Source organism: Neoarius graeffei, chromosome 19 (genome assembly GCF_027579695.1).
Source record: "Neoarius graeffei isolate fNeoGra1 chromosome 19, fNeoGra1.pri, whole genome shotgun sequence".
NCBI lineage: Eukaryota > Metazoa > Chordata > Actinopteri > Siluriformes > Ariidae > Neoarius > Neoarius graeffei.
Genome location: NC_083587.1, coordinates 67969967 through 68042055, shown reverse-complemented (window position 1 = coordinate 68042055; position 72089 = coordinate 67969967). Strand labels below are relative to the sequence as shown.

At 41.4% G+C, this 72089-nt stretch overlaps 3 protein-coding genes across 6 annotated transcripts in view; 2 read left to right on the top strand and 1 right to left on the bottom strand.

The window, feature by feature from the left end:
* Positions 1-4407, top strand: part of gramd1a (GRAM domain containing 1A) — a 37295-nt gene extending 32888 nt beyond the window's left edge. For all 4 annotated transcript variants that reach the window (XM_060900500.1, XM_060900502.1, XM_060900501.1 and 1 more), the window contains one exon: positions 1-4407. This exon is cut by the window's left edge and continues 1774 nt beyond it. The gene's annotated coding sequence lies outside the window, so the exon portion shown is untranslated.
* A 346-nt stretch (positions 4408-4753) lies between these two features.
* scn1ba (sodium channel, voltage-gated, type I, beta a) lies at positions 4754-37374 on the bottom strand. The gene is made up of 7 exons (XM_060900499.1): positions 36041-37374; positions 35837-35891; positions 13215-13381; positions 12600-12837; positions 9469-9610; positions 8138-8235; positions 4754-7801 (listed from the first exon to the last, which is right to left on the bottom strand). The coding sequence occupies exons 2-6, from the start codon at positions 35889-35891 to the stop codon at positions 8169-8171; spliced, it is 669 nt and encodes a 222-aa protein (XP_060756482.1). The 5' UTR covers positions 36041-37374; the 3' UTR covers positions 4754-7801; positions 8138-8168.
* Positions 37375-45750: 8376 nt separating this feature from the next.
* On the top strand, positions 45751-71873 carry psmc4 (proteasome 26S subunit, ATPase 4). The gene is made up of 11 exons (XM_060900498.1): positions 45751-45813; positions 49535-49633; positions 52542-52728; positions 62902-63048; positions 63167-63276; positions 63408-63501; positions 63855-64022; positions 64143-64219; positions 69885-70053; positions 71377-71432; positions 71607-71873. The coding sequence occupies exons 1-11, from the start codon at positions 45778-45780 to the stop codon at positions 71718-71720; spliced, it is 1257 nt and encodes a 418-aa protein (XP_060756481.1). The 5' UTR covers positions 45751-45777; the 3' UTR covers positions 71721-71873.
* The last annotated feature ends 216 nt before the right edge of the window (positions 71874-72089 follow it).

Sequence of the window (72089 nt, the reverse complement as noted above, 5' to 3'; positions counted from 1 at the left end):
GTTACTGTAGGTCTGCAGGCGTGTGCTGATCATCGGTTATATGATACATCACGATATTCAAGCAGAAATATCGCCACGTTCTGCAGACAGCGAGAGGTGCGAGATGTTTGATCAAATATCTGTCAGATCGTCTTCATAATCAGACGTCTGATTAAAGAGATCACATGACATGAAGGACAAAACACCAGAGATGCACTTAAAGCGAAATGATAGTGATAAACACTTTTTCAGTTTATTGTTAACATTTGTGAAACATTCAATAAAGGATGTCAATTAAACAGCAGCAGGCAGTAAATCGGAGTTGGACTCTAAAGAAGCTCGATACTAAAACAAAGATTTTTAAAAAACAGCATCTTTTTTAATATTTCTCCTTTGATCATGATCTTATTTAACATATTTTTCATCTAGTTTTAATTAATGTAAAAAAAAAAAAACAACTCGGTTTCTGTGTGAAAATCACACACTGGATTTTTATGTATTTATTTAACGTAATGTGTGGTAAGCCCCGCCTCTTCTCTTCTCTTTTTTTTTTTTAAGTGTGTTACTGTGTAACCAATCACAGTCGTTTCTCTGGGCAGGTCTAATCTGATTGGCTGCTGGCAGTCGCAGTGAGAGAGAGACAGATCGTATCTGCACCACAGTGAGAGAGAGTGAGACAGATCATATCTGCGCCGCAGTGAGAGAGTGAGACAGGTCGTATCTGCGCCTCAGTGAGAGAGAGAGTGAGACAGATCATATCTGCGCCGCAGTGAGAGAGAGAGACAGATCGTATCTGCGCTGCAGTGAGAGAGTGAGACAGATCGTATCTGCGCAGACGCACAGCTTGTGAACAGGCAAGGCAGGCAACTGCTTGGGCCCCCCTGGCCCAGGGGCCCCTGAGAGTCGGGGGCCAAGGGCTTATTTATTTTGTTTTTTATTGTTTTTATTGTTCTTTACTATTGTATTTTCACATTTGGAATTTAAAAAACTTTGGTTTCATACATTTTTTGTTGGTGTCAGATTATTTATAACATATTGGTGATGAACACTGGTCAGAAGGGCCCCCTGGAAATTTTTGCTTGGGGCCACAACAGACTCTAGAATCGCCTCTGTATCTGCGCCTCAGTGAGAGAGTGAGACAGATCGTATCTGCGCCTCAGTGTGAGAGAGAGTGAGACAGATCGTATCTGCGCCTCAGTGAGAGAGAGTGAGACAGATCGTATCTGTGCCTCAGTGAGAGAGAGTGAGACAGATCGTATCTGTGCCTCAGTGAGAGAGTGAGGCAGATCGTATCTGCGCCTCAGTGAGAGAGAGTGAGACAGATCGTATCTGCGCCTCAGTGAGAGAGTGAAACAGATCGTATCTGTGCCTCAGTGAGAGAGTGAGACAGATCGTATCTGCGCCTCAGTGAGAGAGTGAGACAGATCGTATCTGCGCCTCAGTGAGAGAGAGTGAGACAGATCGTATCTGTGCCTCAGTGAGAGAGTGAGACAGATCGTATCTGCGCCTCAGTGAGAGAGAGTGAGACAGATCGTATCTGCGCCTCAGTGTGAGAGAGAGTGAGACAGATCGTATCTGTGCCTCAGTGAGAGAGTGAGACAGATCGTATCTGCGCCTCAGTGAGAGAGAGAGTGAGACAGATCGTATCTGCGCCTCAGTGAGAGAGAGTGAGACAGATCGTATCTGTGCCTCAGTGAGAGAGTGAGACAGATCGTATCTGCGCCTCAGTGAGAGAGAGTGAGACAGATCGTATCTGCGCCTCAGTGTGAGAGAGAGTGAGACAGATCGTATCTGTGCCTCAGTGAGAGAGTGAGACAGATCGTATCTGCGCCTCAGTGAGAGAGAGAGTGAGACAGATCGTATCTGCGCCTCAGTGAGAGAGAGTGAGGCAGATCGTATCTGTGCCTCAGTGAGAGAGTGAGACAGATCGTATCTGCGCCTCAGTGAGAGAGAGTGAGACAGATCGTATCTGCGCCTCAGTGTGAGAGAGAGTGAGACAGATCGTATCTGCGCCTCAGTGAGAGAGTGAGACAGATCGTATCTGCGCCTCAGTGAGAGAGAGTGAGACAGATCGTATCTGCGCCTCAGTGTGAGAGAGAGTGAGACAGATCGTATCTGCGCCTCAGTGAGAGAGAGTGAGACAGATCGTATCTGCGCCTCAGTGAGAGAGAGTGAGACAGATCGTATCTGCGCCTCAGTGTGACAGAGAGTGAGACAGATCGTATCTGCGCCTCAGTGAGAGTGAGACAGATCGTATCTGTGCCTCAGTGAGAGAGAGTGAGACAGATCGTATCTGCGCCTCAGTGAGAGAGAGTGAGACAGATCGTATCTGCGCCTCAGTGTGAGAGAGAGTGAGACAGATCGTATCTGCGCCTCAGTGAGAGTGAGACAGATCATATCTGTGCCTCAGTGAGAGAGAGAGTGAGGCAGATCGTATCTGCGCCTCAGTGAGAGAGAGTGAGACAGATCGTATCTGCGCCTCAGTGAGAGAGTGAGACAGATCGTATCTGCGCCTCAGTGAGAGAGAGTGAGACAGATCATATCTGTGCCTCAGTGAGAGAGAGAGTGAGGCAGATCGTATCTGCGCCTCAGTGAGAGAGTGAGACAGATCGTATCTGCGCCTCAGTGAGAGAGAGTGAGACAGATCGTATCTGCGCCTCAGTGAGAGAGAGTGAGACAGATCGTATCTGCGCCTCAGTGAGAGAGAGTGAGACAGATCGTATCTGCGCCTCAGTGTGACAGAGAGTGAGACAGATCGTATCTGCGCCTCAGTGAGAGTGAGACAGATCGTATCTGTGCCTCAGTGAGAGAGAGTGAGACAGATCGTATCTGCGCCTCAGTGAGAGAGAGTGAGACAGATCGTATCTGCGCCTCAGTGTGAGAGAGAGTGAGACAGATCGTATCTGCGCCTCAGTGAGAGAGAGTGAGACAGATCATATCTGTGCCTCAGTGAGAGAGAGAGTGAGGCAGATCGTATCTGCGCCTCAGTGAGAGAGAGTGAGACAGATCGTATCTGCGCCTCAGTGAGAGAGTGAGACAGATCGTATCTGCGCCTCAGTGAGAGAGAGTGAGACAGATCATATCTGTGCCTCAGTGAGAGAGAGAGTGAGGCAGATCGTATCTGCGCCTCAGTGAGAGAGTGAGACAGATCGTATCTGCGCCTCAGTGAGAGAGAGTGAGACAGATCGTATCTGCGCCTCAGTGAGAGAGAGTGAGACAGATCGTATCTGCGCCTCAGTGAGAGAGAGTGAGACAGATCGTATCTGCGCCTCAGTGTGACAGAGAGTGAGACAGATCGTATCTGCGCCTCAGTGAGAGTGAGACAGATCGTATCTGTGCCTCAGTGAGAGAGAGTGAGACAGATCGTATCTGCGCCTCAGTGAGAGAGAGTGAGACAGATCGTATCTGCGCCTCAGTGTGAGAGAGAGTGAGACAGATCGTATCTGCGCCTCAGTGAGAGAGAGTGAGACAGATCATATCTGTGCCTCAGTGAGAGAGAGAGTGAGGCAGATCGTATCTGCGCCTCAGTGAGAGAGAGTGAGACAGATCGTATCTGCGCCTCAGTGAGAGAGTGAGACAGATCGTATCTGCGCCTCAGTGAGAGAGAGTGAGACAGATCGTATCTGCGCCTCAGTGAGAGAGAGTGAGACAGATCATATCTGTGCCTCAGTGAGAGAGAGAGTGAGGCAGATCGTATCTGCGCCTCAGTGAGAGAGTGAGACAGATCGTATCTGCGCCTCAGTGAGTGAGTGAGAGAGTGAGACAGATCATATCTGTGTCGCAGTGAAATGATTAAAAAAAAAGCAAACGAAATATCTGGGAAATTTTTCCTTCAGCCAGTTTTACGAAATTCTCACGCAATCTTTTACACAGAGTAAAGTGTTTTAAACAGATTTAAGCGATTTTAATAAACTAGCTCTGATTTTGTTCACTGTTGTCATGGTAATAGTTGTAGCCCCGCCCCCTCCAGCCACAGACTGGTGTCAGGTTCAGACAGACTGTAAACAATGAGTCTGATCTGGTCAACTGATCAATGCAACGTATAACTGTATCAGCACACGCCCACTGTAGACCCGACCATCTGAAAGTACACACACACACACACACACACACACACACACACATTTTAATATTTATGTTGCTGATTAAACATTGAGGACCAAATGGAACTCGAGCTCAAAGGGACCGTCCCCCCGCTGTGTGTCTGCATTTCACACTTTGTGTTGTTTTTGTACAGTTTTAGCTGCTGTGTTGGAATGATGTCTTACTGCTGTTCCTTATCCTACACTCCTCCTTTCATATCTCTCTCTCTCTCTCTCTCTCTTATTTATTTGCGTTAGTCTTGAGGAGGAAGTGCGATTTTGCTGTAAAGATCTGATTTGGATGGAAAACCAAATAAAACTAGAACTTTAGGAAAATGAAGCATCACCCAGTGTGTTCCAGTCTTTTGTATTTTTACCAAAAAGTCCTCCTGATGAGAGGATTTATTCATAAATCGCTGAAAGGAGTGTTTACGCAACAAATTTGGTTTTCATGAATTCAGAAAAAATGTTATTGTTAATAAAAAATATTTTTACTGACACGTCAGTGAGTCAAAATAACTTCCACTTCTGTTTTTCAGTCTTTACCCTGATTGCTCATTTCGTGCTCCCAGCTCCGTGTGCACTTTACCTTTTATGGAGTTTTGTGGGCGTCACGATATGCAAATTAACTGTCAGAAAGGAACTACAAGCGAAACACTGCAAAGGAATGAAACTAAAATAAACAGAGGCAGTTTAATTATTTATCATAGTTCATACTTTATTTATTTGACAAGCAACATTTTCATTTATACATGAAGGGCATGTGTTAAGATTGGGGTGTGTGTGTGTGTGTGTGTGTGTGTGTGTGTGTGTGTGTGTGTTAATAGCCCAACACTCATTTAGTATTAGCATTAAAATCAGCTAATATCTTTAAAAAGAGAACGTTAATAATCATGCTAATGGTGCTAATAATAAACGGCAGACAGGAAGTGTTTTGTTAATCCCGCAACGTTCAGGTGTACGTTAGCGATGTTAGCACTGTGAGTGAGGACTGTAGACGTGAGATTGAGAACATTAACATTTTACATGTTATTTTTTACCATCATGAGGAAAAGTAAAACATCAGCGTTTATCACCGATGTCACGTGATCATGTGGTAAAAGTCTCAGAAATCTTGAGTGAAAAATCAGAAATTTGTGTTTAAAAGTCTGAGATTGGACTCGGTGTTGCTATAAAACTCTTATCTGTGTTTGTTTATTGTGCATGTGCTAATAATCCGTTATTGTTACTTATAGCTAGCTTCAGTTAGTCACCTCGCTAACTAGCTGTGCTTATTCATGGTGTTTTACAAAATTTTCTGACAGACATTAGCGATGTTCTGGTTTTGCCAAGCAGCAATGAACTTCCTGTGATCTTACTACATAAACTCAGAGCTGTTTTCTGGAACAACACATCAAAATCTAAAATGGCTTCCGCGACAGCTATGATAGCTAGCTGTTAGCTAAACCAGATTTGAACTTTAATCTTTTGCAGGTTTGCTCTCAGCAGAAAGCTCATTTGTGTTCGACAAAGCAACAGCCGATTGATTGTTGGTGCTCAGTTTTAGCGACATTTGAATCAATATTTTCTGAATTGTACGCAAATTAAGTATGATGCAGTAAAGAATTACGGAAATAAAAATCCAAATGATTGTCTTGATTGATTCCTGGGATGCAGTCTGAGGACGGAGGCAGCGGCGATCACTGGTGCTGCTGGTGAGTGAATTATATCGACTATAATTAGCTCACTTTGCTAATCTAATCTGATTAGAGAACAAAGCTGAGCATGTAAATTAAAGAACTGATTCTCACACTGACGAGTGTTATTTAGTTAGCTTTAGATGCTGTATACAGCTACGAATGTTTGATAAAAAATAAAAAGGTTTTGCAGGCCACACCCACAAGCAACAGCAGTAGTGTCTCTTGGTAGTGACGCCAAACAGTGAGTCTGCTTTTTCAGAAAATTCCACTTTCCACAACAGACGGATTACGGCTCACTTCTCTAATTACGTGACGTAAAACATCCCGAAGGAAGTGCTGGCGATGTTTATTCCGTTTATAAGAACAGGATGAGATGAACTCAGTAACTGATTATGAGCACATGGTTAGCGTGAGTGTAAAGGCAGTGAGAGTGTGGCAGTGTTGCAGCGCCACCTGCTGGCACCAACACCAAACAGCATCAAGATCATTTTCTGTTTGTTTTTTTTTTTCTTCGTTTCATGCAGAAAAAAATGTTTGCATACAAATTTACAGACATGAATAAATTCCAATCTCGGTGTCATGCAGCTTTGTGTCCTTTCATCACGGCTAACATTATTATCTTTACACTTTTTACCAACAAATCACACCCCGCTGCTCGAATGGGTTCATTTTCATACACACCTCACTAAAGGTTCCCTAAATATCCACTGAGAGAACTGGCAGGCCTCCGACAGCTTTATGCTGACTGTTAGATGCTGTAATGTGCTGTAGAACATCATACAAATCTGAAAATATGACAAAAGGGATAATTTAACTACATCAAGGTTAAGCGAACACAGCTAGCATTTAATAAAGGCTTGTCGTGAATGGTTATGCTAAATAATAACGTGCTAACTGGCAGTGTTAGCTTTCATTTGTTTTAGTCTGTGAAACTTTTGCACACAGCTGAGATGACTGGACTGAGTTTAGCTACATTAGCATGCATTAGCATGATGTTATTAGCATTAGTGTTGTCATAGCGAGTGTGAATCACTAACAGTGCAGCTTTATGTGAATTTATCACAAAAATCAGAGTTTAAAAAAAACCACTTTACGGTTAAATTTTTCCAGTCGTGCTAATTGGCAGTGTAAGCTTTTCATTTGTTCGCCTTTTTTTAGCCACCGCTAACGTTTCACAAGGTTAAAATATCCCTTTCAGTGAGGTAAATAGATTGACACAGCTGCATTAGAATCATGTTGTTAGCATTATCATTTCTCATCACATTCCCTTCATTATAGTGTGTGTGTGTGTGTGTGTGTGTGTGTGTGTGTGTGTGTGAGAGACTTGCTAACATTTCTGTTTCATGTTACTTATTTATTTTTGTCGTCTAAGACACATTTATAAATAAGTCTTAAATATGCTAAGTGAACTGTATTGATGCTAATTCACAAGAGTGGTGCTAAGTAGTAAGCTGTAGCGTTAGCTTTCGTGTGTTGTTAGCCTTGGTTTCAGCGTCCACACTGCTGAGAGAGATGAAGGATTCCGCTCTTTTAACATGTAGCATGATGTTAGCTACATTAGCACTGCACTGTTAGCATTTAAGATGTCGTGTTTATACGGTTAAGTAAAGATCATTAACGGTTCTGATGCTCATTAACACTTCCGTACGCGTGAATATAAACTCTGTATGAGGAAGTAAAATAAAGAGAGAGTCGAGATACATAAGTACAGCTCGCGTTAAAACACTTCTACTGTGGATATGTGACGTGTACATCAGTTCATGCTGTGCTCTTAAATCACATATTTTTTAGTATTTTTTATTTTATGTATTTATTGATGTATGTATTGGTCTGAGCCCCTGATGTGCGTTCAGTCTGTACACCTCGGAACCTCAGTGCACTATTCAGGGCTCTTCAGTGAAATGAAACGCCGCCTATGTGACGATTCTGCGTAAAAACACATGCACACACACACGCGCGTCCTCGCACTCGTCCCTCACAGACTCAGAGGACGGAGGGACGAGGTGAAGGGAAACCAGGTGAAGGTCATCACTATGGTGAAGCGTCCAAGAATTTATGACCCTGAAAATCAGCCCAAGGTCAGAGAGATTAATATTTTACATCAGAATGTTGCTTACAAACAACACACCCGAGTAAACAAGTAGCAATAAACAACCAAAAACATGGAGCAAAACTAGCAGGAAAATTAAAGTGAAAATAAAAAAAGGTTGTAAGACAATTCATTATCAATTAAAAATATTGTATTTTATAATTATTGTATTTATTTTCATTAATTTTATATTTTAGGATATACGATTAATTTTAAAAGATGAAAATAAACAATAATGCAGTAATTATTATATTAATATTACTAATAAAAAGGTGTGAGTGTGTGTTGTACAGAGCTTGTAAACGTACCTGTGTGAGGGTGTGTGTGTGCGCCTGTGTGTTACTCGGCCACAGCCACACCAGTGCAGTGATCTTTACTCTCAGATGTGATCGCTAAATACTCGGCCCTGAGGAGAAAAGAATCAGGACACAGAGACAGAACCATCAAAACACACTAAATACATCAGGAAAAAAGGTTTGCATTATATTCTATCCACAGTCACTGGATATGAGCAATCACACACTCTGATTGGCTACTCTACTACTAGGATATCAGCTCATATACTGTAAGGAGAGAAAAACAAAATGGCGGAGCGTGTTGCTGAACCAACCGAGGACGAAATAAAAACTCTACTCGAAAACAAAACCCCAAAAAATTATCAAGTATTTAAAAGAAACAGAAATAGCTAAAAGAATATAGTTGTAGCCCCCCCCTCAATCTCCTGTTCCACACTCCAGTCCAGTCGGTGGCAGTAATGCACCTTTAAGTTGGTTTACCAACTGACAAAAAAAAACAAAAGAAGAAGAAAACTCCAAAAAATACAAAAAAGCAACAAAATATGGAATGAAAGTATTTGACAGTAAGAGCATATCATTTTTTTTATATTTCAAGAATTATTATTATCGCATTTTTCACAAATTGCTCTTGTCGTTTCGCTGGTTTGTTTACATTCTAAGTGGAAATGATTTTGTTGGACATTTTGGATAAAGTTTTTATTTATTGAATTTGCAAAAATAGAAATAAAAATGCTCTGTTTCTCAATATCCAGTGAATGTGGATAGAATAAAACAGTTATTCCACTCAATCTCGGTGCTATGCGCCTCGTCACCTATCAGCTCATGTATGACTCGATTTCGGGGAATAACTGTTAAACATATAAAGACAATAAATAAAAATATCTGGGTAAAAAACAGTAAAATTAACAATAAAAATGTTTAAATATCATTATTCAAATCGTGCTACATTTTGTCTGATAATAAATGAAGGGCAATTAAATTTAACAAATCAACTCTAATTAAAATGTATTAAGTTTAAATAAAAAAAAATCAAATATTAAGTAAAACAATAGAAAGTATATAATATGTGCAGGAAATGAGATATGAAAGAAAACATCATAAAAACTAAAAGTAATGAATATAAAAAGTATATAATTAAACAATAAAATAATTTAATTTCCAAAAATTAACTGTTTGATTAAAAATGAAAGTCAAAAACAGGTCGAGAGGAAAATGTGAAATTATCCTAGATGAAATAAAAATGAAAATATATGGAATATAGATAAATAATAAACACAGCTCTGCAAATTATTACATGCAAGTGTGTGTGTGTGTGTGTGTGTGTGTGAGAGAGAGTTCCTCACGCGCTCTCTCTCAGCGCTTCCTCTCCAGCAGCGGCGATTTTCCTGTAACAGTAAACCATCTCCACCAGTAACCACAGCTGCAGGCCGATGATTGACACGTACATCATCACCTCCGACAGGATGGAGGCCATACCACGGGTCTCTATACACACACACACACACACACACACACACACACACTAGCTCTTCTATGGTGTTGATGTATCAGCAGTATTATTTTCCACTCTGCTGAATATGAATTATCACTGAATTATAATTTTTTAACATCTGAGTTGTTACCTTTCGCCGTTTTAGCTGTGTGTGATTATCAAAGGTTCAGTTTATAAATATTTAGCAGTATATTTTACCATTAAATTATGATAAAACTTTGAATACACTTTAAAACTGCTAACTGATAAATATCATCTTTACATGTTTTAAACCAGCGGTCATCAAACTACGGCCCGCGGGCCGACTCCGGCCCACCACCCCCCTTTGACCGGCCCCTCTGCCCCCCACCACTTGAACCGGCCCTATGAGGCAATCCCCAAAAGTGGTCATGGCCTATTTTTTTTTTTATTGCTTTTTGGCAAATAATAACATGTCTGCATCTTGTATTTTGTTGATTTTATCAATTAAAATTGATATTTAGTTATAAAATGAACTATTCATATTTTCTGAATTTTCGTCATATGCTCGCGATCAAGCAGTGACAGGCAGCGCATGCGCAGAGAACTGTCAGTGTTCAGGACAGCAAAATGGCTAGCGGTCAGCGAAAAGCTGACAGAGAGTGCAGAGTTTTTAAAGAACAGTGGACCACCGATTATTTTTTCGTTCAGTGTAAGGACCGTGCAGTTTGTCTTGTATGTAAAGAAAGTGTGTCGGTTTTCAAAGAATATAATCTGCGTCGTCACTACGAAACCCACCACAAAGAGTATGCTAGTTTGCGAGGGCAAACAAGAGAAGACAGGATTCAGAGGATGAAATGCGGACTGGCTGCACAACAGAATGGATTCCTTCGCCAAACCCAGATCAACCAGGCTGCTGTGCGAGCTAGCTATAAGGTAGCTCACCTACTAGCTACCCATGGAAAGCCGTTTACTGATGGGGACTTTGTTAAAGTATGCACGCTTGCTGTGGCCGAGGAGGTGTGTCCCGACAAGAAGGATGCGCTCAATGCGGTGAGTCTCTCCGCACCTACTACGACCAGGCGAACCGAAGATTTGGGGGACGACGTGTATAACCAGCTGAATGAGAAAGCGTCAGAATTTGAGTTTTTTGCTTTGGCCATGGATGAGAGCAATGACGTGCAGGACACAGCACAACTGCTGTGATCTATTGATCTGTTGCTCATATTATTATAATTTCACTGTTTTTTAAAATGTATTTTATAGGCCTATTTATTTGACCTTTATTAAGTGCTGCACACAGGTATTATTAATATTATTAATAATATCAACAGACCTACCTACAATTTATAATTTTCCACTCACCTTTGCCAGTGTCAATCACCTCAAATAGGCAGCTGTTTCTTACCTTGACAGCTTTAATGTTATTTTTATTAGAAAATAAATAAATGGAATATCAGTGGTATTTCAAATTAAAACAAAGTGTGAAGACTCGATTACTACTTTTGCAAACCACTAGTAAAGATAAACAAATATGTGCCAGGAATCAAGTGTTGATATAGTAGTGGGGATATAGTAGTGGGGATATAGTAGTGGGGATATAGTAGTGGGGATATAGTAGTGTGGGTATAGTAGTGGGGATATAGTAGTGGGGATATAGTAGTGGGGATATAGTAGTGGGGATATAGTAGTGGGGATATAGTAGTGTGGGTATAGTAGTGGGGATATAGTAGTGTGGATATAGTAGTGTGGGTATAGTAGTGGGGATATAGTAGTGGGGATATAGTAGTGGGGATATAGTAGTGGGGATATAGTAGTGGGGATATAGTAGTGGGGATATAGTAGTGGGGATATAGTAGTGGGGATATAGTAGTGTGGATATAGTAGTGGGGATATAGTAGTGGGGATATAGTAGTGGGGATATAGTAGTGGGGATATAGTAGTGGGGATATAGTAGTGGGGATATAGTAGTGTGGATATAGTAGTGTGGGTATAGTAGTGGGGATATAGTAGTGGGGATATAGTAGTGGGGATATAGTAGTGGGGATATAGTAGTGGGGATATAGTAGTGGGGATATAGTAGTGTGGGTATAGTAGTGGGGATATAGTAGTGGGGATATAGTAGTGGGGATATAGTAGTGGGGATATAGTAGTGTGGATATAGTAGTGTGGGTATAGTAGTGGGGATATAGTAGTGTGGATATAGTAGTGGGGATATAGTAGTGGGGATATAGTAGTGGGGATATAGTAGTGTGGGTATAGTAGTGGGGATATAGTAGTGTGGGGATATAGTAGTGTGGATATAGTAGTGGGGATATAGTAGTGGGGATATAGTAGTGGGGATATAGTAGTGTGGGTATAGTAGTGGGGATATAGTAGTGGGGATATAGTAGTGGGGATATAGTAGTGGGGATGGCTGTGCCAGGCTAGTAATCTCTACGACACAATGAGGCCTGCTGGTGGTCATATTTGTCTGGGTCATACAATTCTATGTTATATAGCTGACCCGACCCCGGACCCCCATCACAGTCAGGAACGACAATGTGGCCCCCAGAGAAAAAAGTTTGGTGACCCCTGTTTTAAACTTTACTTAACTTTTACAGTCTCTGCATGTTTTAAACTTTACTTAACTTTTATTCTATTTTATTCTGCTGTTTTTTACTGAACTTTTACTTCATTTTATTATTTTATTTCTACTACTGTTTAATTCTTATATTATTTTTATTTTTCTCTCTTCTTCCCCATTTATTTTATGTAATTTTATTTTCTATTGCTTATTGTTTTGCTTTTACTTCTGTAAAGCACATTGAACTGCCACTGTGTATGAAATGTGCTATAGAAATAAACTTGCCTTGCCTAAAAAAAACCTGTGAATCGCTAGCTGTGTACTGAAATTAGCTTCGCCCACACTGGAACAGAGCTGCTCAGCTCCACCCCTTTTCCCAGCAAAGGCAGCTCAAACATGGTTTCCTGAGAACATGGAAGTTCTCAGTCGTTCACTTCTCCCCGTCGTTTTGTCCTCACCTTTGGCCAAGACGTTGATGGTGATGAATTTGGTGATATTGGTGTGAAACTCGTAGGAGCTGAAGATTAGCTTGCGGTTGAAGTAGCAGCGGTACGTCCCCGTGTCGTTGTAGGTGATGTTCAGGATGTTCAGAGATCCATCCTGCAGGTCCAGCGTGTCTTTACTGCCCTCCCACTGGATACGGTCCATGAAGCGGTCATCTGTGACCATGGCCCCCATGCTGCTGTAACTGTAGATCTGTAACATTCGATCAGAGTAACGACACCAAGAAACTTCATTCATTATCTCATATCACTGACTGGTCAGAAGAGAAGATGTTGATTAATTCTCTATAACAGCAGCTCTGAGAGTAGTGCAGGTTTATATTAATGCGCTCATTGTAATACGTTATCGTTTCCATAGTAACAGCTCATTCAGGAGTCAGTGGGAAGTTGCTGTGGTGTAAGAAGAATAAAACACTTCGCTGTAACAGTAAGAACAGTAACTCTGCTTCATCACGCCATCTTTACCGTAAATAAAAAACTAATCAACAAAGTAACAATCGTTCTTTGAACTTTTTGTTTTGATGTAATTTTCTCTTCACTTTGATCAGAAAAAAAAGTAAAGTCTCTCACGTGGCTGAAGTTGCTTTCTCCTTTGGCCATGAACCACCAGTCGACGGAGGCAGAGGCGTACACCTCGCCTCGCATCTTACAGGAAATGCAGCCCAGCTTGAAATCCTTTCCTGCCACGGCCTCGGTGTCCGAGTCGACCTCCACACACGCAGAGCTGCTGAGACGAGCTACGAACACAACACAACACACACACACACGTTCACTGATTTAACACACACACACACGCATACACACTAAACCTGCCTGTGGACCTAAAGTCAAGCTGACTGGACTTTTAAACCACATTCATAAGACAATAAGTCATGTATATTATTAATAAATACATCATAAACGTAAATATTAGGTGATTGATGACTTCTCGGAAGTCCAGTCAGCTTGATTTCCTGCTAATAAATTTTTAAAAACTGTGATCAATATTTATGCATGGATTACAGTGCTGTTGTGACCCATCCATTATTTTCTCTCGTTCATTCTGGGGTGCAGGCATTATCTATTCTCAGCCTCTTTTTCTTTTTTTCAGGATTTGATGGTTTCACGTGCGTGCTCCTGTCACTCGGAATAGTGCATGCTGGGATTTTTTTTTTTTGTCCAAGGCAGAGCATACTTTATTTCCTCTCACATTACAGATATAAACTGGTCCAAATCTGTAGATTCCCGGAACCAGACTGTGCAGAGACACTTAGCTCCATCCTTACAGTCTCAACTCACTTCATCGTTTACTCACAGCTGAGTGTCTGATTGCTCAGGAGATCTGATCCTGTCACTTCCTCTCAGACTTTATTCCATCGGTTATCAAAAACTGGTTATTCAGCTGAGCTGTTTTTTACCAATCACTGTTTAGATGGACTAGATTAGCCTTCACTCACCAGATCGGGTCGTGCTCTTTAGATTAGCTTTCACTTGCAAAGTTAATTCTCACTCACTAGATTATTTTTTTTTACTCGCAAGGTTAGCTTTCTGTCACTTGATTATCTTTTGCTACTTAGATTAGTTTTTACTCACAATGTTAGCTTTTCGCACGAGATTAGGTTCCAGTGCTTAGATTATCTTTCACTCACTAGATTATATTTCACTCACTAAATTAGCTTCACTAGCTTGATTAGGTTTTACTCGCTAGATTAGCTTTCATTTGCTTCACTCACTAGATTATTTTTTACCCTCAAGGTTAGCTTTCTGTCATTTTTGTTTATCTATCATTCACTTTTATCTTTCACTCGCTAGATTAGACTTTACTCCATAGATTAGCTTTCATTTGCTAAATTATCCCTCACTCACTAGGTTAACTTATACTCACTAGATAATTTTCTACTCACAAAGTTAGCTTTCATTCACAAGATTATCTTTCACTACTTAGATTAGTTTTTACTCACTATGTTAGCTTTTTCTCACTAGATTAGGTTCCGGTGCTTAGATTAGCTTTGACTCACTAGATTAGCTTCACTAGCTTGATTAGGTTTTACTCACTATATTAGCTTTCATTTGCTAAGTTAGCCCTCACTCACTAAGTTAGCTTTCACACACTAGATTATTTTTTACCCTCAAGGTTAGCTTTCTGTCACTTTTGTTTATCGATCATTGAATAGATTTTCTTTCACTCGCAAGATTAGATTTTACTCCATAGATTATCTTTCATTTGCAAAATTATAAATTAGTCACTGTGTGAACTTATACTCACTAGATTATTTTTTACTCACAAGGTTAGCGTTCCCTCACTTGAATATCTTTCATTCACTAGATTATCTTTTGCTGCTTAGATTAGTTTTTACTCACTATGTTAGCTTTTTCAGTCTAGATTAGGTTCCAGTGCTTAGATTAGCTTTCACTCACTAGATTATTTTTCATTCACTAAATTAGCTTCACTAGCTTGATTAGGTTTTACTCTAGGGTGACCAGACATCCCGGTTTTACCGGGACAGTCCCGATTTGGGGTTGTGTGTCCCGAGTCCCGACAAAAGTCTGTCGGGACACGGATATGTCCCGGTTTTCGCCACTCGCAACGTTTGCGACTGAGCAGCGTGGGAATCATTAGCGGAGAAATGTCTGCATTTACTATTTTGATGAATTGACAGGAATCGCAAACTTTCCTGGTTACTGCCCCCTGGCATAGGTGTTTATTTAGCCACATTATTCCAGACAACAGAACGTGTTGCCATGCAACAATAAAATAAACATTAACTGGCGTGAATGTTCTTTGTCTAGCAGCTAGCAGCAGTAATGCCGCAGCAATTATGCCGAAAAGAAAATGTACCTTTTCCAAAGATTTACAGGGCACCTACCCCTTCCTCCGAGAGGTGCAGAACAATGTGCACGAAGCCAACTGCACACACTGTAAGTGCTTTGTTCTTGTACTGAGTTGGGTAGCCTATGCTGCAAATGCTGTGCGCTCCTGTGGGGGCTTTCCTCGGGCTGTCGCCCCTCTCCTCCTTTACTGCTGTTTTGTTTGAGTGTATATTTACGGAAGCCGCGAGAGGCCCTTCATATAATCTTTTTTTATTCACCTTGTTATCCCGAGATAACGACATAATTAATTCAGGATCTCGAGAAAACAACACAACTAATTCGAGATCTCGAGAAAACAAAACCGTGATTTCATGATCTCAGCTGGATCACTGTATCTCCGTTTTTTTTTTCTTTTTCTCCTCCTATTTGAACTACTACTTCATTTTATTATTTTATTTCTACTATTGTTTAATTCTTATTATTTTCTTTTAATTTTTTAAATTCTTTTAATTAATTGTTTAATTCTTTTAATATTATATATTAGTATAAAAATAAAATTATTTTATGTAATTTTATTCTCTATTGTTTACTGTTTTGTTTTTACTTCTGTAAAGCACACTGAACTGCCATCGTGTATGAAATGTGCTATATAAATAAACTTGCCTTGCCTTGCCTTCTGCGGAGGTGCCGCGGACTAATTTTGAAATTATCCCTTATTAAAAGACTTAATGCAATCTCTCCCTGTGTCAACCCCTGATCAAAATATTGCCTTATTAGGTGATCAATTATTCCAGACATTCTAATGACCAAAGTTGCGTCTATACAGAATGAGAAATAGCCCCAAAGTCAGCATATCACAAGTCTCTTGGCGCACCTGAATGAACCATTTCTCAGCTGTTTACTCGAGATCATGAAATAATTTTGTTTTCTCAAGATCACGGAATAACGGTTTTGTTTTCTCGAGATCTCAAGTTAGTTGTGTTGTTTTCTCGAGATCCTGAATTAATTATGTCGTTATCTCGGGATAACAAGGTGAATAAAAAAAAGGATTATATGAAGGGCCTCTCTCGGCTTCCGTAGTATATATTCTCAAATCACTTGTCTCTTTTTTGTTTCTGTTTAACACACCATTCTGACAGTTTGGCCATATTGCTGTGTTGAACAGCTTGTTGCAGCTTCCATTAAAGTGTTCACTTTTGTCCACATCTTCTTGCTTTATTCATTCAGTTGTGGGGAATGGTTAGTAAGGTTGATTCTGACCGAGGCTATGTTGAGGTCACATATCTACTTTTTAAGTTCATGCTATAGTGCATACAATTTTAGAGATATAGCCTACATGTGCATATGCATTCTTCTTGGTGTTCTCACAAACAGGTGAAATAAATCAGTGTAAATGTGGCCTATGGACATAGCCTGGCCTATTCTCAGCCATTACAACATCTGCTGTCTGACCATAATGTAACTGATCTGTATACCACTATGCTACTAGATAACAAAATGCCTGTTTGTTTTATTTCATGTGAGATGTTGATAAATGTGAGCTTCAACAAAATGCTAAGAGCACCTCTCTGAGTGTCACGTTTATGTAAAAAAAAGGTGTGCGTGCACGAGCATGGTCGCCGCAAAAGTGTTTCAGACTAGGGAAATCTGGTCACCCTATTTTACTCACTAGAGTAGCTTTCATTTGCTAAGTTAGTCTTCTCTCCGTAGGTTAGCTTTCACTCACTTGATTATCTTTTGCTACCTAGAATAGGTTTTACTCCCCATGTTAGCTTTTTCTCACTAGATTAGCTTTCACTAGCTTGATTAGGTTTAACTCACTAGATTAGCTTTCATTTTCTAATAGTTAGCCCTCACTCACTATGTTAACTTTCACCCGTTAGATTATTTTTTACTCAGAAAGTTATCTTTCACTGACTAGATTAGACTTTACTCCACAGATTAGCTTTCATTTGCTAAATTATCCCTCACTCACTAGGTTAACGTATACTTACTAGATTATTTTTTACTCACAAGGTTAGATTTCACTCACTAAATTAGCTTCACTAGCTAAGTTAGCCCTCACTCACTAAGTTAGCTTTCACTCATTAGATTATTTTTACTCAGAACGTTATCTTTCATTCACTAGATTATCTTTCACTAGCTAGATATGGTTTTAGTCACTATGTTAGATTTTGCTTGCTAGGTTAGCTGCTTTTTCTTGCTAGATTAGCCTTCGCTCAGTAGGTTGTATCTCACTAACTACAAATTAGCTTTCACTCACTTATGTTTGCTTTGTTCAAACACATTCTAGTGGGAATTTGATAACATCAACCTGATGAGTGTTACCCAAGATTAGCCCCGCCCACTTTACATTGTGTTGAACTTTATATAGACTTGGTACTGCAGATTGTGACGAACATTAACTGATGTTATCAGGAAGAACCTGTTCTGTTCTGACTTGAAAAATAAATATTTTTATTAGTGTTTGATAACTGATGGACTCTTTTGCTAATCCAAGATCAATATCTGGACATTTCTCTTAGTATAATTATGATGTAAACAGAATGTTGGGTGAGATCCCAGACTGTAAGGCTCCTCTGCTAGAGTCTGGTCCCCGGCAAGATTTTCCGAACTACTCCTTAAATCTCCCTGGGGGATTTTGAGGGGAAATAAATTGTTAGCGATGAGCGATGCTATTGCACATCAGTCTGCAGCGCTTCCTCTACGCTATAGATTTACTGTCATATATAGATGCAGGTGTCTATATATGTGATGGAGGTTGCATACGTGGGCCGGGAGGAACACACCTGCATCTCCGAGTGTGCTACCTTCAACCTCTGACCTCTGGAGGGGCGTTTGGCTCTTTCTTTGAGGGACAGATCACACATGGCACACAACATCAGCATCACCGCAATCAGTGCTGTAACAGTGACTTGTGACTAGCGCTGCACTCTTATAGCACTGTGGATCAATCAGCGCTGATTTTCACCTAGCTTAAGTGTGTGTGAAGTGTGTAGACATTATGAGGAAAGGCCCTTGATGACGGAGAGCAGGAGGTGAAAGAAGAGGGAAGAAACAAGAGCAGAAACACAGACACAGGTAGCCACATCAATACGATAAGCATGAGAGGAAGAAAAGGAAAAATGTGAGAAAAGTGAGTGAGTTAGCAAAGAGTTTACCAAATGTACAGCTATTAAACTAGCTGTGGAGGAAAAACGAACATCAATGTGCTTTAACATTATTCTATATATATGGGTCCGTCTCAGAAACTGGTCTCTCATTTGGGATATTATGGTCAAAAAATACATTTTCAAATTTTACAATTTTTTGCATTTACCTAACACTCAATGTTTCTTTTGTCATGTTTAATAAGAATAAATATAGTATCTTGCTTTATCACTGTGGAAATTTTTTTTATTACAATTCAAATGCTTTTGTAAAATTGATTTACATATAAAATAAACTACATCATGAAGAATTAAAGCCCCTCCTTCACAGATGAGTGAAAATATTGAATAAATTTCCTCTTTTTGATTGATTGGATTAAAAATGGCAAGTTATGATGACTGAATTGATTATTCACTTAAATATAAATAATATGATACCAGTTTGGGTATTTGATATGGCGAAATAGGACACAATGGAAAAATCAAGAACACACCGGAAAGATGAGAATAACGGCGGTGGTAAAAGAACAGCGACTGTACCGGCTGAACGTCGCGCGGGTCTCTGCTGCGGCGCGCGAGCAACGGGACATCACTACCGCACCGGACAGAGCGTGAGGTGGGGCAAAATGACTGGCCGTAGAGTCTATCAAAAGTTTGATCTAAATTGACCATGGTTGCAAAATATTGACCCAAAATACGCAAACACTACGAAATATGAAAGTAAGATGAAAAAGAAACATTCTATTGCCTTATACTGCAAGACTAAAACAAAATAAAACTGTCAAAACTCACCTTTTCAGTGATAACGTCCGAACAGATCACCCGCGTAACAGAGACCGCAAATGGAAGCACGATCAACTTCTAACTGTTGGAGTGGAAAATTCCATTCTACACATGCAAATTGTTAATGTGTGTCCTTCCCCGCACACAAATAACACGCTACGGTAAAAAATAGACCACAACTCATTTTATAGCTCAGAAATTCATACAAGACCAGCTACCATTGTAACATATTCTGTAAGAACATTATCTATACCTAACTTTCAGCTTTCATTTTAAAAAACAAAATCGCAGATTTATAACTAAATGTTTATATGGTGTAGTGATTTTAAGTTACTACTTTTGGTGAGGTAGTGACCTCGACCCTGAGGCTTTCCATTTAGATCAAAACACACGATCGTATTGGTTTTGGGTTTGCGGAAAATGGAGTTACAACGGTGATCAAATATTTTGCATGATGTTTTATTACGGTTATGATTATTCTGTGAGCGCACCAATCCTTAGGTGTATAAAGTTACAACTTAAATTACAATCAGTGATAACTGTAGACTTTTCAGTGGACTACAACCTTTTTAAGGGAATGCGATGTGGTCAACCATTTATCATGTCCCAGATCAAGCCGCCATTTTTCCACAAATTTGCAGAATTTTTTGCCAAATTCTGAATAGAGTATTCACATCAAAGATTTAGTTTTATCTGTCTTATTTCTTTCATCATTTTATTTCAAATTAAAACCAACATCACCATTCAAAACCGTATAGTTTATTGACTGTGAGTATATTTAGTGGGGTTCCCCCACATTGCCCAGTTTCTGAGACAGACCCATCTATATATTTACATTTCCATAACCACACCTTGCATACAAATTCTGAATAATTAGACAGATGTAGCAAACAATGGACACTCATAGCTAGTAATTAGCTTTAATTTAGCAATTAACTTCTGAAACTGTTTCTCATTAAACAGACTGTTATATCTGTTTTCTCATAAAATGGACAAATAGCCAAATGAAAACAATGTCAGGTTTTTTTTACATCCAGAAGCCCAAAATGACCTCGTGGGTTTGTGATTCAGACATGTGGAGGTGAACTGAGAGAACTGAGAGGGCTTGCTAATGACTGGAGCTTGTTATGTAGCACTTAGCTGTTCAGTAGAGTTCATCAACATTTACCTCAGATGTGTTGGAATATTACTACAAAAATACTTTGCTTGAGTAATACTGGTTTAGCGAACATGTAGACTTTTACACAGGCAGTGTAAAGACACAATGATAATGGGAACACACAGGAACTGTCAAGAACGTCAACATTTACCACACACTGTTAGATTCCTGAAAAAACTCCATATGAATAAAATGACTGTTAGATACGTTTACAAAGCTAAAGAGGCAAAATGTGAACGGCAAATATGTACACACACACACAATGGCTGCAGCTGGTCGATCTGTAAGGAAAGATCCAGAAGTCCTTGAAACGTTCTACCAGAGATGGTTCAAAATGGAAAGATAACTTGAAAAGAAAAATGATGAGAAAGAAAGACAGACAGGTGTCAGTGAAGGAGGCGTGGCCTCTACATCTGTCAATCCTGGGGAAGGAGTGGCTGCTATATCTGTCTGTTTCAATGAAGGAGGCGTGGCCTCTGTGTCTGTCAGTCCCAGTGAAAGAGGAACCTCCTCTATTTATGTCAGTCTCAGTGAAGGAGGCGTGGCCTCTGTGTCTGTCAGTCCCAGTGAAGGAAGAACTTCCTCTATTTATGTCAGTCTCAGTGAAGGAGGCGTGGCCTCTGTGTCTGTCAGTCTCAGTGAAGGAGGAACTTCCTCTATTTATGTCAGTCTCAGTGAAGGAGGCGTGGCCTCTGTGTCTGTCAGTCTCAGTGAAGGAGGAACTTCCTCTATTTATGTCAGTCTCAGTGAAGGAGGCGTGGCCTCTTTAACTGCTCAAGCATGATGTGTCTTCCAGCCTTTAGATGTTCACAGGTTTAGCAGCTACATTCCAGCATTCCTGCTGCAGTGATCTCCACTGTTCTGTAGCAGCCATGAGCAGAGATTGGGCTATTTATTTTGGCTTGTTTCAGAAATACCGAGGAGCAAGAATGATGATTGATTTAATGCATGATGTCACTTGATGAAGTTAATTCAATAATGGCCTTTATAGGGTGACCAGACGTTCTCTTTTTCCAGACCATGTCCTCTTTTTAAGGCTTAAAATATCCGTCCAACTGGGATTTACAAAACTCATTACATTATCTGACCTAGACACAACAATGCAAAGCTGAACATATGGCAAGACATCTAGTGAAAACACATTTTAGTGAAAATGTAAGTTGATTGAATTCACACCCAAATCAATATGACACAAATTTTCCGAAAGCAGATTTGCTGGTTTTATTTGTAGTGACTGAGGGAATCATGTGGGAATACGAGGTGCTCAGGAATATGCTTCTTCAACATAATTTTACATGGTACGTTAACATTACATTAGCCTATATATCACACTAACATGCTAAGATAGTAAATGTACAATAATGTTAGCTAATGTGAGCAGCATCACTCTATAATATTAGCGAAAATATAGAAAAATAAAAAGACAAGGCTTTGACAGAATTTCCATCAAATCAGTTTACATTGGATTAGAACGTTAATATGAATCAAGTGTATATAGCTCAGCTAACTCTCTAGCATTAAGTTAATGCTAGCTAATGTTACATTGCACATATTTTGATTAATTTTTTGTACCATTAGCTAATTCACTTAGCTAGTCTATGTTAACACTTAGCATCTTAGTGTATTTCAAACATGTAAAGCAAAAAGTTTCTGAAAATAGCTGAGAAAAGTAGGTAAAAATAGCACACACACATGCATACACACACATCCATGACCTTTCCCCCCAGCCTTTAGCCTCAAACATGCTTTCCACAAAAAACAAATTGTCTGAGCTGAGCCTGTAAGATCTGTACATTCCGTACAGCCTGTAGAATGCCACTGTTCGCTAACACTTCAGCTATTCATCCAGCTGTTTACTGAATTGCTGCTTCCTTTAATGTCTTTCACTGTGAACAGCTAAAAACCTGATTCTGCTTCTGAAGGCTCAAAGTTCTCACACAATTCTGTTTATCATCATCACGATGTCCTAGAACTGACCAAAAACAAGTGTTGTCTGTTCATGGCCACCATCTGCTTTGGAAAATATTTCAGCAATCAGAATAGCGTCTGTTCCCTGGTCAGGGTAAAATGTCAAACATCTGCGATTTTTCACCAACATGCCAATTAGAGAACAACTGCAGACTGACTTTCGGGGGCTATTTGTGTTTCTTCAAATAGTTAGTAGGGTTTCTTTGCTAATATGTTCAATATTCATAATCTTCACTGTTAATACTAGCTTACATCATAGATGAGCTTACATCACAGGGTTTATCACTTCATAATCTACACTGATGAAGTTATTTTAAAGTAATACTTGTAAATATTGATATTCATAATGTTTAATACTAACGACAGCTCGATTGCTAATCTGAATCCAGCTGACAGGATTTCTGAGAGGATATTTTAGTTTTATTCAAAAATGTTTACAATCATCTGCTAATGCTAGCTAGCTGGTTAACTTTAGCTAATGTGACAGGATTCTGACAGGAACTGCTTCATTACTCTAACTGCAAAGGTTGAAATAATATAAGATAAACTGACTGGATTTCACATCACATCACATTATCTGTAGCCGCTTTATCCTTCTACAGGGTCGCAGGCAAGCTGGAGCCTATCCCAGCTGACTACGGGCGAAAGGCGGGGTTCACCCTGGACAAGTCGCCAGGTCATCACAGGGCTGCACATAGACACAGACAACCATTCACACTCACATTCACACCTACGCTCAATTTAGAGTCACCAGTTAACCTAACCTGCATGTCTTTGGACTGTGGGGGAAACCGGAGCACCCGGAGGAAACCCACGCGGACACGGGGAGAACATGCAAACTCCACACAGAAAGGCCCTTGCCGGCCCCGGGGCTCGAACCCGGACCTTCTTGCTGTGAGGCGACAGCGCTAACCACTACACCACCGTGCCGCCCCTGACTGGATTTGTGACAGAATTTTAATTAGCTAATAAGCTATCATGTCAGGATTTTTAAAATAAAACTCATGAATGTTCATATTCATAATTTTTACTCTTAAATTTAGCTAGCTAGGTAACATGAACCTTACAGGATTTCTGACAAGCTCTTCATCATAATTGGTGATCTAGCAAACATAAGCTAACCTGACAGGGTTCTAACAGGAATTTTAAATGCTATTCATAAATACTTGTGATATTTATTGCTAATGCTAATGAGGTAGTTAACCTGACAGGAATTCTGACAGGATTTTCCTCATAATCAATGCTATGGTTAGCTAACAGAAGCTAACCTGACAGGATTCTGACAGGAATTTTAAGTCATATTCATAAATGTTTGCGATATTTATTGTTAATGCGAACTAGATATTTAACCTGACAGGATATTTTTTGTCATATTATTAATATGACTTACAATATTCACTGCTAATGCTAGCTAGATGTTTAACCTGACAGTATTTTCTAACAGGATGTTTAGGTCATATTTGTAAATGCTTACTAAATTCTTTAATTGCTAATGCTAGTCAGCTGGTTAATTGTGCTAACCTGACAGGATTTCTGACAGGATTGAAATCATGTTTAGTGCTAAAGTTAGCTGGTTGGTTAACATGAGCTAACCTGACAGGATTTCCTCCACAGGGCTTCCGGATAACATAAACAATATTCGGTGTCTTTTTGAATTTGAGATGTTTTTAATGATGTTATGCTAATAAGGAGCAGCAAAGAATAAAGGACAGAGCCTGTATTGCATAGACAAAAGATAAATATATTAACTACGCAAAGTGTGTGTGTGTGTGTGTGTGTGTGTGTGTGTGTGTGTGTGTGTGTGTTAAAGACAGATAAAGAGGGAGGTCATGTTCTCCAAAATAGCACTGAGTATTTAATATTTTACCAGTGAGAGAAAATGAGCTTTCATTTGTCCTTGTCTGCCCTTGGACAGATTTAACACACACACACACACACACACACACGCTGGCGTTTCACACATGGAGCAGTGTGAATGAACCTGCGTCACTGCAGGATGAAAACAAAGCAGTGATGGAAACTCAGCCATGGTCACAACGACTTCTCTTTCTCCTTCTTTTCTGTTTTCTTTTATCTGCCCATCTGTCTTCTCTCGTATTTCAGACTCTGCAGCTTGTTTTTTCCTCTTTTTTAACAATTGTTTAGAGTGCAACATCATAACTGTAAATTTCATAGTCAGCAGAGCATGGGTTCTGAATGTGTTTATTTACTGTTTATATTTACTACAGTTTATTGTGTGGGTTTTTTTATTTAATCATTACTGTAAAATTGCAGAATTCAATTAAATAATATAACCTAATGCATTAATTCATTCATGAATTAAACCCCTCCTGACATTAACACTGTTTTCTCTAGGAAACCTGCCCCGGCTTTGACCACGCCCCCTCGTCATTGTTTTTTAACTGGGTCTCGTTTATTCACACCTGCGCATTATAATTAGTCTCCTTAGATCTTGTTAGTTTATTTTGAGATCTGGAATGACACACGATGTTCCATATTTATACACTAATTCAGGAAACATGTATTACTGTCGATAAATAATGGCGGTGTCTTCACACGGCTTTGTAAATAAAGACCACGCAGCCATTTCCGCAGAAGGAACCATTTTTCTGAACTTAGATACTTTGAACTTCTTTCACACTCAAGTAAAGGAACATAATGTTTGTAACTTTGTAAAGCTGATGGTCAGGATTATTATCATCTAATACGTCATCATTTTTTTGGTCACAGCTCATTCACAGGGATGTGTACAATGGACGCGCCACAATAAACAGATTTTTTAAAAACGTGTATAATCATTCATCTGGTAAAGTTTTCTGGAAGGAGAAATGCACTTAATGATCATTTCTGGAAGGAGTCTCCAGTTTCAGCACTTTGAAACTTTAAGTTTTCCGGAGAGAGGAGTTTATGCTTCTTTATTGTTTCTTGGCAACACGATAAACTGTGATTTTTATCTTATTAACTTTAAATGAGAGAGAGAGAGAAGACGCTGGTGATGGAGCAAGTGTTTATAGCTGCTATAACATAAGTGACAACAGGAAGTAACTTGTTTCACAACATTAAAAGTAACTAGAAACGGACAAAAAATGCAATAAGAACAAAACTATGGGACATGCTGTTGTAAGAAAAATAATCAACTTTGAAATGGTGACAGTAACTCAGCTTCATCACACCACCCTATTGATTATTGGTTATTTTCCAATGATAGCAGGAACATTTCTTATTGTTCTTATTTCTTATTATTTCTTTCATTTAATGAACAATAATGTGGATATTTTCCATACACTATGATCCATACTGTATTAAAGTTTTCTACATCTATCATCAAGAATATCTGTTGTTCATATGCAGTAAAAAAAGTAATTTAAAAATTAATTTTTGACTCTAGTTGCCTGACAATATATTTGTGTATTTTCTTTCTACATTATCGTTTTCTCGAAGCGTCAACTCATAAATTGAATACAGAATTATCCAGTAAGTGCAGAGATGCAGTGATTTGTCAGTAATTGACAGACTTCTTTCCAGTGCATGTGATAAAAATCAAACACATGATGGAGTCTCACTCTGAGAAATCTCTATTCCCTGTAATAGTGTCATTATAGAGCTGTGTGTGTGTGTGTGTGTGTGTGTGTGTGTGTGTGTGTGTGTGTGTGTGTGTGTGTGTGTCCGGCTTTTAGATGTGTGTGAAGATTCAGGACCTGACTGGGGAATCCTGAGCTCCTCTGTGTTGTCACGATTTAAAAGCTTTTATTGCGCGTACTGTCTGAAACGTTAACGTCCAGCTAGTTCTAATCCGAACAGCGGGGTTTGAGTCGTCAGACTTTTCATCCAACCGTGAAGAAAAGAGAAGACACGGTGAAAAGCTGGCAGGAGATTCTCATTTAATAAAGCTACATACTATATGAGTTACTAAGTCAAGCAGTAGCATTGCAACCAAGATATCAGTGAGGCTATGAACTCCTAACTACGAAGAAAAAATTCCTCAAGGTTTGGCATTTAACAGCTCGCTCTTGTCACCAGTCAGGCTGTTATACAGTGTATTTACAGAAATCAGTGTCTCACGTTTGCTAAATTCATCTCTAGCAGTCTCTAAATACTCCGTTTTGGATTTATTGCTCCATAGAGCACATTGCATGGATGATGCTGTAAGATTTATATTTGACTAATATCTGACACCTAAACCCTGTTCTAATTGGGCCTCAAATTTTATCTCACACTTTCATGGTTTTCCTGATGTTATTACACTAATAACCAAATTCAGCACGACTAATTTAAAAAAAGCTAGTAATGTTTTTATGTAAAACGTGACAGTCGTAGCAGCTAGCATGTTGTTAGTTGCAAACTAGCAAAAATCCCCGTACTATAAAGTATCTCTTCTTTCAGTCTCTGTGGCTCATTTTCTTCTTTCCTTTCCTCAAGAGCATTTTATTGCTTTAATTACTTTTAATATATTACATTTTTCATGTTAGTTTTAATTAGAGGTGAAACAATACGAAACGTTGTCAGGATGTACACCATGATCACAAAACAGCACTGACAATTCAATCGGCCGTTTCCTGTCGACTCTTTCACTTTAACAGACGAACTGTTTAGTGTAAAATCTCTTCAGTACAATAATGACATGAACAACGCTTACAGAAGCAGGTACACAAATGCCTGATGGCAGGTGTGTGTGTGTGTGTGTGTGTGTGTGTGTGTGTGTGTGTGTGTGTGTGTGTGTGTGTAAATAAGAGATGGAGTATTGAATGGGATGCTACTAATGTCAGGCATTTTTTATAAACTCTTTTATTTCATCAGGTCAATGACCGTGACATTACCGTAATGTAAATATGATATATAAAAAGGATGATTGATGTTCATTTGAGAAGCTAAAACGCTCTGAGACACATAAAGCTCCACGTTGGAAAAATCCACTTCAGCACTGTTTCTATTGTTCCTCTTATATGTTTACCATGGATCATTTTCATCCAAGCAGAACAGTGCTGTTTAATCATTTCCATTTTCACTCATAACATAGATAGATAGATAGATAGATAGATAGATAGATAGATAGATAGATAGATAGATAGATAGATAGATTGATTGATTGATTGATTGATTGATTGATTGATTGATTGATTACAGTGGCAGTCCAAAAGGTATCACTGCACAAAATACCGTCGAATCTGGAAATAGTTTTGCTCAGATATTTAATTTCAAACTATGACCCATATATGATGAAATCCACATGGCTTCTCTGCAATCATGGCACTGATAAAAAATCTCCAGATATGATCCAGATTCTTGCAAGAATTTAAAAAGATACAGTGGGGCAAAAAAGTATTTAGTCAGTCACCAATTGTGCAAGTTCTCCCACTTAAAAAGATGAGAGAGGCCTGTAATTTTCATCATAGGTACACTTCAACTATGAGAAGCAAAATGAAAAAAAAAATCCAGAAAATCACATTGTCTGATTTTTAAAGAATTTATTTGCAAATTATGGTGGAAAATAAGTATTTGGTCAATAACAAAAGTTCATCTCAATACTTTGTTATATACCCTTTGTTGGCAGTGACAGAGGTCAAATGTTTTCTGTAAGTCTTCACAAGGTTTTCACACACTGTTGCTGGTATTTTGGCCCATTCCTCCATGCAGATCTCCTCTAGAGCAGTGATGTTTTGGGGCTGTCGCTGGGCAACACGAACTTTCAACTCCCTCCAAAGATTTTCTATGGGGTTGAGATCTGGAGACTGGCTAGGCCACTCCAGGACCTTGAAATGCTTCTTACGAAGCCACTCCTTCATTGCCCGGGCGGTGTGTTTGGGATCATTGTCATGCTGAAAGACCCAGCCATGTTTCATCTTCAATGCCCTTGCTGATGGAAGGAGGTTTTCACTCAAAATCTCACGACACATGGCCCCATTCATTCTTTCCTTTACACAGATCAGTCGTCCTGGTCCCTTTGCAGAAAAACAGCCCCAAAGCATGATGTTTCCACCCCCATGCTTCACAGTAGGTATGGTGTTCTTTGGATGCAACTCGGCATTCTTTCTCCTCCAAACACGACAAGTTGAGTTTTAACCAAAAAGTTCTATTTTGGTTTCATCTGACCATATGACATTCTCCCAATCCTCTTCTGGATCATCCAAATGCTCTCTAGCAAACTTCAGACGGGCCTGGACATGTACTGGCTTAAGCAGGGGGACACGTCTGGCACTGCAGGATTTGAGTCCCTGGCGGCGTAGTGTGTTACTGATGGTAGCCTTTGTTACTTTGGTCCCAGCTCTCTGCAGGTCATTCACTAGGTCCCCCCGTGTGGTTCTGGGATTTTTGCTCACCGTTCTTGTGATCATTTTGACCCCACGGGGTGAGATCTTGCGTGGAGCCCCAGATCGAGGGAGATTATCAGTGGTCTTATATGTCTTCCATTTTCTAATAATTGCTCCCATAGTTGATTTCTTCACACCAAGCTGCTTACCTATTGCAGATTCAGTCTTCCCAGCCTGGTGCAGGTCTACAATTTTGTTTCTGGTGTCCTTTGACAGCTCTTTGGTCTTGGCCATAGTGGAGTTTGGAGTGTGACTGTTTGAGGTTGTGGACAGGTGTCTTTTATACTGATAACGAGTTCAAACAGGTGCCATTAATACAGGTAACGAGTGGAGGACAGAGGAGCCTCTTAAAGAAGTTGTTACAGGTCTGTGAGAGCCAGAAATCTTGCTTGTTTGTAGGTGACCGAATACTTATTTTAGCGAGGAATTTACCAATTAACTCATTAAAAATCCTACAGTGTGATTTCCTGGATTCTTTCCCCCCATTCTGTCTCTCATAGTTGAAGTGTACCTATGATGAAAATTACAGGCCTCTCTCATCTTTTAAGTGGGAGAACTTGCACAATTGGTGGCTGACTAAATACTTTTTTGCCCCACTGTATCTTTTAACACAGGGTCATGTGTGCAAGCAAAAGCATTCAGAATAATAAAAATAAACACATTCAGTACAAAATAATAAAATCTAATATTGAATATAAAATGAGTATAGCATCATATACTTATATATTACACAGAGACGAGTGTTTTAGTGGGAAATACTCCACCGGTATTTTTCATCCGAGCTCCATCCGGGACGTGGAGAACCAAAACCGGGACATAAATCTCTATCTGTCCCTCGTGAGGAAATCAATGAATTGTTTTGATAAATTTCGGACTTTTTGTTTGTGAATGTGTCGATATAATAAAAAGAAAATCACACATTGGCTTGAAAATATGAAGTTTATCTTCTCGTTTTGAAAAACTCACATTTTTCATACGAAATACATCACGGCTCTGAGTGACATATTTAAATAATATTGTCTGGCTTTTTTTCATGGTCTATCAGATATATTCCATTCAGCGAGCATGATACTGAACGAGTCGAAGACGAGGAGCTGAATGGAATATATCTGATAGATCATGAAAAAAAGCCAGCCATTATTATTATTATTATTATTATACATTCCTTTCAGGTGTTTATCGCGTCTTTCTCTTCCAAACTTCTCTCAAAATCTTTCGTAATTTTTAACAAAGCAAACCTGGCGGCCATGTCTCATCTCATTATCTCTAGCCGCTTTATCCTGTTCTACAGGGTCGCAGGCGAGCTGGATCCTATCCCAGCTGACTACGGGTGAAAGGCGGGGTTCACCCTGGACAAGTCGCCAGGTCATCACAGGGCTGACACATAGACACAGACAACCATTCACACTCACATTCACACCTACGCTCAATTTAGAGTCACCAGTTAATCTAACCTGCATGTCTTTGGACTGTGGGGGAAACCGGAGCACCCGGAGGAAACCCACGCGGACATGGGGAGAACATGCAAACTCCGCACAGAAAGGCCCTCGCCAGCCCCGGGGCTCGAACCCAGGACCTTCTTGCTGTGAGGCGACAGCGCTAACCACAGCGCTAACCACTAGCCCCTGGCGGCCATGTTTGTTTACAAATTGTCACAGTCGCTTGCTAGCGTGGAAGTTTTACGTCTCCGACGTGTGGCATCATGTTGTCTTGACCATGCAATATTGTAAACCATATTCAACGTTCATTCTCCATTGGGTTGAGTGATGTAATACACATAGGATAAGTGATATGCTAGTAATATTGCATGCTATCAAACCAAATGAACGAAACCCGCTAGAAGGGAATAGAACACATTTTTATTCCATGGAGAAAGTGTCCTGTGTGTATAATAACTCCTGATATTTCACTCCGATGACGTCACTCCCAGTGTTTTTCTGCGTTGACAAAATTGTGAACCGGTTCACAATTAAAATTATTTTGATTCACTTGTGCATTTTTTTTTGTGGATGTGTCCATATAACATAAAGAACATTACACAGCGAACCAAAGATATGAAGTTCATCTTCTCGTGTTGAAAAAATATATTGAAGAACTTCATATCTTTACACGACTGTGTAATAAATTGAATCTTCAGAGTAACTGTGAAAGTGTCTGTGCAGTACTGGAGTATAAAGTGAACACAGTCTTGAGTAAGAAAGAGAGAGAGATGGAGAGAGAGACTAGTGTGAGAAAAGTACCAAAAGTACCATTCTTCTTCTTTTAGTTTTAAAAATGTTTTACGATCAGTCTGATCCCCAAACTGCAGGGAAAATTGTTCCCTCACTTCCACCACCACATAAATAAATTATCATATCACTGTTTTTCAGTTTTAAGGCACCGTTTTCTTATTCCATCTTTCTTCCTTTTTTATTTCCAGACATGCAGTAAAACTGTTCATCTCCTGATTTACATAATTATTTATAAACTGCGGTCTAATAATCTGAAAAATCTCAGTCACATCAGACGTTCCTGTGCAGTTATTCCCAGAGACTGGATTTTAAAGCTTCTAACATTTGGAAAGGAAATGATCTGCTTTAGTGATGGATCATGTTTTCATTTCCTGTTTTAATTTTCAACAAGCAGACTCTCTAAATGCTGCTCCACACACGTGTGTATGATGTACAGGACGTAAGTAATTCTCTGTTATTAATGGACTAATAGTGCATTTAAAAAAAAAATCAAAACTTCAATCACAGTAGGAATTTGTATCCAATCAAACTATATGGAAATCCGTTAAACAGGAAAAAAACTGCCATTTTTACAGACTTTCAACAAAGATGCTAAAGTTACAGAACATGTTCATGTGCAGTTTATATCTCTGATGCTGTTATTACCAGAAAATGTCTTTTTGTTCTGAGAGCATTCTCCCCACAGGTGTGTATGTTTGGATCAGATTATATCACATACAATATATAATAAGAGTATTATATAAGATTATAAATATTTCATAATTTATTTTTTTTCCATTTTAAACAGAGTGCTTTTGTATTCAAACTAACACTCCATTTTCTGTTTCCGAAAACGTGTTAAGCCTCTTCACACTCGACCATTCACTCTATCACCAGGAGATCATGAGTTTGAATCCAATACTATCAATGAATGAATGAAAAACGAGCCAATCACAGGAGTCTGCGAGCTTGTGTATGTAGAAGAGGGTAGACAGCAATTTCTGCAAGTATGAAAAGATCCACTTCACAGCTTCATAAGTCTCAGGAGAGTGAGCTAGTGGGCAGGAAGTGGCAAATTACCAAACTGTGGGTGGGGGGGGGAGGCAATGGGCAGAAATGTGAGAAAAAAAGTGTAAATGTGTGTGAGGTGTGGAACTGTGCTGATAATATTTACATCCAGAGCAAATAGAGAAAATGTGAAAAAGTGAAACAAAGCACTTACAATTCATAACCTAAAAAACTAAAGAGACTAGCAATCAGAAAGGGTACTAAGGGTACAGGAACTATGCCAGTCCTTGTCAATGTGTCACTGGTACCATGTAGTGTACACCTTTTGTATTTTTATTGTGTATCTTTTTCATAGAACGGGACACGTCATGAACCTTTAGCACTTTACTCTAAAACCTAATTACGGTCCGTTTACGTATCTTAATTCTTTATTTTTTTCAAGGTACACTTTATCCACATTTCCACCTAAAAGATACACAAAGGTACTAAAGATATAAAGCAACAAAGAAAGGTACACTTTAGTGCCCTTTTTATCAGTGTGTAAGTGATCCAGCCATCTTACTGTAACCGAATAATACAAATTACAGACAGAACAACGCCGTAAAACAAGAGAATGAACGAGGTTTTATCTTGGAGATGAAGGTTTTTAGTTCTTCAAGGAAAGAATGGAGACACTGAGCTACTGGAGCGATAAAGCCTTAATAAATATACCGTATCACAATGTTGAACACACACATAGGGGAAGTGTGTGTGCTCCAGGATGCAGTAAAAACCCTCAGTGTGACAGAGAGCTTCTTTATCACTTACTGTAAAGCAGAACAATAACACTGTTGTGCAAATCTGGCTGAGCGGGAAACTCCGTCAATGTGGCATTCATCGCTTGCCAGGACGAGACCTGCAGCTTTCTCATGCTAATGGACATGATGGAGGGATTAAAGATGGACAGAGTGAATCTCTCTCTCTCTCTCTCTGGAACACAACTGCAGCAGCTGATTCAGGTGTTTACTGGACAACACACTGGGCGTGGCACTTTACCGTATATACACCCATATTGTACAAAAGTCTGAGAAACATGTAGGGAAATGCTGTCGACCAAAAATGGCTTAAAATAATGAAATGAAATGTTTCACCATTAAAAAAATACTATAAACAGTAATCAGTGAGCCATAATCAATGAAACAAAGTCAGTATTTGGTGTGAGACGACCCTTCACTTTAAAAAAATATATGTATATATATATATATCTGTCTCTGGTCCAGTGAGTGCAGTTTTATGTGGAAATGATCTGTAGGTTTTCCTGAGCATCTTACAGAACCAGCCACAGTTCTTCTGGACACTTTGACGGTCACACTCACTTCTTCATTTTACACCAAAATTTTACACCAGTAGCCTTCATTATGTTTTCTTTTTTAATCTGAAAAGTGCTCTCTTATGGAATATGCTGCTCAGATATATTACAAACATTTTTTTCTATAACATTTAATTTTGTGCTGGACAAAACCCGAAATGTTTGGAACTCTAAAATGTTTTCATAATGTTTTGACTCTATAATGAATGTAGGAGTCATAAAATAGAAATCTAGAACAAAGTTTGTACACACACACACACACACACACACACACACACACACACACACACACACACACACAACTGTACATGAAGAGTAAAAACAGGTCAGAACAGAGATTTAGAGTTTAAAAGTCAAAGCAAATGACTGATCAGATTCAACTCTGTTATTAATAATTAATTAATTATTAAATCACTCATTTATTTATAGTGAGAAAATTCAGACAGACAGACAGGTGAAGGTTATTTAGTGAGAAATACATCATACAAAGTGTGTAATTATGTATTGGCACCTTGTAAGGATCAATGATTTTCAGTGTGAATTACAGACGAGCCAACCGCGGGGTTATTGTGTTTATAACACTGTGTGTATACTGAATCGACAGGAACACACTGAATATTTGGTTTTGTTATTAATAAATAATATACAGTATATACTCTACATGGGTGCTTTTAAAATTATTTTCATAATTCATTCACTTATTTTCTGTGTGTGTGTGTGTGTGTGTGTGTGTGTGTGTGTGTGTGTGTGTGTTTCAGGTGAGGCGTGAGCGATAAGGTGCACTGTTCTTACTGTAGCAGCAGCAACCTGACAAAAAAACCCTGTCATATTATAATACTTTACGATGTAAACTGTACACTATTACTCTACATTCACTATAGCGAGTCACAAAATGCACGACACAGAGCCACAATTTAAACTGAGATTTTTCTCACTTTTGTGTAAATTAGTCGTGAAGCTGTTCTGTCACACGTGCGGTCCAATGTTTCTTCAGTTCTCCTTTCACAGCTATGATAGCTACTCATCAGAGCTAAAAAATAAACAAATAAACTGGACAGGCCACGCCCATCAGCGACATCCATAGCGTTTGCTATACACAGCCACGTGAGACTACAAGCAACAACAGCAATTTATTTTCTGCCAGTGTGAACATAGAGTTAGAAAATGGAAAGGATCGTTGATTTTCCTGTAGAACCAGAGTGTTTCTGTATCAAAACCGTCTCTAATCTGTGCTGAAAAAGTCACTAGGCTTTTATTTTTAATTAAAGTTACTAAAGGGGCTAAACTTTGCTTAAATCTTATAACAGAGTTTCGACGTCAGAAACGCTGAAGAGGCGTCTGGCCTCAGAAACAGCTGTTGACATCAGACTTAATAAGCAGATGGGGTCCAAGAAATTTTATATATATTTTTTTTATTTTATATTTTTTATTTTAGCCCTGTGATGACCTGGCGACTTGTCCAGGGTGAACCCCGCCTTTCACCCGTAGTCAGCTGGGATAGGCTCCAGCTCGCCTGCGACCCTGTAGAACAGGATAAAGCGGCTACAGATAATGAGATGAGATGAGAAATATATTTTTTATATTTTATATTACACTTATTTTATATTAGACTTATTTTTATATTGGATGTACCACTTGAGGAGTTGCACTGAAATTTCGTTGTACAGCTGTCCAATGACCATAAAGGCATTCAAAGAAGAACTTTTTAGGAAGATAAGAACCTTTAAAAAACTTTCATGGACTCATCACCAGCCCTCTTTTCTAAATGTGCACCAAATACTGAGACCTAATGCTAAATTATAAACTCCTGACACATTCTGGATATTCAGAAGATTATTATAAAAAGCAATAATTTGGAGACTGTAGTGCACACTTACTCACTTTATACTTCGTACACACACACACACACACACACACACACACACACACACTTCGGGAAATAAAGTGTTCTTCATGGTTTCTTTAAGTTCATCAAGTCGGAGCTCATCAGACAATTAAAGATACTTAGTTTCTCACAAAAATAGTTCTGATTGAAACGCATTCTGACAAGAAAACACTTTTACGATGTTCTGCTGGAGGAACAACCCCTGAGTGGTTCTAACATGTTCCAGAGTATACAAGTAAAAGTATTTCACGAGGAACAGGAAGGAAAAGGGTGAAGTGGTGAAAAAAGGAACCTTTTAACATTCATGTACTTGTTATTGTGAGTCAGGTTGTTGATTATTTTCTTACGACCGCACCCAGAATTTACTTTGATGTTTCTTGGAAATAGTGATGGGCGTGGCCTTTTAGTGTCACGCCTCCTGAGAGCCCAAATACACAGTAGAGAGAACTTGTTTCCATGCCACTGAACTACAGTGAATTAAGGTGCCAATATATAATGAGAAGATCTGTGTATGAACTTTGTCTCACTTTGTCCTGCATAGACACTGATGAATGACGCAGTTTTTCCAGCGTACAGTCACTCACCCTGGAGGAGACACAGCAGCAGCAGTGGGAGCCACATCACCTGGACTGCAGTCATCTTCACCACCCAGGAGAGGGACACACACACACACACACACACACACACGCTGCTGTAGATCAGAGGGACTCCGTGTTCGTCCCACAACGCAGGAGTCGAATCCCCCACAGAGGAAGTCACGTCAGTGTGTTTAGTAATGAAGCGTTCACCTTCTCCACGTGCTCCTGTTCACGTTCCTCTCTTTCACTTCTGTCAGCGACGCCACCTTCACGTTCCACCGCACTTTAGTGATGAAGTGTTCACTTCAGTGAAGCTCTTCAGTCTGCACGTGAATCCAGAATGTCTTCGTTTGTTGTTGGGTTTTTTTACGATGATGCGAGTCTTCTTTTGTTAGCGTTGTGTTGCTAGCCTATCTATAACATAGCTGTATTCTTCTAAAGAAAGATTCTCTGATATCGATAAAAATCTGTCTTTACACTTTAGAGCTTTCCTTGTTTGTAATGGAAGACTGGAACGTTCTGAGGTTTGTGATGTTTAAGAGAAAGAGAAAGTCTGTGATGAGTGCATAGCGTGGAAGACGAGCGAGCGATCGGGAACGACGACGCGTGAGAAAGGAAAATCCAAGTGACCTGAGAAGGAGAAGAAGATGACGTTGAGATGAAGATGTTGCACAGTGACTGATTGACAATGGAAGATTGGAAGTGTGGATTGCACAACTTCTTTTTTTTTTTTTTACGTGTCTTTGGTTTCACGTCGCTGATACGTTCCAGTGAAGTACTTACTGTTATTGTTATGATTATTATTGCTCTTTGAAAATGGTCGATGAGTGGATGAGACCTACATGAAGACCTGGACGTGTGAGGATTGTTCAATTTTAAAGCAGATTCTTAGAGAAACATCCAGAGAACGAAGACCTCATGGAAATTTGCATGGACGTGTGCAGATATAAATATTTAATAATAAAGACCGTTCTTATCTTTTTTTAATGAGTAAAGGTAGTGTGTTCAGGTCACACAGATTACATCCAGTCACTCTTCTTCTTCTTCTTCTTCTTCAGTGGTCCACCTCCACAGCTTCAGTTATCCTTCATGCCAGATGGTCATATGGTGCAACCGGAGATGATTCACAAAACAATCTGCTCCTCTTTCAATCAGAAATGAAAGCATTCATTAAGTCGAAAGAAAAAAATGATACAGCACAAATGAATGATGCATTCAGTTCAGTGGAGGCTTCATTCCATCATCATCTCAATCACTGACTCAAAATAGCATGTGTTACAAAAATAAAATGCAGTGTGTTCTTCAGTTCCTCAGAGCTTCATGCTGCTGCCTACCTTCACCTGAACATGTGCGGATTCGGATCCGGGCTCCTCTTTATCCTCCTGCAGAACCCGCTGCTTTATTAATGCAGGAGTACTGATTCTTCTTATTCTTCTTCTTAATATTATTTTCTTTCTAAATCGCTTAATTCTTCCTTGAATGAGGCCAGTGTGCGCATTTCCAAAGATCCGGACGGAGGAGGGATGGCATGATGCGAGGGGAAGGAGGGATACAGGACTGAGAGAGAGAGAGAGAGAGAGAGAGAGAGTGGGGGAGGAGTGATGCATTGCAGCAGTGGGCTGGAAAACATGAGCAGATGTGAAAAAACCTGCAATAGGTCCGTCTGTTACACAGTCCATACTTTAACACTGATATCTGACAAACATCACCACAACAAACCAGAAATCCGGCATCGATTGTATTTAAAAAAAAAAAACAAACACTGTACCTAAAAAGGGTAAACACATAATCTCTAAATCACTAAGAATGAATGGTGTAGTATAATAATAATAATAATAATAATAATAATAATAATAATAATAATAATAAAGAGCAGGACTGCTTTAAATAACAAAACCCTCATTATAATGTAATACAGGTTTGACCAGCAGGGGGAGACAGTCTCACGGGGTTTTTTCCCCCATCACAACGAGTCTGTTTTACGCATGCGCATTACAATTCCAAGCTTCACTCTTTTTGATCTGATTTGATTTATTCATTATTAAAATGACATTGTATAAAAACGATATAATAATAATAATAATAATAATAATAATAATAATTGGGTAACACAATAAAGTGCAAGTCCTTTGCTCTAATATATATATATATATATATATATATATATATATATATATATATATATATGTGTGTGTGTGTGTGTGTGTGTGAGTGTTTAGTCTGTGTCTATTTCTTATCTAGAGTGTTTATACTGTTTATATTGTTTATTTCAGTTATTCTATTTTTTATTTATTGCATTGCCTGTTTGCACTGTGGGTCAGAGAGGACTGAAATTTCATCTGTGCTGTATGTCGAGCATGTGTAGTATATTTGACAATAAAGTTGACTTGACTTGACTTATTTCCACTGTGGTCCAAGAGGAGTTGCATGATCAACATGGGAACAAAAGTTAGAGTATACAAATGGCAAGTGGGGTTAAAAATTATGTAGTCAATAAAATAAAAATATCGTATGTAAATGTTTAATACCAAATGAAGGCTGAAGACTCCTGAGAACAATAACTATTGAATAAAAATTATTTATCCTGAGACTTAAACTTAGATCTTCAGATGTCATTGGTTGGACCAAATGAATATTTATATATTTTGAATATTTAGATATTTTCTCCTTTCCACTTACATTTCCAAACGACATAAAGTACATGTAAAATGTAAAAAAAGACCATCCATCCGTTGTCTGTAACCACTTAGCCCTGTCAGGGTCGCTGGAACCTATCCCAGCTGACTATGGGCGAAAGGCGGGGTTCACCCTGGACAAGTCGCCAGATCATCACAGGGCTGACACATAGACACAGACAACCATTCACACTCACATTCACACCTACGCTCAATTTAGAGTCACCAGTTAACCTAACCTGCATGTCTTTGGACTGTGGGGGAAACCGGAGCACCCGGAGGAAACCCACGCGGACACGGGGAGAACATGCAAAGTCCGCACAGAAAGGCCCTCGCCGGCCATGGGGCTCGAATCCGGACCTTCTTGCTGTGAGGCGACGGTGTGAACCACTACACCACTGTGCTGCCAAAACAAATGTCTGAAATGTATGCATTAAATTCAGGATTTATTCCCAACATCAGCGTTGCCAGACTTTTAACACTAGGGTGGCCAAGTTAGACCTAATAATTCTCTTGGAGTGACAAAACTTGCCACAAAGTCAGAAGAAGAGAATTGTGTAGAATGTCTTTGTATGTTGTCATGTTAACTGGAACTAAGCCCCGGTTCACACTGGTCATTAAAACGCGTCCCTGGAGGATCGGGTCATGAGTGCTGTAAGCATTCAGCATTAAATACAGGTGTGAAGAGGGTCTCGAAGACGCATTATGATCTGATCACACCACATTTGGAGGTGGTCTGGGACGCACTTTGCTACATCACATTTGTAGTGTGACTGTAAATACATCTCGATGCATCCCAGACAACATAAAATACGTAATATCATTATGAGACAATCCAGAAATCTCACTGAATGGTAGAACTTTCCATTGCTAAGATAATGGATATAGAGAATGCGATAACACCAGAGACGAAAGCTGCTGTTTGTAAGCATGGCATCTTCTGTTCAAGTTTCATTAGATCACTTAGACTGAATAATTTGAAATTGTCGATAAAGGTAGGCAAAATAGGATTCACTGGACGTTTCTGGCTGAAAATAAAAGGCTGCTGAAGGCTGATGTCATAAATGTGCATGACACACTTTCTCCTGTGGAAGGATGTATGAAATCTGAATCTAAGCAGCCACAGGAGATGGATTTTAATGCAATGTGAATGGCTATGACTCTCAGCTGTTCACTTGTGATCAGATCACTTGAGACAGATGTTAAAGCAGATACGCAGAGCCATGGCCTCACTTTTTATTTATAAATGCCTGAAACCTCAAGAATGGCACAGGAATAGTTTTAAGCGTTAACAATAAATCTAATATAGTAATTTTTATGATTAAAGTGATTTATATAGGTAGCGGTCTGAGTGAATGACCTTGACATCTGTAACGTCACAGCAGGAAGTCTATCGGTCTCATCGCCATTTCCGCTAGACTAAAACACAGAGCTGACTGCAACTCCGATCCTCCATTTAGAGCTAATTTATCGCCATGCCACGTAGATGTGTTGTTGGCGGGTGCAGCAACACGACAGAAGGTGGATTTACGTTGCATTCACGGCCCAAGAATGTTCAAACTGTAAAGATTTGGATGCGTTTTGCGAGAAGTTCACGGGCACATTGGGCGCCTACGAAGTGGTCTCTCCTCTGCTCTGCACATTTTACTGAAGACTTGTACGAGACCTCTGATCTGTTGAGGAGTGTTGGCTATAAGCCCGGATTGAAAGAGGGTGCGGTACCAACAATTAAAGGAAACTAAAACTACAAGAAAAGGAAAATAACTTCAGTTGCACCAGTTCTCCCGGAGTGTGAGCCAAAGGTTGTTGCTAAAACCCAGGATGGAACGGGACGTGACGTATTATTGCTTGGGCAGTGACCTCCCTGCAGATGTTGCTAAAACCGGTGACGTTCCGTCCCGTCCCGGGTTTTAGTAATTGCCTGAGCTGAGCAGTAATGGCGGAGTACTCAGTAATGGAGAGAATGGAGAAAGAGTGGAGCAGCTGTCTGATTTCTCTGCTGAATATACTCGCCTCAGCAGCAATATCTCGCCCTTACGTGGAAGAAGCAAATGAACGGAGAACTGAACGAAGAACTGAAAGTCAGATTGTTTCAAAACAATCGGCCACAAGATCGGCCTTCAAGAAGTGAAAACAGGTAAGTTCCGACTCTCATTTGGATAAAAAAACAACAAAAAACAACAACACTCGTTGTTTCCCTGCATTTAGATTAATACATGTAGCTTGTATTGTGTGTTTAAGTTAGCGGTATAAGATTATTTAATTTGCCTCAGAATGTGATTGTCTCAGTTCATCTGATTATTTAATGAGCCTTTTACGTTTTATCAGTGAAAATGCATGCATGTACATGTGTGTTGCATAAGTTATAACACCCATCCTGTTTTAATGAGAGTCAACCCACAATCAGTGAAGTCAAAACAGTCTTAGTTGAGCGAGTCGGTAACGCTATTTCTTACTTTCACCATAAATTTTTATTTATATGACTTTGGTCTAGGGCGGCACGGTGGTGTAGTGGTTAGCGCTGTCGCCTCACAGCAAGAAGGTCCGGGTTCGAGCCCCGTGGCCGGCGAGGGCCTTTCTGTGCGGAGTTTGCATGTTCTCCCCGTGTCCGCGTGGGTTTCCTCCGGGTGCTCCGGTTTCCCCCACAGTCCAAAGACATGCAGGTTAGGTTAACTGGTGACTCTAAATTGAGCGTAGGTGTGAATGTGAGTGTGAATGGTTGTCTGTGTCTATGTGTCAGCCCTGTGATGACCTGGCGACTTGTCCAGGGTGAACCCCGCCTTTCGCCCGTAGTCAGCTGGGATAGGATCCAGCTTGCCTGTGACCCTGTAGAACAGGATAAAGCAGCTACAGATAATGAGATGAGATGAGACTTTGGTCTATAGCTGTAAAAGGCCTCGGCCTTAAAACCGGTTCCCGCTGTGACGTCACGCACTCAGGGCTGGCTGGCTCAGCGGGGCAGCGCCAATCACAACTTTGCAGTCGATTTTAACTCTCAAAAATATATATTTTTATTCCCATTTATGCAGCATACAAGAGTCCAGGATGGAGATACTATCCACTCAGAAATTTATTTAAAAATAAAGGCCCTGTGTATCTGCTTTAATGGCAGGTGTGAACAGAGTCTAAGAAGCCCAAATGTGCTCCAGCAGGAGTTTTTGCTGTGCACAACCCATAACTAATAGCTTATAACAAACTAAAGAAATACGCTGTTATGCCTCCAAATAATGAATATTGTTCATGTAAAATAAAAAGTTTGCCCAGTGTTGACTTACCTGTTTGTTTGTTGTGGTCAGTGGAGCCAGTGAATATTCAGCATCTGTGTTATTGAACTAAACTTGCTTGTTCCTCTTCACTGGGCAATGATGAAATTAACCTTGAAATTTCTCAGTAACATTTTTACCCCTGGACACCCCTTATATACACCACTGTTTATTAGGCTGCAAGCAGGACACTATTTTTGCTCACAAAAAACTTTAAAAATGATCTTTTTCCCAATATTTGCATTTGGTCGTCTAAACACACCAGTAATCACTAGCTGCAACTGGAATTCATAATAATAATAATAATAATAATAACTACTAAAGTGGGGCGGCACGGTGGTGTAGTGGTTAGCGCTGTCGCCTCACAGCAAGAAGGTCCTGGGTTCGAGCCCAGTGGCCGGCGAGGGCCTTTCTGTGCGGAGTTTGCATGTTCTCCCCGTGTCCGCGTGGGTTTCCTCCGGGTGCTCCGGTTTCCCCCACAGTCCAAAGACATGCAGGTTAGGTTAACTGGTGACTCTAAATTGAGCGTAGGTGTGAATGTGAGTGTGAATGGTTGTCTGTGTCTATGTGTCAGCCCTGTGATGACCTGGCGACTTGTCCAGGGTGAACCCTGCCTTTCGCCCGTAGTCAGCTGGGATAGGATCCAGCTCGCCTGCGACCCTGTAGAACAGGATAAAGCAGCTACAGATAATGAGATGAGATGAGATAACTAAAGTGTCAGGGTTATTATCTGATGCCTTAAAATAACAGAATCAGGGGGCGGCACGGTGGTGTAGTGGTTAGCGCTGTCACCTCACAGCAAAAAGGTTCTGGGTTCAAGCCCAGTGACTGATGAGGGCCTTTCTGTGTGGAGTTTGCATGTTCTCCCCGTGTCTGCGTGGGTTTCCTCCGGGTGCTCCGGTTTCCCCCACAGTCCAAAGACATGCAGTAGGTTAACATGGGACGGCCTCAGGCTGAAGTGCCCAAGAGTGGCTGTGCACACGTACGCAGCAGCTTTGCTCTCCTATGATGAACTAAATTTCGTTGTACATTTGTACAGTGACAATAAAGGCATTCTATCTATCTGATCTATAATCTTTTGTGTTACAATACAGATTTATTATCAGACTTATTTCTGCATGAAATGATAAAATGACGTGATTGGATTCTGTATGTTGTCGTTTATTGACCTTTAATGAGAGTGTGTTGAAGTGCTTCACTGATTTACATGACCTGTAGTATTTGAGACACACCATGTGACACCGCCACCCAGTCTGAACAAACTTCACCGTAGCTTATCGAATATAGCTAACAGTGAAAAGTTTAGAATGGGAAACTTAATGTTTTTTAATTGGGAATGATTTCTCACCACACACCTGTCCACTTTAACCAGGGTGAGGTGAAGTCGAGCGTCTGAGTGGTAGATAAAACAATATTACTGACTGATGGAGACAGTGTCTAAAGTTAGAAAGCTGCTTCAGTCTGAAGGTCGTGGCGTTCCGGTAAAACACTCCTTTGAAAAGTCACACAAACTCCCCCCAAACTCTTCCAAATGAATAAACTCCAAATATTTATTCTTACATGGAGAGAGAAATAGTGTGCAGGAAGAAGCACAGCCAAAAACACACCAACACACTGCACTTACTGATACATGATACTGTAGAGCCAGCAAGACACGCCCCCAGGGGCAGGGCATATACATTCTCGAGAGCATTTAATTGGATGAACACAAGACAAGTACAGGATGAGTCATCAAAAAAATGAATGTTTACCTTAAAGTGGTGAACTATAAAATTAAAGCCAGATTATAGTTTAAAAATAATGCCAAACACTGATTTTGTTTCCAGCAACACTTTAAAGGTGAAAACAATAATGTGAATTAATTTATACTTATAATACTCTTATAATAATAGAGCGGCGGCTACAATTATCAACAGTCCATAATTATCGACACCCTTTCAGATTTACCAATAAAAAAAATTTACAAAGGTGAGTTTCAGTTCCAACAGTTATTATTGTTTAATTAATCAACCTGAAGACACCCCCACCCCACCCCCACCCTTTGATCTTGTCATCTGATGACACAGCTCGTTACCTGAGCTGGAATTTTTTCAGCACGATCAGCAATTTTTTGGAAAACCCGGACGTTATCATCGCAGGTAAGCATGGTGGAAAATCATGGACATGTTTTTACTGATCAAATTCACTGATATTTCATGATCTCCTCGTCAAAACCTACTTTGTTTCTTACTCTTTCATTTGACAGGCGCCATTTTGTATCTAAACATACATTTGAAAAGTCACATGAGGTGTCGATAATAGTGATCACTTTCACCGGTGTCCACCATTATCGACACGCTGTGGAATTAAGGGACATTTACAACTGTTATGGATCGATCTTTGTGTAATATTGTTGAAGTAGATGAAGTACTTTAAAACTAGATAGAACTCTACGCCAACGGCGTCGATGGGGACGCCTCTGCCTGGTAGACTACATGCCTTATTAAGTTGTGATTTGGGGATGGACATTTGACCTCACAGTAATCTTGACCTGTGACCTTTTAACCTCAAAATCTAATCAGTTCATGTTTGTCCCAAAGCGCACAAATGGTGAACGTTTCGTGAAATTCCTTTCATTTGCCTTGGAGATCTCGTGTTCACAAGGTTTCGGGACGGACGGATGCATGGACGCATGCACGGACAGACAGACAACCCGAAAACATAATGCCTCCTGCACCTTAAGGTGGCGGAGGCATAAAAACTGTTTTGTTTAGGTGGCACGGTGGTGTAGTGGTTAGCACTGTTGCCTCATACCAAGAAGGTCCTGGGTTTGAGCCCCGTGGCTGGCGAGGGCCTTTCTGTGCGGAGTTTGCATGTTCTCCCCGTGTCTGCATGGGTTTCCTCCGGGTGCTCCGGTTTCCCCCACAGTCCAAAGACATGCAGGTTAGGTTAACTGGTGACTCTAAATTGAGCGTAGGTGTGAATGTGAGTGTGAATGGTTGTCTGTGTCTATGTGTCAGCCCTGTGATGACCTGGCGACTTGTCCAGGGTGAACCCCGCCTTTCGCCCATAGTCAGCTGGGATAGGCTCCAGCTTGCCTGCGACCCTGTAGAACAGGATAAAGCAGCTACAGATAATGGATGGATATGTTTTGTTAACTTAATACCACAAACCAATTATTTTTTTGTAAATAATCATCTGGATGTCAATAATTGTGGAACGGTGTCGATAACTGTGGACAAAGGTGTCGATAATTGTGGAACGGTGTCACGTCGTCTGATCTCATCTCATTATCTGTAGCTCCTTTATCCTGTTCTACAGGGTCGCAGGCAAGCTGGAGCCTATCCCAGCTGACTACGGGCAAAAGGCGGGGTACACCCTGGACAAGTCGCCAGGTCATCACAGGGCTACGTGGTCTGATACGCCAAGTAATCAGGAATCAACTCTTTTTTTTTTCCAGTGGAAGTTTGAGTAATTCATCTCATCTCATCTCATTATCTCTAGCCGCTTTATCCTGTTCTACAGGGCCGCGGGCAAGCTGGAGCCTATCCCAGCTGACTACGGGTGAAAGGCGGGGTTCACCCTGGACAAGTCGCCAGGTCATCACAGGGCTGTTTGAGTAATTATTCATGCACAATTTACATATTGAAAGTCTTTTCTACTTTTGCAACGGCCAAAAGATCGTTAAGGTGTCGATAACTGTAGCCGCTGCTCGAGTAATAAAAGAGCCGTTCAAAAAACATGATCAGAAACTGAACTGGAAAAGGAAAAAAAGAATAATAGTGAAGCAGAGCGCTATAAAGATATGTAAGGAATGGGGGTAAAGGTGAGAAAATAAGAGGAGGTAATGAAAGGAAAAAAGCCAGGAGATACTTTTCTTGGGGAAAATTTACCACACAAACCAAATGCCGGCGATGGGAGTGGTAAGATGGCGGCCAGGCGGCTTCACTCTGACCAGAGTTTTGAGCTCACTGATATTTCCGGTCGTCCGCGTGTGACGTCACCCGACGTCAGATTCTGTGTATCCAACATGGAGGACGGCGGAGTGCTGGTCGAGCGGGCTCAGGTAGCTGCTTACGCTCTTTTTCTCAGCTTTTAAACAGTTATTTTGAATTTCTTTCTACTTTGTTTTTTCTCGCATCTCCTCGGGTTGATACGGTTTGGCCACAGTGTGGACTGGAGGTGATGGAATGAGCAGAATCGAGGCTCTGATTCATTCAAAGCTCGGCAAATGCTCCGTCATGCCCAGTCACATTAGCTTAGCTTAGCTCGCCGGTTAGCTTAGCGACTCGGCTAACGCTAGTTGTTTATTTATTATTGACGCTGTATTGTGTATTTGAGTGTCCCTAAGCATTTTAGAGGTCTTTTATTTACTTGGTATTATTTTTATCATGTAATACTTGCAGGGATTTTGGTTCTAAAACGACACCGATTGATTCAAAGTGGACTGAATTCAGGTTTATAGCAACCACACTGTTCCAGTTGAGGTGTGTGTACAGATACAGCGAGGCCTCTCCGTTACAGAGAACATTTGGGCTCCCGCTCCAGATTCTGATCAGAAAGACCTGATTTGGGGCCCCTGTGTACCATCAAGCTAAAATAACCCTCTTCAGTTTGAGCTGACTTCAGGTTGTGTCAGTACTGAATTATTCTGAAGCGGTATTAGGACTCCTTTTAGACTTCAACACAACACTTCATTTACAGTTCAGCAGAGTCCAGAAGGGTCTTGGAATAACCAACAGTGAAGGAATCTTAATTTCCCATCGAGTTACGAACCGAACACAGAATGACACCAAACTTTACACCATACCGTCAGCAGCTGAAACATCAGGGGCTCAGTCCAGTTTTGCTGGGGTTGTGTTTTTAAGGGAGATTGGCATCGATAGGTTGGGGAAGTTAGAAAGAAAGTGCAACTTTATTCATCACACACTTGTGAAATTCCTCTCTGCATTTAACCCATTTGAAGCAATGAGCACACACACACCCAGAGCAGTGGGCAGCCATGCTAACAGCACCCGGGGAGCAGTTGGGAGTTCGGGGCCGCGCTCAAGGGCACCTCAGCCCAAGGCCGTCCCGTATTATCCTAACCTGCATGTCTTTGGACTGTGGGGGAAACCGGAGCACCCGGAGGAAACCCACGCAGACATGGGGAGAACATGCAAACTCCACACAGAAAGGGCCTCGCCGGCCACGGGGCTCGAACCCAGAACCTTCTTGCTGTGAGGCGACCATGCTAACCACTACACCACCGTGCCGCCCACTATCTGTATCTAACTGTACAAGATAATATTATCACTCACACATTCAAAGGTTATGTCATCTTTATTAGTGATTGTTGCACTGCTCTTTTTACATTTATGTCTTTCACTTGAGTTCCTGCCTCATTATTATTATTATCAACACCATAAAGTCTCAGGAAACTGAACCATGTGTCAATTGACTTCAATACCACTCATAAAATTTATCATCGGTTTTAAAAAAAAATTTATTTTTTTCACGGTCCAAATCCTGCGCTCTGATTGGCTGGTGAGCGGGACCGTATCCTACGGCACGGACTCCGGTTATGGACCTCTGGCAACTTGCTCGTTCACAACAACAAACAACTTAGCTTTTTTTTTTGGTCAAAATTTCTTTTTTTTTAATAAGATTTATTTATAAGATTATCAAAAATCTTATAAATTTTTACCAGCATTTCTCAGGAGAATAGCATTAATTTTACAGCATGGATAGCGATAACGACAGTGTTCACAGCGAAAGCGAGTTTTACTACCCTGAGGAAGAAGAAATAAAATAAAACATTTCAGGAGAAAGCTAAAAACCTCTAACTGTTGCTAACGCCAAGCAAAAACATGGCTGAATCCTGAATGATTCCTATTTGTATAAATAGGGGACTACATAGGCGGCAAAATGTAGTTTTTTTCCTGCCATGGAAGTGCACTTGTATACCGAGGAGGAAGCCATTTGCATTGCAGCCGTGAATGAGGATTCAAAATGGCAGCTCGACTCGGTTTCCCCTTTCGGGCGCTCTCGTTTTCTGTTAGAATTTGGTAAAGAAAAAATAAATATATTATTTACCAGCTTAAGGTCGGTCTGTATGGTGAAATACCGTGACCTCGGCCTTGAATACTGACCTCTGCCCAGAGGCCTCGCTCAGTACTTTCAAGACCTCGGTCACAGTATTTAACCATACGGACCTCCCAGCTGGTAAATAACGTACATCATTTCTCACTCCCGTCTCTCTCCTTTAGGATCACAAAGACAAATTCTAAGCTCCATTATTGTATTACAATATTCACAATCCCAGATGACGTCCAAGTCAGGTTTTTTTGTTTTGTTTTGTTTTTGAGGGTGAAAATACCTGGGGGCTATAACCCTGAGTGATGGGGCCTAATGATGCCACTGCATTCACCACAGGAACTCAACACGCCACACCGCCCCAAACAGAGCTCCCTTTAATCACTTGCTGACTGACAGCACTTTCACTTTGGTGTTTTTTACCGACCCCTGTATTACTGATGCTGTCCGATGTGCTCGGGGACGGTTGGGGCTCTGAGTGTCTCTTCCCCTGTGGCTCTTTTAGCCCTTAAATCATCTTCAGTGCTTGAACAAGCCCAAAAAACTTCATCAGCGTAGACTGCACCATTGTTCAGTTCATGCCGAGATAATTGCATCACCATGCCAGGCCGATTAAAACACACTGTAATTGGTCAAAAGCTTGGCGCTCATTTGGTCATTTATGTGTAGTCGATTTTTATTGGTCACAAGCACGTGCTCATTGTTTATACTCTGCCTTCCCGCCGTCTCTTCACTGGGGTTGGATTTCAGCAGATGGAGGGATTTCTATAAAAGATGACTTATGATAAAGATGACAAATACATTCATCATTGTGACAACTGCGAGTAATTTTCTCTTCATCAGTGATGACTTTACAGTGATGTTCATCAGTGACGAGTGCCATCAGGAACCCTGGTTCCCTCTGCAGAGTCTCTTTATTTTCAGCTTGTTCTGCATGCTACTGAGAAACTGTAAAGAAACATAAACTCCTCTGTCCCGATGTCAGAAAACGCAAAGTTACAGCTTTACCTTTAACACTGAAGACGCCTTACATCAGTGTTAAATAAAATTACAGAAACCTTCACCATCTCAAGGATTAATTAACAATTATTCTCTGAAGGTGAAGTCATCGAGGTTATTATTCACTGAGCCTGAGCTGGATAATTGTTTTAGTATAAACACACAGGTGATTATGTAAAAAAAAATTTAAATCTTCAAACTCATGTAAAAATAATAACTTTGCGGTGCCGACTCATGTCACTGATCTACACTGAGTCACATAAAATCCTTTGTTTTGAAATCAATAAAATAAATCCCAGTCCCACCTTCCCTTTAAATACATTTAGACCAAACTTCGGAGCATCTTTAGTACTTTTAGGAACAGCTTTTTTTTTTTCCCTCATTCTTTGTAATTCTTCCTCACGGTGACGACGTGATTGGACGCCATTTTGCTGAGTCGCTTGAGGTGATTATCGAGAAATAGTCTGAATCTCGACTAATCAGTGTGTGCGATTTTCTGTAATCACTTGCGTGTTTATACTAAACATGTTTATCATTAGTGGAGAATGTGCTGTACAAGTCCATGTCAGTGAGCTGCTACTGTAATATAAACTGTCATATATTATAATGAGCGAGTTCATATATAAACCTGTGATTTGCAGCTGCACTGCTGTCTCAACTAATAATCATAGTAGTAATATTAATTATTACCGTGTGTGTGTGTGTGTGTGTAGGATGATGTTCCTGCCATGCTGATCTCACGGCCTCAGACCGGTTTGTCCTTTTTAGCCCCAGAGCCTGAGGATCTGGAAGATCTGTACAGCAGATATAAGGTTTGTTTTACACCACTGATGATCATCTTTACCATAAACCTTTGTATTGATGATAACAGCATGTTGTAATATTGTGCTCTTTATTAGAAAACTAATTCACACATCTGTGATGTCGTTAAATCAGTGATGATGATGATTAAGAAATGCCAGACTGTGCGGGATTATTCCTGTGCACACGAATGCTGAAGCTACATACATGTACATACAGTTTGGGATGGAAGGATGGATGTTTTGCATGAATTTCCTTTAAAGGTCATAGGCAATATTCGGAGGTGAAACATAGAAGATCGACTTTATTGTCTAGAAGAACGACCCAAAAAGCAAATTCAATCTTCCGGGTGTCTAATTTGCAGCCTAAAATTGAATAAAACAGTTAAAATACACTGTTTTGCCCAATTTCCGAAGGTTTGTTTACATCTCACTTATGCGCACTTTCATCGCCAGGGGGCGTCGCCGTGATGCCATTTAAGCCAAACAGACCGGGAGCAGCTCTGCGTTTACTTGCGAACTGAGCACACGTGTACAGACTTTGGTCGTGAGAGGTTGTGTAAAATGTCTGAAAGCGAGAGCGATTTTGAAGCAGGAACTCTCCAAATTGAATATCGAGAGGTGAAACCGTATCTGTATGACCCTATGGCCGTTGCGAAGCAATCGGTGAATGTGGCTCACTGGTTTGACCGTGCGGCCTCGCAATCGGACAGCGACTCGGCCGACTCTGATCGCGGTGACCCCGGACCTCAACAAGACTCGCGCCCAAACGATTTATCCTGGTAGTTATGATAAATTCTTAATTTCGTCGTAATACTAAATAAGAGCCCTTTTGAAGAATGATTAAAGCGCCTCCCTAGTGGATATAGGGAACGATTACTGGACAGCGCGCCGGTAGGCCACATTAGCCTGCCATCCGCGGCATTATACTATTTATAGCCGACTCTGAGCGAGGAAATATCCCTTTGTCTCATTTCCACAATGATTGTACAGGATCCCTCAGGATTCTTGACTTGTCAATTACAAGCAAAAGTAAAAATGTTTACCTCCAATCTTCTCCTTTTTGCTTGAGCGTTGCTGCTCCGTTTCTTCTTTGACTGCCTGATTTTGTTTCACGCACACAATCCACTCTCTCCACCTCGTCTCCTCTTTTGGAAAAAAACAACCCTCTGGCTTCAGGCTCACAATCCACTCTCTCCGCCTCGTCTCCTCTTTCGGACAAAGCCAACCCTCTCTCTCTGCCTCTTCTCCTTTTTCGGACAAAGCCAACCCTCTCGCTCCGCCTCTTCTCCTTTTTCGGATAAAGCCAACCCTCTCGCTCCGCCTCTTCTCCTTTTTCGGATAAAGCCAACCCTCTCACTCCGCCTCTTCTCCTCTTTTGGAAAAAGCCAACCCTCTCGCTCCGCCTCTTCTCCTTTTTCAGAAAAAGCCAACCCTCTCGCTCCGCCTCTTCTCCTTTTTCAGAAAAAGCCAACCCTCTCGCTCCGCCTCTTCTCCTTTTTCAGAAAAAGCCAACCCTCTCGCTCCGCCTCTTCTCCTTTTTCAGAAAAAGCCAACCCTCTCGCTCTGCCTCTTCTCCTTTTTCGGACAAAGCCAACCCTCTCGCTCCGCCTCTTCTCCTTTTTCGGATAAAGCCAACCCTCTCGCTCCGCCTCTTCTCCTTTTTCGGATAAAGCCAACCCTCTCACTCCGCCTCTTCTCCTCTTTTGGAAAAAGCCAACCCTCTCGCTCCGCCTCTTCTCCTTTTTCAGAAAAAGCCAACCCTCTCGCTCCGCCTCTTCTCCTTTTTCAGAAAAAGCCAACCCTCTCGCTCTGCCTCTTCTCCTTTTTCGGAAAAAGCCAATCCTCTCGCTCCACCTCTTCTCCTCTCTCGGAAAAAGGTAAAAACTTCTTCCTGAACCGGTCCCGTTGTTACAGTTCACTGCACAACAATAAGGCATGGGGGTTTTTCTTTGGAAATTCCCGAACGCACGTCTGCACTCAAGCTGAACGGCAATGTAAGTAAACGGAAGTGGACTCAACTCAAGCGGTTTGTTCGTCTTAAATGACGTCATGCACCGAGTGGTCACGAAAATCGCCGAACAGAAATTCGCCGCGATCCGCACTAACTTATTTTAATTATTACTTATTAACAATACTTCTTAGGACCAGAAGAAAATTACAGAGGGTTTTTTAACATAAAAAGTTTCAAATGTGCATAAAATTAAAACCGTTGCATCTGAGCTTTAAATGTAGTATGCCGAAAACTGTTTTTTTTTACTTTCCCTTTTAATCTTCTATGTAATGTCCAGCTCCATGGAGCGCTCAGGTTTTTTTTTTTTTATAAATCATGCTATAAGTGCACATATTTTTATTTATTTACTTATTTATAGAAATATTTTTTAAAAATTGTAGTGTAGTTTTTGGCTCAGTGTATCGCCTGTCCTCAGGGTCGGTCTCTTCTTCAGCCTGTAATTTCTGTAGTTCGTATGGGAGTTTACACAAGCATTGTGTGATTTGTGAAACTCTTCTAAACTCAGAGACGTTCCTCACCTACTCGTGCTCCTGACTGAGTGTAAACTGACACAGAAAAATGTTAACTAATGTAAACCTAGACTGGAAATTATGTCTGCTTGGATTAGTGCACTTTTATATCTGGAATATACCGTGGAGTTGAAACTGTTTGTTTATTGCGTTTAGCCGACGCCCTTATCCAGAGCGACGTACAGAACAGTTTGAGTCTTGATCAGAAATGTGTCCTCACGTCAGTTCAGTCATTTCACTCCCGGCTCTCTGTGTGCTTCAGCTTTTATGGAGTTTTGAGACTTCATAATGCAACTTTGCTGGTGTTTTTAGATGAAGTGCATCACGCCGTGAATGTTCTAAACCATAGCGCGTCTCACTCCTCACTGTGCGTGGTGTTTGTGTGTCGTCTCTGTAGAAGCTGCAGCAGGAGCTGGAGTTCTTGGAGGTGCAGGAGGAGTACATTAAAGATGAGCAGAAGAACCTGAAGAAGGAGTTCCTCCACGCTCAGGAGGAGGTGAAGAGGATCCAGAGCATTCCGCTGGTCATCGGACAGTTCCTGGAGGCTGTGGACCAGAACACGGCCATCGTGGGCTCCACAACGGGTATGAGCTCCGAGCTTCACGGGTTTAACAGGATTTTACTGTCTCTCTTTCTCTTTTAAATTTCGTTTAACACCCAGACGCACTCCTAGTCCTCCACACCGTCTGTATTTCCACTGCTGAGCGAGCCGAGCCGTACCGGAGTACCCGTGCTCTAAATGGGTCTCCTTCTTGCCCAGGTACTGTGTGGGCGGAGCTTAAAAAACAGTGCAGATCATCTGTCTTCTAGTTCTGAAATCTCAAATGCCTTCCTGTTTCTTTTTTTAAACACACCATTTTTCTTTTCACAACTATTGGCGCCCTCGAGTGAGCTTGGGTCAGGAGAGAGAGCCACAGCAGCACCGTGCACATTTTTTATTATTAAACTTTTTATTGGGAAAAATGAGAGCTCATACATGTATACCTCATCAAGTCTATTGCTTGAAACATATATAAAAAAACAAATAGGTTACAAAGATATTCAAAATTCAAAAAAAAAAAAAAAAATCATTACAAAAGCACCTACGTTCCCTAACACAGCACCCCTCTAAATTTCTAAACATCTCAAGTATCCAAAAAAAAAAAAATTATACTGTTACAAAGTAACACTAATAACCATGTTATATGGGGAGTAGTATGGACAATAATCCATCAAAGGGTGTTAATAACAGCAATGACAAAAGTATAAATAACTCAAATAATAATTGTGATAGTCATTAAAATAAAACAAAGATAGCTTGCTGCATACATGTGTAGCACATATAATAATAATAATGTAATAACTACACCAGAAACTGAAACCAGAACCAAATGAGTGTAGTCAAGAACTAAGAACCAAGAGGAGGAGGGGGGTATGGGGTTGTCACTTTAAACTTCCTGCCTATCATTTGTTAGATAGTTGATCCAAACTTTCCAATAACTTTCAAACTTTTCTTGTTCCAGCCTCAAAATGAATGTTAGCTTCTCCATCGTGAAAATATCCTTTACCACTTTGATCCAATCTTCAATTGTAGGGGAATCTTTTACCAACCATTTCCTTGTGATTGCTTTTGTACTTGCTAATAATAAAATATTATACATATATCTGTTTTCAGGTCCCTTCACAGAGTCCGGTCTTAGCCCTAAGTATAAGGTCTCAAACCCTGATGGAATCACTATTTTCATGATTTCCTCCATGTTCGATTTAATTTCTTCCCAGTATTTTGTAATGACCAGACAATCCCAAAATACGTGATAATGCGTTGCCTTGCTCTCGCCACAGGATCTCCAGCAGGCTGTATTTCTTCCCAGAGAAGTCCTTTGTGCTGGAACTCTAAAAAACCTGACAACATTTTTCCACCCAAATTCTCTCCAGGACAGAGAGAATGTACTCTTCCACTTCTGTAACATAATTTTTCCCCATGTTTCCATCTGCATCGTAATGTTGCTCTCCTTCTCCCATTTCTCCTTTATATATGCAGTGTCTCCTCCTTCTAGTTCTTGCAACACCTTATATATCTTTGATATGTTTCCGCGTCCAGGGTCCGATCTGTAGCTGAGTAGAAATATCTTCAGTAATCCCAAGTTAGTTTGTCGTACTTCTTCCTTTTTCGTTATATTATCTACATAATGTCTAACTTGCAAAAATCTATAAAAATCTTGATTTATTAAACTAAATCGATTTTTAAGATCCTGGAACTGTCGCAGTTTGCCCCCCTCAAAAAGGTCACTGTATTTTGCTAGCCCTTTGTCAGCCCACTGTTTAAATCTAGCATCCATCCTGTTTGGTACAAAATCTATGTCATATCCTATCCATTTTATGATCCAGTAAGGTTCTTTCGCCTTATTTTCATTGATTACCCTGTGCCAAATCCTCATTGACATTTTAATCCATGGGTTTACCTCTTTTAAACAATTAATCAGTCCACTATCCCCTATAATTGCTTGTATTGGGATGTCGCTAGATATCTGACATTCTATGTCTTTCCACTTTGCTTTATAGGAAGGGTTGCAAATGTTAACCAAAATTTTTATCTGAACCGCTTGATGATAATTTTTAATATTCGGGAGAGCAAGGCCTCCTTTGTCCGTTGCTAGTTGGAGAGTTTTATAGCGAATTCTTGGCTTCTTCCCCTGCCAAATGAATCGTGATATTAATTTGTCTAATTCTTGAAATTTCCCCTTTGGGAGCTCGACTGGTATGTTTTGGAACAGATACAGTAATCTGGGCAACAGGTTCATTTTTATCGCTTCCACTCTTTGTCCTAATCCTAAGAAGGGGATTAGATTCCACCTGGTCAGGTCAGATTTAATTTTGGAAAATAGTATGTCATAGTTCTCTGATATGATCATGTTCAGGTGCTTTGGGATATTCACACCTAGATATTTAATTGATTTGGATTCCCAATTGACTTTAAATTCCTCTCTGATGGTATGGCTAGGTGAATACCTGAATGTCAAGATTTGTGTTTTGTGAGTATTAAGTTTATAACCTGATAGTAAGCCATATTCCTTCAGGGTTGTGAGTAATTCTGGAAAAGAGGAGGATGGCTGCCCCAAGTATATCAAAATATCATCAGCGAACAGGGCAATTTTGTGTTCTTCATGCGACACCATGATTCCCTTAATCTTCTCATTCTGCCTTATCCATTGACTCAAGGGCTCTATAAAGATGGCAAATAAGAGCGGAGATATAGGGCAGCCCTGTCGACATCCCCTTTCTAATTCAAAACTATTTGATAATCCTCCATTAATTCGAATTTTAGCTGTTGGTTTATAGTATAGGGCTTGTATTACTTTAACAAAATCATTGTGAAACTGGAATCTCTCTAGTGTCTTATATAGGAATGACCAGTCGACAGAGTCAAAAGCCTTCTCTGCGTCTAGCCCCAGCAGAACAGCCTCTAATTTGTCTTGGTTTATATGGTTGATAACATGCAATGTCCTCCTGACATTGCCCTGGGTTTGCCTCTGCTTAATGAACCCCGTTTGATCTAATTGAATAATATCTGGAAGTATGATTTCCAAGCGTTTTGCTAAAATTGATGTGAATAGTTTATAATCCTGGTTTAGCAAGCTAATTGGTCGATAACTAGAACAATCTGTCTTATCTTTACCATCTTTCGGTATTACAGTAATAATTGCCTCCCTCCAAGATGGAGGCATCTCTCCATTTTTAATGACCCAATTGAATGTCCTCAGTAGTAAAGGTGATAATGAGTCACAGAAAGTCTTATACCACTCCGCTGTAAACCCATCGGAGCCTGGGGACTTATTAGGTTTTAGTCTAGAGATTGCCTTTTGGAGTTCTTCGATAGTCACATTGGCCAATAGGACTTTGTTCTGGTCTTCTGTAATTGTGGGGAGATTGAGTGACGCAAGCAGAGATTCAGGTGTCTTATTCCCCTTACTGACCATCCGGGTGTATAAATTTTTATAATATTTTTCAAAGCAACTATGAATGTCCTGAAAGTCAAGTTTTATTTGTTTGGTGGTTGGGTCTTTGATTTTATATACTACCCTCTCTGCTTGTTGTTTTTTAAATTTATAAGCCAGAATTTTGGCTGACTTATTACCTACTTCATAATAACTCTGTTTCAAAAAGGTTAGTTTCTTCTGAATTTCTACCTCGTAAATTTCTTTGATTTGATTTTTAATTTCCTTAATTTTCTGCGTAATATCCATTTGGACATCTTTTTTGTGTTTTTTCTCCAAATTTTCTAACTCTTTTTCTAGTTAATTCAGTTTCTCCTGTCTAAGCCTCTTTTGTAGGGCCAGTTTCGCAATGATTTTCCCTCTCAAGACAGCTTTACCTGCATCCCATACCATAAGTGGGGACACTTCCCCATTATCATTTTCTGACAGGTACAACCGAATTTCCTCCTGAAGTTCTTTCTTCATTTTCCCTTTAAGTACATTTAAATTAAGTCTCCAGGAAAAACAGTTTTTGTTATTTTTAAAGTTTAAATCTAGATAAACCGGGCTGTGGTCCGAGAGGTCCATTATTCCAATTTTACAAGACTTTACAACACCAATGTCTTTGCTGTACATGAAGAAATAATCAATCCTTGAGTACGTTTTATGTGGTGGGGAATAAAAGGTGTAGTCTCTAGTTGTAGGATTAAACTCCCTCCATACGTCACAAATGCCCATTTCACTCATCATCTTTCTCACCTTTTTGCTTACTGTGTTAGTCTGAGTGGATCCTGACACATCCCACTTTGGATTCAATCTCAAGTTAAAGTCACCGCCACAGATCACCATTCCCTGGGCTTTTGTAATCATGAGATCAAATACTTGTCTATAGAACTCCCATGTTGCACCTGGGGGTACATAAACATTTAAGAGAGTGACTTCTGACCCTTCTAATTTTCCTACAAGCATGCTATACCTACCCTCTTTGTCTGTGGTTTCTGATATCTTTTCAAAAATTACTCTTTTCGCTATCAGTGTTGCCACTCCCCTTCTATGTCCTGTTTTATAGGACGATGAATAAACTTGATTAAAGCCCTGCCTTTTAAGTTTAGCATGCTCGGATTCAGTTAAACGTGTCTCTTGCAGGAATATTACATCTACCTTGTCTTTTTTCATTTTGCCCAGAATTTTACTTCTTTTAACTGGATTAAGTACACCCTTCACATTATAAGAGGCCAACCTAAGTGGAACTTTTGGACTTTCCATTATAAATTATGTGTCTCTTAATCTTACTACCCCCCCTCCACTCAAACACTATAAGAACACGAACAGAAAAAAGAACGTGACTTGAACAGTCCCAAGAAAACATGAACTTAAGACATTTTACCAGTGACTCAAGTTGAACTTCCTGATTTGAGGTCTCGTTTGTGACCCTGAAGGAGCCGGGATGTTTTGCCGGCTCGGAGGGAAAGTCTCCAATCATCTCCAGTTGTGGAGGGCCCTCCTTTAAGTTTTCAAAATGTTCCATGTTTTAGCTTAGTCGGAGCTTCCCCGATCACACATGTTGTATTATTAATGTCATTAAACTGTCCCAAACACGTCTTAAAGTAGCGGTTAATTAATTGTTCGTTTCACTGCCACTACTACTATGTATCCTTACCGTGGGGAAACCGCTCTAAGGCGCAACAAGATCAGCGGTGAGACCGCCTGAAAACGTCCAGTCTCTTTTTAAAACCATCCTGCGTCGTCTCAGGTTGCTGCTCCGCTCTCCCCGGAGACCGGACTTTGCGCCACATCAGGTCCTTCACTCTATCAGCCCAGCTCACCGGTGGTTTAAATATCGTCACGGGCAAACCTCTCTTCACCATGTCCATCGTAGCTTCCTCAGCAGAGTTGTACAGGCACGTCTCACCCTCGTAGAACACCCTTAATCTGGCTGGGAAAGGCGTCTGGAACCGTGTGTTGTTTTCCCGCAGCACCTTCTTCGCTTCTGCGTATTCCCGGCGCTTCTTGAGGGTCTCCGGTGCATAGTCGTGGTCCACAAAAACTCTTCTTTCCTTATACAGAAAACCTTTTTTCTGCCATACCAACTTCAGAATTTCTTCTTTAGTTTTGCTGCTGGAGAATTTAGCGACTATAGATCTCGGGGGAGATTGAGCCGGGGGCTTCGGTCCCAGTGCGCGATGCGCACGTTCAATCTTCAGGTCATGGGTGGGGGGCAGCTCCAGCTTCTCCCTCAGCAGATTTTCCACGAATGTTATCATCGATGTGGAGTTGCTCTCGGACCCCTCCTCTATGCCGTGGATTCTTATATTCTCCCGTCTTGCTCTCCCCTCCTGGTCCGTTAGCCTGTCCTCCAGCTTAGCCTGTAGCTTTAGCAGCTCCATCGTAGCTTCTTCCAGCCCCTGCACTCTTTCCTCTGTCTCTGAAATTCGCATTTCGGCTTCTTCGACTCTGTTGTTAGTTGCCTTAATGTCTTCTCGTATCTCTCGAAGAGTATCTACATTTTCACGCCGAAATTCTCTCAGCTCTTGCAATATCATCTGCAGGCTAGCCGTGTCTGCATCCACCTGTTGCTCCGCCATGTCAGGAAGGCCGGGTGTGTCGTCCTCGACTGACTCGTCCTCGGTTGTTTGAGCTCTTTCCCTCGTCTGTGATACGCTTTTTTGTTTTGGTTTGGGCATATTATAAACGCCTTTTTAACTTGTCCTGTTAATAAGAAACAATCCCTCAAAAAATAACGGCGTTTTCTTGATGATCGGGGAGCTCCGATAGTGTGCTGTCTACCTCATGGCTGCCAGACCGGAAGTCCCGCACCGTGCACATTTTAACATCAAGCCATTTACATGTGGATTCGTTTCGTAACTGTGTACTGAATCCAGGAGTATTCTGGTTATTCATGCCTCTCAAGGTACCGCCCAAGAAACTCCTCCTACTTTTACAGGTGGTGTTATGCCATCGGGGGACAGCAGAACGGATGGACAGTCCTGGGTTCGGATTGAATACGAGAGTAGAGTAGAATAAAATATTGCTGAAAATATTTTAAAATTAAAACAATACATCGACCTCACTTTGTCTAAAAAAAAAATTTAAAAAATATGCAATATATTTACTAAAATGCTCCTGTGAGTAACAGGGAAAGTTCGGGATTTTTTCCCCTTCCCTCCTCTGGAAGTCTTTTCTGTCAAAATATCACAAATTTGAGTAAAAAGGCATCCTGTTAGAATTAATACAATACACCTTTATTAATTCTCCCAAATGGGTTTTTCAGAATTAATTTACATGAAGCTTAATATTAAAATATAAATAAAGAAAACTACATCCTTAATTACAATAATATATAAAATTATATAATACTAGAATAAATGATATAAAATGATATATGCATACAGGCCTAGAAATTGATATATTTTTTCACCAGCCAGCCGGACTAGTTCCCTTCCAAAGTAACTCGCCAAATAGAAAATCAACTCGCCAAAATTTGTTCATGTATGAATTTTACTTCTGTCAAAATTAACACAAAAGAGAGTCGTTACCATTGTTCATGACTAATGTGCATTTATTTCAAGACCCGAGTATTTTGATACGGTTGTTAAATACATAAATGAGAACAACACAGAGCACCATAATATAATATCAACAAATAATAATATATTGGAAAACTTGGTAACTTGGTGTATGAGTATTGAAAACAAATATACTGACTATCATGACTATAGCACCCAAAATATGCCCAACATGCTTTCTGTATTTCACCATTTATGAGAGAGAAAGCATTCGGAGCTTCATATTGACGAGGAATCAACTTGAAAAAAATTAATTATTCCATAAAAATTATATCGCAGCCGAGGCCTACCCTGCTCCCACGCTTGCTTATAAGTCCTTTGTCGTTTCTCCTTCTCGTACGCTTTATCGGCGGCCTTTTTCTCCTCTTCAGACCGAGCTCGCTTTGTCCCCGTCTCTGGCGGTTTCTGTACACCTCTCAGAAAATTCCACATCGCAACGTAGCTTTGGCAGATGTAGATGTAAACAACAACAAAAACACGTGTTTAAATGGGTGATAATGTGGCCACATCTATTGAATTTGATAACGTGATTACCGCGATATTCAGCGAGATGCGTTATATGCATGCGTAGTAGTGAAAAAACCGACAGCCTGACTCGTACACGATGTGATTTGGAATTCTTCTGTATTTTCCGTCCTGCCAATAAACACATCGATTAACACAGACACGGCACGCGCTTAATATGTGGCGGCTTTAGCTGACAGTGTGTCTGAATCTTCGCTTCATGTATATTTTTTATTTTCAACTAGCCAGCCGGGCTGCCTAGTGACAGGAATTACCCGCCAAATGACAAATTAAGTCGCCTCGGGCAACCGGACCACCGCGAATTTCGAGCCGTGGCATATACAGGTGCTGGTCATATAATTAGAATATCATGAAAAAGTTGATTTCAGTAATTCCATTCAAACAGTGAAACTTGTATGATGTATACATTCATTCTACACAGGCTGATATATTTCAAGTATTTATTTCTTTTAATTTTGATGATTATAACTGACAACTAATGAAAACCCCAAATTCAGTATCTCAGAAAATTAGAATATTGTGAAAAGGTTGAATATTGAAGACACCTGATGCCACACCCTAATCAGCTAATTAACTCAAAACACCTGCAAAGGCCTTTAAATGGTCTCTCAGTCTCGTTCTGTAGGCGACACGATCATGGGGAAGACTGCTGACTCGACAGTTGTCCAAAAGACGACCATTGACACCTTGCACAAGGAGGGCAAGACACAAAAGGTCATTGCTAAAGAGGCTGGCTGTTCACAGAGCTCTGCGTCCGAGCACATTAATAGAGAGGCGAAGGGAAGGAAAAGATGTGGTAGAAAAAAGTGTACAAGCAATAGGGATAAGCGCACCCTGGAGAGGATCGTGAAACAAAACCCATTCAAAAACGTGGGGGAGATTCACAAAGAGTGGACTGCAGCTGGAGTCAGTGCTTCAAGAACCACCACGCACAGACGTATGCAAGACACGGGTTTCAGCTGTCGCATTCCTTGTGTCAAGCCACTCTTGAATAAGAGACAGCGTCAGAAGCGTCTCGCCTGGGCTAAAGACAAAAAGGACTGGACTGCTGCTGAGTGGTCCAAGGTTATGTTCTCTGATGAAAGTAAATTTTGCATTTCCTTTGGAAATCAAGGTCCTGGAGTCTGGAGGAAGAGAGGAGAGGCACAGAATCCACGTTGCTTGAGGTCCAGTGTAAAGTTTCCACAGTCAGTGATGGTTTGGGGTGCCATGTCATCTGCTGGTGTTGGTCCACTGTGTTTTCTGAGGTCCAAGGTCAACGCAGCCGTCTACCAGGAAGTTTTAGAGCACTTCATGCTTCCTGCTGCTGACCAGCTTTATGGAGATGCAGATTTCATTTTCCAACAGGACTTGGCACCTGCATACAGTGCCAAAGCTACCAGTACCTGGTTTAAGGACCACGGTATCCCTGTTCTTAATTGGCCAGCAAACTCGCCTGACCGTAACCCCATAGAAAATCTATGGAGTATTGTGAAGAGGAAGATGCGATACGCCAGACCCAACAATGCAGAAGAGCTGAAGGCCGCTATCAGAGCAACCTGGGCTTCAATAACACCTGAGCAGTGCCACAGACTGATCGACTCCATGCCACGCCGCATTGCTGCAGTCATTCAGGCAAAAGGAGCCTCGACTAAGTATTGAGTGCTGTACATGCTCATACTTTTCATGTTCATACTTTTCAGTTGGCCAACATTTCTAAAAATCCTTTTTTTGTATCGGTCTTAAGTAATATTCTAATTTTCTGAGATACTGAATTTGGGATTTTCATTAGTTGTCAGTTATAATCATCAAAATTAAAAGAAATAAGCATTTGAAATATATCAGTCTGTGTGTAATGAACGAATATAATATACAAGTTTCACTTTGAATGGAATTACTGAAATAAATCAACTTTTTCATGATATTCTAATTATATGACCAGCACCTGTATACAAAATTAAAATAAAAATTTATTATTCTCGTCTCGTCTTCTTCCGCTTTATCCGGGATCGGGTCGCGGAGGCAGCAGTCTAAGCATGGAAGCCCAAACTTCCCTCTCCCCAGACACCTCGGTCAGCTCCTCGGGAAGAACACCGAGGCGTTCCCAGGCCAGCCGAGACGTATAGACCCTCCAGCGTGTCCTGGGTCTTCCCCGGGGCCTCCTCCCGGGGGGACATGCCTAGAACACCTCCCCAGGGAGGCCTCCTAGAACTGCCACCTTATTGTGGTGGAGGGGTTTGTGTGCATGAATGATCCTAGGAGCTATGTTGTCGGGGGCATTATGCCTCTGTCAGGGTTTCCCAAGGCAGACAGGTCCTAGGTGACAGGCCAGACCAAGAGCAGTTCACCAAAACCTTTATGGAGAAACCATCAAGGACCGTGACGTCGCCCGGTATGGCGCAGCCGGGGCCCCACCCTGGAGCCAGGCCTGGGGTTGGGGCTTGTATGCAAGCGCTTGGTGGCTGGGCCTTTGCCCATGGGGCCCGGCCGGGCTCAGCCCGAAGAGGTAACGTGGGCCCGACCTCCTGTGGGTTCACCACCCACAGAGGTAGCAGTAGGGGACTGGGTGGCAGTCGAAGGCAGGAGCCTCGATGACCTGATCCCCGGACACAGCGGCTATTATTATTATTATTATTATTATTATTTAGATTTTGAAGTTAGTAAGGTTTTATTAGTATGAGGTATAATTAGTTATAATGAGTATCGTGGTGGTTAATTCTCTGTGTGTGTTCAGGGTCGAATTATTACGTGCGGATCCTGAGCACTATCGACAGAGAGCTCCTGAAGCCCAATGCCTCGGTGGCTCTGCACAAACACAGCAACGCTCTGGTGGACGTTCTGCCTCCGGAGGCCGACAGCAGCATCATGATGCTCACTTCAGGTAACGACCCGAACCTCCTCCGTAATCCATCCGCTTTCCTTCACCGGAAATCCTTCCCTGTTAGCTGTGATGGTGTGACGTGTCATAGAGTCACGTGTGTGTGTGTGTGATGTCTCAGATCAGAAGCCAGATGTGATGTACGCCGATATCGGAGGGATGGACATCCAGAAGCAGGAGGTGCGTGAGGCCGTGGAGCTGCCCCTCACACACTTTGAGCTCTATAAGCAGGTAAGAGTCGAGAGGGAACTCAGAACAGCGATAACTGGGTTAAGCTGTGAGAGGTTTTCTGTCTGCTGGTGTTTAACCAACGTTTAATACTCGTGTGCGCGCGTGTGTGTGTGTGTGTGTTTTCCCCTCAGATTGGTATTGACCCTCCGAGGGGAGTGCTGATGTACGGGCCGCCCGGCTGTGGGAAAACCATGCTGGCTAAAGCCGTGGCTCACCACACCACAGGTAGGCTAATCACACTGACTGACTGCGTTCTTCCTCATGCACAGTAAACACCCACAACTCATCAGCCTTAAATAAACATCAGAATTCATAACCGCTGTTTTGTTCTCCTTCGCTGAACTAAACCTCAGGATCAGAATTAAGTATCAGTGAGCTGTCAAAGCGACGTGATAAGAGGAGTTCTCAAAACAGAGGAGGATGGAGAGACAGGGAGCGATGTGTGGAAGGACAGACACATAGTTATAGAAGGCTGGACAGGCAGACAGACAGACAGGTGCTGTAAATGAACAGGTAGTGACAGATGGACAGGTTCCTCCTCATGTCCTGTGTGTGTGTGTGTGTGTGTGTTCTCACAGCGGCGTTTATTCGTGTTGTGGGCTCCGAGTTTGTTCAGAAGTACCTGGGTGAAGGGCCGCGGATGGTCAGAGACGTGTTCCGATTGGCCAAAGAGAACGCACCTGCTATCATCTTCATCGACGAGATCGACGCCATCGCCACCAAGCGCTTCGACGCACAGACAGGAGGTGCGACGGCTTTCACCTTCACGTTTCTCCCCTTTCCCTCTGACCAAGACAGAGTCATGATCAGTGTGTGATAATCTCTCTTAATGCTGAGACGTGAAACTTTAATAACTGTCTGTGTAGCTGACCGAGAGGTGCAGAGAATCCTCCTGGAGCTGCTGAATCAGATGGATGGATTCGACCAGAATGTCAACGTGAAGGTGAGTTTGGACTGTTTTCAAGATGGCGCCACGGACGGCTGCCTCGAAGTTTTTGTGCACTCTGTGTCGTCTTGTTTTGGTTGTAAATAGTGCTTCATGTAACCCTTCCTGACTTTCTTTCACGAGAGAAGAACTCCTGAACATCAGGGAAACGACTTCAGTGGACTTATTTCCTACATTCATTCCACCATCCGTAGATTTATTGTCCATTCTGGTCAAAGGTGCCCTCACCTGATACGCCGGAGGAGAGGTAAACGAGCTGGAGCGCTTGTGCGCCTTCGCCAGCGCGGACACCGTACACCGCTGCAGCCTGGAATATACGCATCTCTCCAACGTGCGCTCATCGAACAATAAAATGGATGAACTCCAGCTACTTTTGGGGAAAAACAGAGACGTTTCTTCGTCTGCAGTTCTGTGCTTTACAGAGACGTGGCTGTGTGGATCGACACCGGACTCGGCGCTGCAGCTGGCAGGCTTTCAGCTCTTCAGAGCGGATCGTAACACTGAACTCTCCGGCGAAACTAAAGGCAGAGGAATCTGTTTTTACACGAATAGTGGCTGGTGTAACGACGTGACTGCGATCCATCAACACCGCTCTCCTGATCTGGAATCTTTTTTTTTTTTTTTTTTTTTAACTGCAAACCCTTTTCGACCCCCCGCGAGTTCGCTTCATTCATTCTGGTCTTTGTTTACATTCCACCACAAGCTAACGTGCAGGATGCACAGCGCTTACTCTCCGACCAGATCGTGCGTGTGGAGCGGGCCGACCCGGACTCTTGAGTTATTGTCCTTGGCGACTTTAACAAAGGTAATCTCTCTCGTGAACTCCCCAAATACAAACAGTGTGTTAAGTGTCTGAGCAGAGAGGAGAATGTTTTGGATCACTGTTACACAACAGTTAACAACGCTTCTCACGCCGTCCCTCGCGCTGCACTGGGCCACTCCGACTAGGGATCGACCGATATGTTTTTTTCAGGGCCGATACCGATACCAATTATTATGGAATTGGGATGCCAATAACTGATATGTGCAACCGATAAATGTAAACATTATAATTCACATGAAATTAAACATACATAGCACACACTGACACAGACCTTCATATCCATGAAATGTATGTTTAATTGTAAAATTGAACATGAAATTTTGTGCAGGGAGATGCCAGCAGCATTTGTACAATAAAGTCAAACATTAGTTAGAATAAAATGAGAAATAAAATAATAATAAAATAAATATTCACCAATAAAAAAATAAATCCCTCCCTACTATATTACAGCTCACCATTTTCAGTGGAAAATAAATGAAAATACACTCTGGATTCTTTTACACTAAGAACTAAGTAAGACTTACCAACTTCAAGTACTGTAGTTTTTAAATAACAAATCAAGTGTCGGGAGCTGCCTGCAGCATTTTTTAAAAAGTAAAATCAAACATAAAGTCGGCGATCGCTCCCTATTATGTAACAACTTAACAAGTAACCGTCTACATTCTAATGTTTTTAATGCCCAAGCCTAATATTCCCAATTTAGGATTATATTGTAGTGAAGGAAGCGCAGTTGCTCTGCATGTTAAAAGCTCTGGTTAAAAGGAGCGGCTGCTCCTTTAAGAGTATATCACTTTCCGAATCAGAAGCGCTAGCGAGGAGAATCACTTGCGCAAGAATTATAAATACTAGTGGAGTACATTACAGCGCAATGTGAAGTAGCATAAGAACATTTAAGTCAAGAGTTTAATTGATGTATTTCGTTCATTAGCGTTTATCCAAGCAAGTGTGCATCCACGACACAATTCATTACTGAGCCCACAACAAGCGTCCTGACAAACACAGCCTGCTAGCACCATATCACACCTGGCGTGTTTAAATGTTCCAATAGCGCTTTATAAAGTTACCTAACATATACAAGTGCAATGCGCTTTCTGAGCACGAGTCACGTCATGAAGTTTACTCATCACCATAACAAATAGCCAGTAGGCTTGCGCTAGCCTACAGAACACAAACACTACGTTTTATTTCGTCTTCCCTTGACCGCCTCTCTGTATGGCTGTCATTCTACTGTTCGAGTAGAACTACTGACACATTCACAACGCTTCCAGACGGGGATTTAAAAATGACTGCAGCCTGCGTTATGCTGGGGACTGCTTACTATGGACAACATTACATGTAGTTTCAGCGAGACTAGTTGGTTGTAGGCTAATTCAAGTGCTTCCTTCCGTAAGCTAAGTTTGCCTGGCTACACAGATGCAAATGGACAATTTTAACGAGTAGTAGATGAAGAATGTAAACATATAATGATGTGCTTTTGCAACTTGTGTGTTTGTGACTTATTGCGGCAAAAGCAGCATGTCCTTACCTTGAAGTGGGATCTGCTTCTGCCCGAGTGCCCATACGGCCGCCTTGAAACAGTTCACAGCGGTTAGCTACGCGTGTTGATTGGCTGTATCTCTTGTGCCAAACAAATCAGATGTTGTGGTGGGCGGGACCGTGTTCTTGAACTCAGAGAGGCGAGTGCAGGAAAGGACGTGCAGTGACAGTCGCGTTAGGCAGCTGGGCCATAGAAGGTTCACGCTGCATGCTGCACGCTACACGCGTGTAAAGAAAAGTGGACAAACGTAGCATGACTTGCTCTGGGCCATAGAATGGCGTTCACGTTGCACGCTGCACACTTCACGCGTGAAGCGAGAAATGAACATGCACACTTTTTTCTAGGCGTGAAGATGGAAATTCCAGTCAATGCATGCGGTCACCGCCGCGTCAGCCAATCAGAACGGGTCTAGGGAGATAACTCTATGCTTTCAGGGGAAAACTTCAGAAAAAATATAATTGAATGGTATAATTGAAAAATAGTTCTTCATCGGGATTGTCAAGCAGATTATAGAATGTTCGGTGAAATTCACCACGGGTTTCTCTCAGAAGGAAGTGTTCTCGGCTCCAAATTCTGTTCCTTTTTCTCTTCCTCTGTCTCAGTAAAAGCAGAATGAGGCAATCGTCGTCATCCGAAGAGTCCATATTGTTGGTTACTCGGTCAAAGTAGAACAGACGCAACACGTGAACATCCAAGCATGAAGTTTAATGGCCCAGGGTCCGGTTCTTCACGTGAACGTGCAGCGTGCAGCGTGAACCTTCTATGGCCCAGCAGCCTTAGGAACGAAATGGCTGCAAAAAGGCATGTTATCGGCATATCGGTGGAAATTATGGCCGATACCGATAACCCTAAAAATGCAGAATATCGGCCCGATATATCGGCCAGGCCGATTATCGGTCGACCCCTAACTCCGACCATGTCATGGTCCGCCCAATCGCGTCATACAGCAAGCCTGTTCTGAGGACATCAAGGAAGTGGAGCAAGGAGGCCGTGGAGGACCTTCAGGCGTGTCTGGACTCAACAGACTGGGATGTTTTCAGGACTGCCACAAACAGTTTAGATGCGTTCACAGAGGCGGTGACTTCATACATCAGCTTCTGTGAGGACCGCTGTATACCAACTTGCACCAGGGTGAGTGAGAACAATGACAAGCCCTGGTTCACAGCTGGACTCAGACAGATAAGACGGCAGAAGGAGGACACATTCAAGAGTGGGGACAGGGACAGGTTTAAAGAGTCCAAATACAGGTTCAGCAAGGCGGTGAGAAATGCTAAACGGCTGTGTGCTGAGGAACTACAGCACCAGTTCTGGACTAACGACTCTGTATCTGTCTGGAGAGGGCCAAGGCAAACCACGAACTACAAACCTCGCTCTGTCAACAACCTTAACACCACCTACTGCCGTTTTGGAAAACAATGGGACAGTCCTGATACCTCCCCCCACAATCACCACCCCCACCTCCTCCCCTCTCTTCAGGAGCCCGCTGCTCCTCCTCATCTCTGCCTACATCAGAGGCCCCCTCCATGTCCTCCCCCACTGCGCCTCTCACCATTCAGGACAGGGATGGCAGTAGACTGCTCAAGAGACAGAACCCCTGTAAATCAGCGGGACCTGACTCGGTCTCTCCATCCACCCTGAGAAACTGTGCTGACCAGTTGTCTCCAGTGTTCAGACATTTTCAACACCTCACTGGAGACCTGCCACGTGCCATCCTGTTTCAAGTCCTCCACCATCATACCCATCCCCAAAAAAGCAAGGACTAAATGACTACAGACCCATCACCCTCACCTCCGTAGTGATGAAGTCCTTTGAGCGCCTTGTTCTCTCCCACCTCAAAGCCGTCACAGACCCCCTTCTGGACCCCCTGCAGTTCGCTTACAGAGCCGGCAGATCTGTGGACGATGCCGTCAGCACGGCCCTCCACTTTATCCTCCAGCACCTGGATTCCCCAGGAACCTACGCCAGGATCCTGTGTGTGGACTTCAGCTCTGCGTTCAATACCATCATTCCAGCTCTGCTACAGGACAAACTGTCCCAGCTAAATGTGCCTGACCCCACCTGCAGGTGGATCACTGACTTCCTGACTGACAGGAAACAGCAGGTGAGGTTGGGGAGGTGTGTATCCAACACTGAGACAATCAGCACTGGATCCCCCCCAAGGCTGCATTCTTTCTCCTTTGGTCTTCTCCCTGTATACAAACAGCTGCTCCTCCACCCACCACTCCGTCAAGCTCCTGAAGTTCACGGATTACTCCACCCTCATTGGACTCATCTCTAGTGAGGGCGAGTCCGCCTACAGGTGGGCGATCGACCATCTGGTGACCTGGTGCAGCCAAATCAACCTGGAGCTAAATGCTGCAAAAACAGTGGAAATGATTGTGGACTTGAGGAAGAACCCAGCCCCTCCTCCTCCCCATCACCCTGCGTGGCTCACCAGTGGACACTGTGGAGTCCTTCCACTTCCTGGGCACCATAATCACCCAGGACCTGAAGTGGGAACTGAACATCAGCTCCTTCATCTCAAATGCACAGTGGAGGATGCACTTCCTGTGGCAATTAAAAGTTCAACTTGCCAAAGACAGTGATGGTGCACTTCTACACAGCCATCATGGACTCCATCCTCACCTCCATCACCATCTGGTACGCTGCCGCCTCTGCCAGGGACGAGGGTAGACTGCAGGGTATCATTCGCTCAGCAGAGAAGGTGATCGGCTGCAGCCTGCCGTCACTTGAGGACCTGTTCGCCTCCAGGACACTGAGACGGGCAGGAAAGATCGTGGCTGATCCCTCCCACCCCGGACATAAACGCTTTGAGACGCTTCCCTCCGGCAGGAGGCTGCGGCCCGTCAAGACCAGAACCTCACTCCACAGAAACAGTTTCTTTCCTACTGCTGCTGGACTCATAAACATGACCCGTGACAGACACACCCGCCAGTATCATGCCACAGACTCCTGACCCACTCTTCTCTCCCCCCCCCCCCAACACACACACACGCCTCAGTAAACATGAACAGTGACCCCGTTTACTCTGCTCCCCAGTTGTTTACCTAATTTGCACATTTGTTTACCTGCACAGTTTTATTTTATCTTATTTTTGTAGTTTTTATTTCTTAACATCTTAGAATAGACTCTTTATTTAGCATTCATTTATTGAGCCCCTTAACTCCGAGCCAAATTCCCTGTAGTTGCAACAATTATTTGGCAATAAAGGTTTTTCTGGTTCTGATTGGCTCATTTTTACCAATCAGCTCCAGGGATTGATTAGTTATAATCAGTTACACACTCCGTGTGTGTGCATGCAGGTGATCATGGCCACTAACAGGGCCGACACTCTGGACCCGGCTCTGCTGCGTCCAGGACGTCTGGACCGTAAGATCGAGTTTCCTCTGCCGGACCGCAGACAGAAGCGTCTCATCTTCTCCACCATCACCAGCAAGATGAACCTGTCTGAGGAAGTGGACCTGGAGGACTGTATCCTCCTCACACTCCTGACTCGCACGCCTGAAACCCAGCGTTCAGATCAGGTTCCTCAAGGAAGTGGAGGAAAAGTGTAGCGTTTACAGTGTAAAGTTAATAAAAGGGGTAAAATCTGTTCAGGTTTCTCCAGGTGAACCTCGCTCGGTGAGATGTTCAGGTGACCCGTCATAGAGTTAACCGTCTCCGATCTCAGGTACTGACACTAAAATCCGTCCAGGTACAGCCACACCTGAATTACAGTCTCATCAGCCTTCAGTTTTATTCTTCTGCAGCACGGAATATTTCTTTAATTCCTCGTTTTCCTTTCCCTCCCTTCCGCTCTCCTCTCCTCTCCTCCCTGCATCACTTCCTGACACCTGTTAAATGCAATCTGTCTTTCCTTTCCTGACTTTTCATTTATTTCTCACTCCTTGCTTTCCCTCTGTGCTCCCTTTCTTCTGTCCTGCATTAGTTCCTGACATCCAGTGTTTAAATCCATCCATCCATCCCTTTTCTCTCCTCTGTTAAACTCCTGCCTTCCTTCCTCTTGTTGGTTTGTCCTGTATCGTGTGTCCTTCCTAACGTACATCAAGTTAAAATATTTCGGGTGGAATATGAAACGGCCAAAAAACCTTGAATTCTTACTTTCTGTATTGAGCGTCTTTAGCCCTCTTCATGTGTGAATCCATTGCTGTATGAAGTAAAAACAGCATTATTATCGACAACAGGGTTTTTTTTTTTCACACTCCGTCTTCCATAACAGTAAAGTACCGGGTGTGGTGTTTCCCACCTGACTGAGCACTAACCTCTGTGGGACGCGTGAAACATGCGAGACCGGGTATGATGTATAATTTGAGGCGTCATGTCCATATTGTTGAGAAAAGCGGTTAGTTGGTTAGTTAGTTGTCAACATGGCACCAGTCTTCAGCATGAGCAGTTAAGTCTTTTGTGTGTCGTTCTCGTTTCCAGTCGTATCTGCCGGAGTTTTCTTTCCGTGATGTTTAAAGTTTGCTGTCGGTCGGTCGCGTGACAGTGAGGCAGGATGAATATTCAGATTAAGTTTAGTCAGAATATCAGTGCAGGATTATTTACATCATCGCTATCATCACAGCACGTTAACCCGATGGTTCTGATTCTGTCTGGAGCCGCGAGAAAAGATGAGCGTTAATGTTACAGCACAGTTATTGTAAATGGTGTCGGTGTCAGTGTAAATATATAATACGCACACAGTGTATAGTCTGTGTTGGTTTAAGGGATGATGAATTGGTTACTGTGGGGCTTTGTTTTGGGGTTTTTTTGTGTGTGTGTATCTTTGTGTTCTCCTTAACCTGTGTGTAGATGTTGCCCGACCTGACAAGATCTCTGGAGCAGATATTAACTCCATCTGCCAGGAGGTGAGCGTGTAACACTTTCACACACCTCGCTTTAACTTCCACCATTAAATCAGTGTTTGTGAGAGAGATATGGATAAGTTTCCTTACATGCTGCTACAGCGTGGTGCACATTTTCCTCATGTCATGTTCTATTGCTTCGTACCACTACAGCTGTGTGTGTTTTTTCGTTTTCAGGCTGGAATGCTGGCAGTGCGTGAAAACCGTTATATCGTCCTGGCCAAGGATTTCGAGAAGGCTTACAAGACGGTCATCAAGAAGGACGAGCAGGAGCACGAGTTCTACAAGTAGAGACGAAGGCTCCTAACCTCAACATTAGTGTAGCTGGTTTTTTTTTTAAATAAATATTCTTTTCAGTGTTTATTTGTGCGTGCACACACACCGCTGCAACTTCAAAACACTTTATTGTACGCTGTAAAAAAAATAAAATGTTTTCCATTAAAAGAGCATGCTTTATTTTCTTCCATTTAATTAAATTTAATAACTCAGTCCAAGGTACCGTATTCACAATCGCACCACTTTTTTCTTGTAGTAAACTAAAACTTTATAAATATATCTGATTTTTGCACGCGTTTAAACACTGATGGGGTGTGATACCACGTGACCTTTATTTTAAACACGAGGCCACATGAGAGCGATTTCAGCCAATGAGAGCGCTCC

Bases quoted from the DNA above. Each gene is read 5' to 3' on its own strand.
- psmc4 (XM_060900498.1), top strand. From the start codon at position 45,778: ATGGAGGACGGCGGAGTGCTGGTCGAGCGGGCTCAG. The intron at 49,634-52,541 runs GTTTGTTTTACA...TCGTCTCTGTAG, and splicing joins ATCTGTACAGCAGATATAAG to AAGCTGCAGCAGGAGCTGGA. The intron at 64,220-69,884 runs GTGAGTTTGGAC...GTGTGCATGCAG, and splicing joins ACCAGAATGTCAACGTGAAG to GTGATCATGGCCACTAACAG.
- scn1ba (XM_060900499.1), bottom strand. From the start codon at position 35,891: ATGACTGCAGTCCAGGTGATGTGGCTCCCACTGCTGCTGCTGTGTCTC. The intron at 9,611-12,599 runs GTGAGGACAAAA...GTGTGTGTATAG, and splicing joins CATCAACGTCTTGGCCAAAG to AGACCCGTGGTATGGCCTCC. The intron at 8,236-9,468 runs GTGAGGAACTCT...TTTTCTCCTCAG, and splicing joins GAAGCGCTGAGAGAGAGCGC to GGCCGAGTATTTAGCGATCA.